Source organism: Miniopterus schreibersii (assembly GCF_964146895.1).
Source record: "Miniopterus schreibersii genome assembly, chromosome: 3".
NCBI lineage: Eukaryota > Metazoa > Chordata > Mammalia > Chiroptera > Miniopteridae > Miniopterus > Miniopterus schreibersii.
Window position 1 is genome coordinate 70,752,637 of NC_138103.1, and position 72,089 is coordinate 70,824,725.

The window sequence follows — 72,089 nt, forward strand, 5'->3', positions numbered from 1 at the left end:
GTGGTCAGAAACCTGAAGAAAGAAGTCTCCCCAGCTCTCTTCCTTTTTGGGGAACCATCTCTTTCCCATCCTGATATACAGAATTACTGCATGAACTCACCTGCCTGGCCAAAGTTGAAGAGACTAAGGGTGGCACCTGACGGAGAAGGGCCAATCAGATCCTATCCCAAGAATCAGAATTAAGTGTAAGATGCCAGTTTAGTTTGCTTATCCATTCTTACAAGGAAGACATAAACATTGGTAGTGGCCCTTTTCCACCATGAGAGTTGCAATGAGGAAACAGAATGAAGCAAATGTGAGGAGAGAAGCAAAGACAAATGAGAGGGGGGGCCCTGGTTCCCCAATGGACTCTAGTCCCAAGTTTCAACAGCTCTGAGATTCAGCATTCCCCCTGTCCTGGTGATTCAGGAGACATTTCTGTACCCATGTAGAAAACAATTTCAGAAGATCACTAGTTGGTCTGACAGCTGGCTGGCCCATATCACTGAAAGCCCAGGGAAGTCCTGGTCCACGTTGAGGCTGCTTTCCCCAAACCCCCTTCCTCCTGCCACATGTAAACCAGCGGCTCAGAGGTTGGGTCCTTCCAACACTCTTCACTACTCTTTCTTTCAGCTTCTCAAGCAGATATGTGCTCGAAATAGTTTATCTTATTGACTCCTTACAATAACCCTTTTTATGAGGCAAATACTGTTATAATCTTCATGTCTCAGATAAATTTGATGCACAAAGAAATCAAGCCATTTATCCACTGTCACATACCTAATACGTGGTGGAGCCATGATATGAACTGAATTAGTGTGATCCCAAGCACAAGCTCCTAACTGCTAAGCTTCTATCTTTCTTTTTGCTGGTACAACACAGTGAGCATTACGTAGGATAACATTTTATTCACACTTTAAAATGTTATTTCCTTCTATTCCTCCCATTCTGTGTGCTCTTATCATAAGGCATTAACCTCACAGCAGAGACTAGGTAGATGCTCACTAATCCCTTGCTTCTTGCGAGGCACACTAGAAGTCTAAATTTCTACTCTCCCTTGAAGTTAATTTGGAGAAGTGCTGCCTACCAAACAATGGAATGGGACAAAGGACAACATATGCTACTTCTAAGCCTGGACATAAACTTCTCTAGACAGTTTATGTGCCCTCCCATAGAAATAAGGAGTTCATATGCTGTGGATGAAGGTGGCACAAGCTATAAAGAGCCTAGATTCCTGAGTCATCCCATGGAGGCAAAACACCTAAGAGAGCCATCCAAGCCTCATAGTCTATGACATGAGTGGGAAATAAATGTTTACTGTGTTAAGCCACTGCAGTTTGGGGTTGTTAGTTACCGAAGCTACCAGTTTTCCCTTATTGATCCACCTACTGAATTTCAAAAATTGGGTAAGTACGAGTGGCAGCCGATAAATTAGGCACTCGGGTACGTATACCAAGATGACTTTTTATAGAAACTTGGTCCTTTAAGAAATCTGGTTCTGTTATTAATGGAAGAAAGTACTAATAATACTCTTAAAAGACACTCAGCCCAGTTCTTCTGTGGGTGTTAAGAGGACAGGCCAGGAATCTTTCCCATAGCCAATGGAGTAGATCTTTCTGTGGCTCCTCAGAGCATTCCCTGGGTGGTGGGTCAGCTTCTTGCCGATGCACGGACAGGGGCTCAGTCAGAGAGCTGGGAGTTACAGTTCAGGATGGGATGCTCAGGGGCCCAGCTCCAACCTACATAGAGGCTGCATTTAGTTGCTTTTTGACAGCAGCTGAGCAGGATAGAAGTGTTTTTTAAACTTGCATACAGTGTGGCCATTCAGTCTTCTGGAGCCCATCATTGTAAGGGCTTTATCCATTCCTACAAGTTAGAAAGGGGAGTCACTGTTATCCAAATGGAAAACCTCTAGCTTGGGTGAATCAGGAAGATGCAACTGTGGGGAGCTCATTATGTAAATCATGTTTTTCCCTTTTGATTTTTTCCATCAGTATATTTGCTAAGTTATATAATTTACATAAATTTGGCAGCGTGTGCTTTTTCTCATAAAGTATATTTAATAAAAATTCTGTGTATGTAAAAAAAAGGACTGAACACTTATTTTTTGCAGGTCCACTGGTGGAGCTGTAGAATAAAACCTGAGTTTCCTTATGCTAGGAGGTCCCAACTGGAAGCTGGTTAAGTCCTCTGGGGAAGTAATAAAAAATATGCAGTTAAAATTGCTAAGTGCAATATTAATCTCACCGTCAGGTCAAAGATCAAGGCTTTATTTCAAATTAAATTTATCTTCAATTTACGAAAATGGACTTGCCACGTTTCTAAATGATCTCAACAATATCCATAGGGATTTGGTATCTTGTAGTCTTGCAAATGAACCTTCTAACTTTCCCAGTGCAAAAGGCTCTCTCTTCCTGACCACGTAAAGGTAAGGAGAGACACCAGGGCTAAAAACTAGGCTTGTGTTATATTTTTACAGTTTAAATTAAATGACCCAAAAATACCCACCATTCCTTTAAAATGCACTGGTTTGCCAAGAGATTGTTACACTAAGGTTCAAGGACATGAGCTTTGGAAATGTTATGCTTAAAATAATCTGTGGCTGCTGTTCTTATGTATTATTATTCATTCAACTATTTCCTGATATCTCAATGTTTTAAGAACTATCTAAGTACAACAAAACTACTACCTACTGTCTGGTGGAGTGATGGTTCTTTTTATAGTTTGCTGCCACCTCTGCTAGAGCAAACCCAGTTTTAATAGACTACAGGATAGAACACAGAGTCTGGCACATAGTGAGTGGGTGCTAAACAAATGATCATTGATTGAAGGCATGAGGCCATTATGAAATCTGAGAAATCCTATGTTTGCAACAGCATCAACATTACCTTTGCTTTACCTCAGTCTGTGGTCCTCCGAAAAGGATTCACTTTCCCACTTCAAAAAAGAAAAGGAATTGTTTCTATAATTTATTCATGCAACCAACACTTATTGAGTGGCTATTTTGTGGTGGACGCTCATGCTCAGACCTGTATTTCTAACAGTAGTACACAAGGTGAGCCCTGCTCTGTTGACTTGGGTAGATAGGTAATTACTCAGTTAAGCACTGATGCTTTTGAAAATGTCTGCTTCTTTTCACCCTCAATTATTACAAGTGGGGAGAGAGGGAGGCAACTGGTTGGTATGAATGTCAGGGCCATAATAAACCCTGATTTACTTAAGAGTATGTGAAATAAAACAAAGTGTTAACCAACATTCTTTGAAATAAGGTTGGGAAGGATTAGCTTAGGGGAGGGCATCATTAGAGAAAGAAAAGCCATTAATCATTGTCCTGCAATAATCCACATTGAATATCTTATTGTTTAATTATTTTTAATCTTTGGTAACTGCTGAGCTGCCCCAGGTGTTTTCTCTTCTCCCTGCCTCCTACAGAGCAGCCTGCTTAGGGAGCTGAAGTCCTCCTATGTATTCCTTGAACTGGATCCAAATTCGTTACAGATACACTGTGCAGCGGCCGTAGATGATGAAGCTGGTGGAAACGGAGGGAGCTGGGGAAGAGGGAAAGAAAGCTACCCTACGGTGCCAGGCTAGTTTTAAAGTTGAAAGGTGATCTTTGACCTTCTCATGACTCATAAAGCCCTTGATGACTCCCACCCCTGAGTCAAGAATTTTCTAGCTCAACAAAAGCACTTTTAGCTAAAACGCATTTTTTACTTAGCTTTCCAAGGACAACGTATTTTAATTTCTGTGTCAATCAAGTCAGATTCTTCACTTTTGATTATCTGATGGCTGACCACCTTAGTTGGTCCCATGTCTGTTTGCTAGGTCATCATGCACTTTTCTAGGCACAGAGTCTGTGGGTGAGGTCTTATTTCTTACAGTCGTCAGAAATGAATCATAAGATGTCTTATTTAAGCACAGGGAGGGATTAGAACTGCCAGTATACAAAATAAAGAGAGGAGAATTTTCAATCAAAAGTCATCCAGAGTTGCAAACCCCCACAGGGAAAGCTAAGAACATCCCTAGAGTGGAGGGTTCCTGGCCTAAATACCCTGGGCTATTCCCAGGAATTTTGAGCACTTTCACAGTTCCAGTCTTTGACCCGCCCTAAGACTGATAAAGGGTACCAAGCCTTCCGTTCACTACCACTAAAATGTTCAACTGCCTTCTGGGAAAAGAAAATCATAGAGACTACAGTGGGATTCAAATGCAGTTCAAATACCCCATGGCCCATTTGCTTGGGTAGTAAGCTATAAAGGGCCATAGGTACCTGAAAAGCTTCCCCTTTTCTTTCCTGTTTTATACATTTTTTTTTTCCATCTTTTTTGAACTCATGATGGATTTACTTGGTTCTTTGAAAGTCTCATAAAGGCCTATTAAAGAATTCTAGCCAGTCTTTTTATAACAGGCGTTAGCAGGTGCTATGTGGTAGATTATATAGATGGCTACAAACTTTTCAACATTCCTTCAATGAGCGGTGGGGTCTATAATTCTCATCTTGAATCTGGACATGCTCTGTGACTACTTGACCAACAGAATGCTTTGGAGGTGACACTGTGCCTGTTTCTGGGAACTTTGTTACGTGAACATAGATACCTAGAATGCATCGGTGGGGTTCAAACTACGGGCAGAGGGACCTCTCACAGTTGTGAGAACAGGATCACATGTAACAAGAATCTACTGTTTTCCTAGAATTGTGCCAGGTTTGAAGGGTGTGAATATTTACATATAGCTCCCGTTTTTAAGAAGCTTATAGTTTAACAGAAATGATACACATGAAACATCAAGATTTGAATGAGTGGTGGTACTGATGGGGTGCAGGCTTAACAAGACCCCCCCCATCCCACCCCAGGTGATTCTGAAGAGGGGACAGAACCGCAGCTTAAGAAGCGCCAGCCGTAGGAACTCTGAGTTTGGGCTGCGCAGGAAGTCACCGGAAAGCCTCTACAGAAGAGACAGTTCAGCGAGATTTTGAAAGATGAGTAGAGTTTGTGCTCCCGATTCCAGACTTGTGGCAGACCTACATGTTGTGACTGATGTTCTATGACAAATGCTTAAAGGCTTCCCGAACCAAAATACTTTCCGCGCCTGTCCTGCTATGGTGTTCGAAACTCCTGCAGTATTCAGTCTTTGAATCGGTTTTGAAGGTCTCTGCAAAATTTTATATATTATCTGGAAAGGTTAACAAAATGGGTCATTTTTAGTCACACACATTAACCTAAATTTCCTTATTTTTATGTTTCAAATTATTATATTTCATTGACTCTCTGGACTAATCCTTGAATTATAGTTTCTCAAGGTATTTTTTTTCTGATGAAATAAATACTTGTCCTGGGATCAGAAAGTATGCACAGTGGGTGCTTAGAGACATAGACTAGCTTAGAGAGAGACACGCCAGGGAGCCTTGAGGAACCCCTCCTTTCAAAGCACGCATGGTGTGCTTTGCTTCCTGGTCAGAGAAGGACCGTGTGCTCCTGAAAAAACAAATACCTGTCAGTGTGGAGCATGTTTAGCCCTGGGGGGTGGTGGTGAGAAGCACACAGCAGGATTCGGCGGCGTGGAGCATTCAAAGAGGTTGCAATCTAATTAATCAGATCTAACAACAAACCCAGAGAAAATTATGATGCGTGCATATTTCAGAATGAAGTCGTGTGGCAGCCATTTAAAGTGGTATAAGAATTTATCAAAAAAGTCAGCCAAAGGGGGCTGCCAGAGCCCAGAAAGCTTCCTTACAAGCTTATGACAAAAAAGGGCCGGGCTCTTGTAGGCAACATGATCGGTGTTTCTCTAAATGCGCAGTACGTCTGCAGGTTCTGTGGAAGAACACCGAGACCCTAGAGGACAACTATCTTTCCAAGAGATAATTAAGCGCAATAATTGTCTGGTTTACAAAGGAATATGGTTGTACTGACTCCTTAGCTGTTGCAAAACCCAAATTCTCCAGGACCGTTATGGTCAGAAGGAATTCTTTCATTTATTTTGATTATCTAATCTCTTTGCCCTACCTGTTTCCAGAGAGGGTTTGAAACTCTGCAGTGTCATTAATCCCATTTCTCTGAAGCTGACAGCCTTTCTAAAAGGCAGATGAGATGATAACACTTCCTTGCTTCGAGTCCCTAGAAAATCCCACTGCCTTAACCTTGCACAGGATTCCTGAGCCCAGCCCCTCTCCTCTCCAGCCTCCTATCTGCCCGCAGCTGTTTACACCCCAGGCTCTGGCCACACAGCTGTTTTCAGAAGCTCCTTTTCTCAGAGCCTTTCTCAGCCCTTTCGCCTAGATCTGACTTCTACTTATACTAGAACCAACTCAAGCATCGACTCCCAAATTATACGTTTGCTTTTAGCTTCCAAGAAAGAATGCGTTTTTTAAAACTCACTGCACTTAAAAAAATCTGGTATTCTAGATACTGTTGTGTGCCCCCCCCCCCAGCTCACTCTCCACCCTTCTCCATGCCCAGGAGGCTGACCCTTGCACACTCTGGGCTCCCTTGCCCTCTTGTTCTCAGTGGGGTTTGGCTAATGGGATACACCAGCAGGAGATCAGAAAGTGGAGAGGGAGTTGAGGTATTTATTCCCTGGCTCCCTTCCGCCTGGTTGCTATGGTTTGTCTGGGTCTTTTGGTAAAGCTACAGTTCCTTTCGGACAACCCTGTCCCTACAGCTGTCTTCTCCTGCTTCCGGCGTCCTCTCCCACTTTTTGCTTACTCAGGTCTCTAGCGGTAGCCACAGTTCTACTGTCCATAGAGTACTGCACCGCCCTTCCCTGAAACCCTGCCAGACTCTAATTTGTGTCACGAATTACCCAGTAGAAGTGGACCATCAGTGTCCTGTAGGACCTTGACTGACACACCTAGTTTGCAAAGTAAGAACAGGGACTTTATGTAACGTTTATAGTCTGATAATCTGGTGTCTTCTTCCGAGATGCCACCTGAACTGCCTCTTTGATCCATAAGATGGGTAGACCCAGCCTGTAACAATACAAAAAAAAACAACCCACCGGTATTCTAAACCCCCAACTTCTGCATCTCAGATGGGGAGGTTATATACCATGTCCATTTAGCAAGTCCATAGTGACAACACTAATCAATTCAGATCAGGAAAATTCTAACAGTAGAACTTGAATAGGAGGTGTGCCCGTCCTCGTTAGCCCGGGAAGATACACATCTACAGAGGCTGGAGGCACACACAGAGAACCAACTCTGTTCTTTGAATCTCTCACAGGATACAGGGACAGCAATTCAACTTAATAACAGTTGCTTGTAATTTGGGTTGCCATAGATAACTAATCCAAAGTAGATGCTCAATAAATGCATGTAAAATAGAATTTAATTGGATGATTGCTCACGCCACAAGTACTTTGCAGAGCTGACTTGAAACCAGGATTGAATTCCTGTTTGAACCCACCAGTTGCTGAAGGCCCCCATGCTCTTCCGTGGATATTGGTGGCTGAGCTAATGCTGTGATCCACCCGCAGAGGGCCCTGAGTGGGGACAGACCACCCAATAGTCTCTGAATTGCAGACTAAGGAGAGTGACCAGCTGTAGAGTATTTGCCAAATGATAATGTCAACCGCACGTAAACCGCAGTGTGTGGAAAGTTACATGTCTGAGCCAGGGACAGTTGTACATTTAAAGGTGCAGATCAGCAAGGAACCCCCCTAGCTTTCCTCCCTGACAGAAGCCCAGGTTCACACAGACAGATGTATCTGAGCCTCTAGGCTGGGGGTCTGGAGAGGCGGCCACCACAGAGAAGGAGTTTTTCATGAGTGATGCTTGTGGATGAAAGTGAAACCCTGACTTGTGTGCCCAGGGGCTGAGATCTGAACTCCTGGCCTGAAAGAGGGGCTCTGTTGAAAGAACAGTAGGCCTCTCTATGTTGAAATTGGCCAGTGGGATTTTTTCAATTTGCACCTGGTGTTGGGCAGGAGTTCATGAAAATCCACAGAAAGGAATGTTTCCGAGTTAAATGATGGAAGAGGGAAAAAAAAGTTGAACGGTAGTTTTTTGGAGTCATGAAAAGCCCCAATTCAATGTGTGGAACGGAGATGTAAATCTGTGCTGAGAAGTTCCTGGGCCGGCCTTGGAGGCCGCCACTCCACAAACACATGCAATGGAGTATTCGCTGTCACCTCGTCGGTCGGCCTTTGAAAGCGGAGCTGAGACGCTCAGAGCCACCCAGGGGCAGCCAGAAAGGCTGTCCTTTTCTAACCAGGAGTCTGTTTCGTCTTCTCTTTCCAATGCAGAAGGCTTTTTCCAACCCACTAAATATTTAAAATTTATACTCAGTGACAGCCCTTTTTTGACTAAGCTGAAGATTTTCAGCATTTTTTAAACTCACTCCTTATTTCCAAAAGGACCAAAGTCTTTTTGTAAAATATGCATTTTATTTTTTCTAACAACTTTTCTTTTAAATAAAATATTATAATAAATGCTCATTCTACAAATTTCAAATTCCATTGAAGAGACTGATATAGAAACTTAAAGCCACCCTGTGTTACCCCGGATATGGTCGTCATCAATTGAGTAGAAGACATTCTTGTAAATTTTATTTTCGAAGCAGTTAGCAACATACAAAGCATGCTTTTTAAAAAACTATAAAGAGGAACCAAATGTAAATTTTAGAACCTGAAATTACAATAACTAAAGTTAAAGTCAGCCAAGACCACGTTGCTTTGCTGAAAGGACACCTTTCTACTCTTATTGGCCTTGACTTTCCAGAGCATTTGAAATTGTTGATCAACTGTCTCTGAGCTCTTACTGCTTCTGAGCAATTTTCCTCTCTGGCATCCCTTTTCCTGCTGTCTCTCAAACCCATGCCTCTACAGCTCTTCCACTGTGTGACTCCAGGTCTGCAAGTCCAATATTTCCAAAGTTGTGTTCTGTGTTATTGCAAGATATGCATCTTCGACATAATATCAAAATGTGAAAACAGAGTTAGGTGGTGAATTTTCTACACTAAAAGGAGCAAACTTCTTCTCTAATAAGTATAAATGATCTAACTGATTTCATTCTGGACACACTGCTAGTTTTGAGAAGTTTAAGAAACTTTCAAATGACTTGTTCTAAAAATATTAGGCAGGACACATGATAGAGAACTTTGGAGTAAAGCAATCAGACCCAGGGTGAGGGAGAGAGTGATTCAGGCTATGATTTTTATCTAGGGCTGGGTCCACACTAATGACAGGGAAGGACAGTAATCTAAGTAATGTGGAAAATCTTTGTTATGTTTCATTTAAATGCCCTGTAATTTTTTTATAGAAGGGTTGTTCTGACATTGCAAGCCCCTGGTCTCCTCATCAGGTGAGGCTGCTGGCCCCGTCACTCATGATTTCAATTTCCATTAAAATGCTCATTTGCTCCCAGGTTGACTTATTTCAGCCTTCTTCTTATTTCTTATTTCCTACTTAAATGTGCTTGAACTCATCAATGTGCTAGGTTAAGGCTGTGGTCAGAATTAAGATAATTTGTTGAGACAATGGTTGCAAAGGCTTCAGAAGTGTGCATTGGACATTCCAGTGTCTTTATGAAATATTGAGAATTCTGGACATAAATTATGATAATGAAAAAAGTTTGATCTCTGACTATGTGCTATGCGTTGCATCAGGTACTTTATAAACTTTATTTCATTCAGTTTTCCATGGGCCTTATGGGGCAACTCTATTATTCCCAAGCCTACAGATGTACAAATAGAGAGGGTAAGTAACTTGTTCAGGGACACCCAGCAGGAATATTGCAGGGCCTGCCTGGATTTGAACCTATGGTATTCTACTCCAGAGCCTAACTACTACAGCAAGGTGCCTCCCCTTGCTGTCCTGGGGCATTTCTCCTCAGTTTAACCCTGTGAGGGCATTACAGGCTAGCAAGGGACCTCGACCCTGGATGCACATTGACTCACTAGAGACCTTTTGAAAATACACCAAGCCCAGTCCCCAGAAATCCTGATTTAATTAGAGTTGAGGCCAGTATTGATATCTTCAGTTAGGTGTTTCAGCCAGCCAGTGTTTAGCTAAAAAAAAAAAAAAAAAAAAGTGATTCTAAATCTTCAGCAACTTGGAGGTTAGAGATGCATTTCTCTGGGAAATGGATACATAAATTCTGGGAGTTTAATCATTCCTTTCACCTTGCTCTGAATGCTCATGCCTTCTCTCCCGTAAACACACCCATTTTAAGAATCAGCTCCTCAAGGGCAAAACTATGTCTTCTCCAGCTTCTGTTTCCTTTAACATGCCTTGCATAGTGCGTGTGTGCAGGTGTACAAAAAATGCTGGCTGAGATAGTGGTAAAACTTCTGTGGGATTTCAAACCTGTGAGAGAGTGTGCAAGGAGCAAAGAAGAAAAATAAATATTGGCAGGTTTGTCAATATAATAATCAAATTGTATTTCATTCATGTATTCAGTAAATATTAGTAAAGCATTTACTGTGTGGCAATCATATTCCAGGGAGGGACATAGAATCATCATATAAATAAACCCATAACAAGTCATTTCATAGTATTAGTGTCTTGAAGGAAGTAAAAGAAGTTCATGTAGAAGAGAGTGCCTGGGAGGAAAGCAGGCCTTCTGGAAACGGCCTGAGGAGTTAGCCATGCAGATTCTGAGGAGCCCTGGAAGTGGGCACAGCTTTGGTTTGTGTGCTTGGGGAAGAGACAGAAGCTCAGAGGGGCAAACATGCTGAACAGGAAGGCTGGGGAGGCGGTCAGAGATGGGGCTGTGCCCAGTTCCGTAGGCCTTGAACTTCACAGTAAGGAGTGTAGATTTTATTGTGGGCAGAAGAGGATTTTGAAACTTGCAATTCACTGTCAATTGATGATGCAGATGCAAATGTGTGTGGGCTGTCCTAATTATTTTATATATTTGGATGGAGGCCTTAAGGAAATTCTACTAGTGACCTTTAGGGTAGGAGAGCTTCAGTGTATTGGGTCCCAACAAAACACACTCCTTGTCACAGTGTCCAAATGCCTGAGGGACAGGCCATTATTCTCTATGGTTTTTTTTCTGACTATGATGAAAAGGGGAGAAGGCATATCCATGACCAAGATTAGTTTGAAACCGGTTTGTAAACTGACCAATGTCTGCCCAGGTGTTGATTTTTATGACCGTCCATTTTGAGGTAAGATCACTCCATCCCATACCATACAGTAGGCAGCCAACCTAAATCTACTGAATTTTCCCCCTGCCTTTCTGGGAGACAGCCTTCTGGGGAGCATTTCCAGAGTGAATGTCCTCCATGCGTACTCACATGACACTCGGTCATCTTGGGAGGGGAGCCAACATTATAAAAAGTTGCCAGGAAAAAAAAAATGGATCACAGCAAAATAACCTGGGCATTTAACCAGCCTGTGAGTTTGGCATGCTTGATGTCCATGGTCTTTTAGCAAAGATTTGCCTTTTATTGTCACTTTGCCTAGCCAGTATTTTAGTGGTTCCTTTTGCTTCTGGAAACTCCAGCCCCTAAAATATTTGGTCCAAAGTGTGGTGTTATCAGGTCAGAAGCAGTGCTAAGGCGTTCTTGGTAGGAGAACCAAGAATCCCCATTACTGCCATATTCTCCCCTCCCCTCCCCATTAGCACTGCCCTTTCCTTGGTATGGACAGTTGATGTTTTCTCAGACTTATGTAAAGTGCTGTGTAAACTGGGCTCCAGGACAGGACTCCTAGCCCTACACCCTTCCAGCCTGATTGCTGCCCCTCAACCTCTCCCTTCCAGAGGTTCTGGGATTCCTTCCATTTCAGGTTGATATCAGCTAAGAGAGATTTGGAAACACTTCTGTGTTTTTCTTTACCCTTGACATAGAATTCAAAGGGAAAGTCATTTTAAATATTATCTGCAGGACAGATGTGAGCTAGCTGCTTCCCAGATCCAGACAACCAGTTTGGTTTCTTCCCTACAAGCTGGTTGCTGCCAACCTCTCCAGGTTTCCTGGGTCAGACAAACAGAAGTTAGAAGCTGTAAGTGTTGACCGAGACAAACGCGGCAACTTTGATCAGTTAAGTATGAATAAGTCAGAAATTCATGGTTTTAATTCCCTTTGAAATACACACACACTTAGAGGTTAGGGTGAGAAGGCATTTGGCAGAATACATCTGAGGAGTTGCCAGCCATATAATGCTTGAAAAATAGCCAGAGATAGTTTGCCAAACTAAAGCAGCCAGGTTTGCTCATCTCCACATTAAAGGAACATTAAGGTCTTTATCTATTGACCTGGACCTACCAAAAAAAGAGAATTTTAGAGTTGAAACTAATGTTTCTTTGAAAAACTCACCTCCTACTGCCTAATTATTGCTAAGATCTTGGTGTGATATTGCATATCTAATGCATAATATGTAATGATACCCCAGTGTGGAGTTTGCAAATAAATAAAGGACGTTGCAAAGCGGGCAGGGACCAATTAGCCTTATTAGGTCGAGCAAGCGTAAGGACAAGTAATGGTGTCTGACTGCAGTAGGGAAAAAGTAGATGAAATGTTAGAAAAGATAGCATTATGTAATAAGCTAGGCCAAAGCTGCCTCAGGATTTAAAATAGCTTTCCAAAGAGTCCATGGTAGAAAGTGTACAATAGACACACTCTTGAAGTTCTAAGAAAAAAAGAAGTATTCAAATGATAGTGATCATTGGTGTTTGTTGTTAGTAGTATTACCATCACTTATTAGATAACTAGCATATGCTTAAATTTGGATGACATTCTGGGCTAAGTCCTTTGCATATACTAAACCTAACAGCTGTTCAAATAGTTTGTGTGACTTTTAAAATAAAATTCCTGATCAGAATCTAGAAGCCACGTTGGTGTCCATCTGAATCTTATGTTCCCATGGAAGGTATTTCTGAGCAGCTGGAATACCTGATCCTTAGAGGTCCTCGCAGATTTTCACCTACACAAACATACAGTCTTGCCTGGTCTGACCCAAAGTGATTATTTTGAAGCATATCAAGAATGAATTTAACAACTATGAGGGATTGGTAGTCTAGTCCACACTCAAATTTGCTAAGAAAATACAAATAGTATTTATTAGAATTAATAGACCAAGAGGGGTTCTTGGATCTAACCAACTGGTCAATCCTATACCAGTTATGATATGTGAGAGAGTATGTACTGAAAGTTTTTGCACCTGATACTATTCTAATAGTTTCTGTATGCAGTAACTCATTTAATCTGTACAATAACCTTAAGAAACAGTTTTTAGTCAAGAGTGACTAATACTTTGGATAGTATTAGAATTGACTATTGTACCGAACATCCCCCAAATCTTAGTGGCTTCATACAATAGAGGATTTATTTCTTGCTGGCGTCAATTGGATGCCTGGCAGACATTTCCCACCGTGATTTGGGGAGGCAGCATCAGCGGTGGGGGCCTCAGAATCCTCTCCTGGGTCTTCTGCATCTGGCCTGCAGACCAGAAGGGAGAAGGAACATGGAGAATCTTGTGGGAGGCTTTCGGGGCCGTCCCATAGTGGTATCATCACTTCTGGCCACACGCCGTTGGTCAGTACTGGTCCCAGGACCCCGCCGGATGCAAGGAGAAAGCGGGAAATGTATTCCTTCACTCCAGGAGGAAAAAGAAGCAGTGCGGTAGGCACAGCAATGTTCATGCCACAGACAGACAGTTATTATCCCTGATTTATAGCTGAGCAAATGAAGGCATCCAACAGTTCAATGTCCAATATCACACAGTCAATAAGTAGGCTGGCGATTCAAAAACAAGAAGTTGTATTCTTAAGCCCGTGCTGGTGACCACGATTCTACTGCCCTTCACTTATTGCAGGCTGAGAAATGCTATTTTCAAGTCATCACTATTTGGTTCTGATCATTTCACCCCAGATCTAACCCCAGACTATTATTTAAGCATATTTATGATTGGGAAAATGTGCCATTTATAGAGTCCCAATCATAGATCATAGTAAAAGCCAGTTTTTCAAGTAAAACAAGATTCCAAACTCTGCAGGAACACTGTACATCAGTCTTTCAGCCTCAGGCCCACCTACCCACTTACTACCGACCACTACCACCAGCGCCAAAAAAGGAAAAAAGTCCTGATAAAGCTTCCACAGTATTTGAGAAGGTCAAAGGGAGTTTAGTCAGAATACCTGCCTGTTCCTGAAATTAACCAGACATTTGGTTCCTTTCCTGTAATGGAAGTTTAAAAATACCAGACTGGGAGCTATGAAGGAGTGTAGGCCAACCTTCAACTGTGCGCTCGATGGCAGGCTGCCCCTGGCCTTCCTCCCCCACCGCTCCTGCGTCCAGAATCATCGGACCCGTGGCACTCCCCCGCGGCGCCTCTCCCCGGGCCTCAGGGAAGGCCTCGGACTGGCCTGGCCAGGCCCTTGGAGAGCTTCGGGGTCCTGCCTGGCAGATGTGTACATGTCAACACACCACCTGTTCTGGCAGGAAACCAATATTCTGTTTCTTCCTCCTTTGGGAAATACGCTGTGTCTGGCATCTGTCCCCACTTATCCTGCTTCCCACACTGAGACAAAGAAGTCATTTCATTCTCAAGCCATCTTTCCCACTTAAAAAAAAAGTTCTTGAAAGCAGTATGAAGTTATGTACCTCAAAAAATGAAAGATGGAACTGTCTTATGACCCAGCAATTCCACTTCTGGGAATTTATCTAAAGAAACCTGAAACACTAATTCAAAAGAATAGATGCACCCCGATGTTCATTGCAGTGCTATTTACAATAGCCAAGATGTGGAAGCAGCCCAAGTGCCCATCGGTGGATGGGTGGATAAAACAGCTCTGCTACATTTACACAATGGAATATTACTCAGCTGTAAAAAAGAAGACATTTTTACCCTTTGTGGTGCCATGGATGGACCCAGAGAACATTTTGCTAAGTAAAATAAGCCAGTCAGAGTAAAAGACAAGTACCATATGATTTCACTCATATGTTGAATTTAATGAACAAACTGAACTAACAGGCCAAATAGAGACAGACTCAGAGAGAGCAGGCTGACAGCTCTGGGGGGGGGGGTGTGGGGTGTGGGTGGAGGGATTGAGCAAAAAAGAGAACTCATGGACACGAACAACAGTGTGATTTTGGAGGGGAGGGAGGTGGGGGAAGCTGGAAGAGGCTATGGGGAGATAAATGGTGATGGAAAAAAGTAAAATAAAATAAATTTGAAAATTAAAAAAAAGTTCTTGAGACCTCTTTCAACAGTTATGTTGACTTCTCCAATTCCCTCTACTTCATGTATTTAAAACTATTCTTGTTTCCTTGTATACTATTCTTGCTCCATTTTTGCTTATAGGCCTCCTATTTGTTTCTGTTTGGAGTCTTAATTCCATCTCTTTTTCACCACATTTGGTTCTATAAAAGAGTCTCTCTTAAGTAGTCTAAGATGTTTTCACATGCATCGACTACTGATCCTACTGGTTTGCATTGCTCTTCTGGAACACTTGGTCATTTATCTTTGGGAAGTTTTACTATTTGCTTTTCTTTCCTCCTAATAGTTCACACTAAGTTGTAGCTACTATGAGTGAGAAAACATGACAGTATTAAAATATGGGCCTATACCATTGGTCTGTACTTCAAGAAACACTGCTTTCTGGATTTTTAAAAATGACATTGGACTTTTACTTTTTTCCAAAAACCTGCCACTTCTGTTGTTTCAAACACGATTTCTTTGGGGTGGGGGGAGGGGCAGGTTCCAAGGAGGTTGCCTCACTGCCATGTAGGCAAGTCTCATGGGTTCTCTTCTTCCTACAGAATTGTCCTGTGATCTTGAAAAAGTGAAGCTACAGGACAAAAGTATATTTAAAGAAAGATATTATGGGACAGGAAGCTTAGAGAATTTAACTTTACTTCTGTGACTCAGATGCCTCCCATTTTAAGCAACTCATCTGAACACTGTGTACTTTGGTTTTGCCTTTTTATAACAAGGAAACCAATAAAAATATGGTACCCAAAATATAAGCTCCTAGCAAATGTCCAATAAATGGGTCATTAAAATCCTCTTCAGAGTGATGTGGGTGAAAATGAATGAATTTAGCAGCAAGTCTCTTTCCCAGAAACTGGTATCTTGTGAGCATTCTATGCCTTCCTCCTTCCATCTCCTCCTGCCAGACTTCCATTGCTTCCTGCCCTTCCAATGAGAATACTTGGATTTGCCTGATGTGTTTCTAGGGGCATGACAATTTGAGCAAAAAACACGGGAAAGCAGGTGTGGTGAAATTTACGGTGCATACTCTTGGAGATAACATGGATTTCTGTGCCCTCACCCAGCCCTCTGCCCTCTGTAAGACACAGTGTCACAAGTCAGCAATCCTGCAAGTTGTCAAGGCAGAGCCCACAGGCTCAGATCCTGTGAGGGTTAAGTGAAGGGAAGAGCATGAGAACACTTAACAGCGCCTGGCACCTAGTTAACACACAAACATTGACTCTCCCATAAGCTCAATGGAGACTATTTTAAAAAATATTAAACTAGTCTCTCTTCCTCCACTCTTCAAATATGAATGCTTAGCAAATTCTGGTTCCCTAAATTCCTTCGGCCTTTATATCTCATTGCCCCAGGGAAAGCAAGGGTGGGCACACACTGAAAGTCAGAGGTCACCATTTAGCTCTCAGTTGAAAAGCTAATGTTTTGAGTCTATAGTGTGACAATCGCCTTGAAAGCTAAGCTTTTGACGAAGAAAAGAGACTACTCTATTGTAAAGCTTCTCTTTACTTATGGAGAGTCAGGGCTGGTAGACTGGACTCCAGAGCTTTACTAATCAGCTCTAGAGAATGGAAGAAGGAAGAGATGATGTAAGAAAAAGTTCACCTGACTGAAAGGGAAAGCAAAAAAGCCCCCCAGCTTCCAGAGGGGAGGCAAGGAAGGGGGAGAGAAAGAGGCAAGACGCCAGAGGAGGCACATGACTCCACCATCAGGATAAAAATTCTGGGTGGGAGAGAGTTTGAGAATCTGAGAGCAGGTAGGCACATGCCCCGTATCTCAAGATGAATGTTAGGAAATTCAAAAGCTCTTTCGAGGAGCTCTCCATTTTCAGCCCAGCACCGGTGTAACGTGGCCACCCAGGTGGGAGTTTAGAAAGGTTACAGAGATCCTTCTAGGCCCGATGGAGCTCCAGGACCTTCAGGTGTCTCAGAAAGGGAATCAAGAGGCCCTATAGACCACTGAACGAGAGAGGGATGGAGAAATGCCTGGGAAGTGAGAGGAGTTCATTTCGTGATGCTGGGTCCTCACGTCAGGAGACCACAAATGTCTACCTCAGGTGCTAGATGCAAATGGGATGAGCTGCGCCACACTAGAGACAAGCGTGGGCACCAGAGACAAGGTCTGAACAGGCACAACATGACGGAGGCCTGGCACACCCAAGGAACCACAGAGATGGAGTCACGGTGGAGCGGCAGCATTGACTTTCCCTGCTACCCGTGGAAATGAAGCACTGCAAGACAAGATGAGGCCTGAGAGAGAAAATAAAGAACCTGCGTTTACTTCTGCCCCTCTGAATATACTTTATAAATGTCCGACCCTTCTGCAAACGTGCTTGAGAACTGGCCTCACAGGGAAGCTGCCTCTCGGTTTGTTCACGCATAGGGGGGTTATTTGGCCTAGAACATCTAACAGCCTCACAGAGCTGTGGGGATAAGAGAAGTTACCTTTTGAAAAATAAATTCTGAAGCTCCACAGAATAAAGATGGGCGCCTGCAGTAGGTACATAGTATTTTTCCATAGGAGAGCCGGCCACCTAAGGGCATCCACCAAAACGCACACGCCGGTGGCCAGGCCACAGCAGCACTTAGCTGCGGGAGGAGCCTGAACAGCGTGTGCCAGTCCTAGTCAGATGTGCCTCGCTCCTCACTGCCTGACGCTCTCCCTGTTTGGGGCTGAAGTAATCCAACTAAAAATACACCCACCAATCAACACCTCCCTGTTGTTCCTAGCTGCGTGGATGCTAAGGGCAGAAAAAGTGTCCAAATATACTTCAAAGAGCCCACAGCTCTTCGAGACACTCATTGACACCGGTATTGTGGGAAGCAGAATAGATGCGTAGCGCAGTCACCAGCGATGTCAACAGACTCAAGGTGTCAGCGTGTGAAATGAGGTTGTTATTCTGATGAAGGTGATAAGATCAACTGTTCCTCCTTACAATCATAGAGTACTTTTAGATCATGGACACTAAAATTACCCCCGGTAATTTGGAGATCAAATTTACAGCAACCATTCAAAATAAATTAGTTCATTTCAACTCAGTGGCAGTAAGCAACAGAAAGGGAGTGAAGCTCTCAGACTGGTTTGTGACGCATCACTGTAGCTCCAGTTGATGACATTCTAGACAGATGGCCTCTCAGACGGTACTCAGCGAGGAGGGCACAGTCTGCACCACTCTTTATGATGAACCTGACCATTCCCCAGGGATCAAGGCTTCTTTCTGTCTTTCTCTACCAGAAAAAAAGAGGAAAAGAAAGGCAGTCGACAAACCTTTTTTTCTGAAATAAACTCACTGATCTAGACCAAGTCTCTTACACGATTGAACAGGATACCTGCCATCTCATTCTGAGGCACTGCATCTGTTCATTGCTTCCTCAAGAACATTTTCACCTTCCTGCACGAGAGGTGCTGCTAACCACCCATTTCCAGTTGCTCCCTTTCCAGCCACTAAGAGTTCAGAAAATTTGGGATCCAGTGTTGGACATCCCCTCAAATATGTATGTATCTAATGGAAATTCCTCCGGAACAAGTCATGTCCACTGAGTATTAGTGGCCTAATTTCGCTGACACATTTCAATGGACAGTCTGTGCATTCTGAAGCTCCTTTATAAAATTCAACTTTGGTGTTTACTTGAATGTAGTCAATCTGTTCCTTTGAGCCTCTGTTTTAGTTAGGAAAGGGAAATGATAAAAATCTCAGTTCTGACAAGGTCTTTACCTCTCTCTCTGTGACTCATGACAGACAGTGTCAGAGTCATATCCAAAGGTATTCAAAGGGGAAAGGGGTCCTTGAGGAGGTCTGAATGTTCTGTGTATTAGTGATCAAGGGGAATGTGGTTGAATTTATGAGTTTCTAAATTTCCTAACATATACTCCTTACCAGTCCTCCTCATCTCCAGCTTCCATATTCTGTTTTCTGTTCTCTGTTCCCATTACGTGTGTGATTTTCTTCCTCCCACCTCAGAACCTTCCTTCCAGTGCTTCTCCCGGCTCTCTGCCAAGCCACATCCTGCAAACCATTGCTCAGGGTATTCCTCCTTCTGAAAACTGCCACATGCTACTTTATCTTACCTGTCCTTACCCTGTTCTGCCTGACTCTCCCTCAGCACTTGGATATAGCTCTGTTCAATTGTCCATCACCTTGCCCCTTTACTGATGGCTGTTCTGGCTCATCATGAAGTGATGCAACTCACAAAAGGGGCTTGAGGGCCTTCTACATCCTCAGGAACTCCCCCTATATATTGTGTTACTCCTTGCCCACAGAATAGACCATCTGTGAACAGGACCACTGAAGATTTAAGATGCAAAATTTCTCTTTGCCATGCTCAATTTTCTAGGCAATTTACATTTGAGACTGCAAAGCAGTGGGTGTGTAGCTGATTCCAACCTTCTCTGGGTGGTGACGCAATCAAGGAGAGGCCATCTGTGTTTTCTCCATCTGCTGAGGCTTCTCTGAACCTAAGCAAGTGCAATTGCACCAACTCAAGTCTTGCCTTATCGGGCAGCTTTTCCAGTGGAACCACTCCTCTTTGGGAGTCCATTGACTCTGGGTCTCCAGAGAGTGGGTACATAGATGGGCTAGAGTTCTATGCACATGCTAATAAAGAATTGCAGAACCTCCAAGCCTCAGTTTTCTTACCAATAAAATAGGATGGTTATATACTCCTCATGAGTTTGATATGAAGATTACATAAAAAAATGTGTAATCAAATCCTATGCATGTTGCAGGTGCTCAGCACATATTAAATCTCTGCCCCTCCCCATCTCATTCTCATGCTGGGACGTACATTGTTCTTTTGCAATAAGTCCCATTTCCCCTCCATTATTGTGACCCCCTCCAGGTTTATGTGTCTTTATTTGTCTTTACAGAGGAAGAGTGGGGTGATAGAAGAAACATTAGGAACCATTAACTCACGATCTTGGTTATGAACCTGTCATTAATTATCTGTGTGATGTTGGGCTAGTTCATTTGTCAGTAAAATGAGCAGTTTGATTGGGAGGATTGCTAAGATCTGTGTATCCTAAATCCCCTAAAGAACTTAGTGAGTGAATGGGCACTGGGTAAGAGTGATATCCAAGACATTTTATTAGGCAAATGGGTAAGTGTCCAGTGTCTTAATGGCACTGTGATCACATTGTGTGTTGCTTCCCAGTGGGTTCCTTGCTAGAGAGCTTAATCATGCTGCAGCTGCTCAGGCCCCCAGAGGGAAGTTGTCCATTAGAACGGAAGCCCCTCCACAGGCCAAATTATGAACCACCCAAGCAAATCACAATAATGCATGTTCTCCCCTAAACCCCATCCATTCAACTGCCCAGCAAAGATGATGTGAGGATGTTGTTGGGAATGACAGGTTGAGAGATAGGAGTCTAAATTTGGGTTCTGAAATTTCCCTTTTGTGTCATCCCCACAGCTGACGTTGGAAGGGGAGGTACACAACTTGTGAACAAATGTTTGGCACCTTCCCATTCAATAACAGAGCAATGAAGGTCACCATTGATGCTGAAAATTGCTTTGAGATTATCAGATAAAAAATGTTATAAGGGTCAGGTTATAAAATTGCCCATTCTATTACCACATCTCTCTATAAGGAAAAAGATTTTTCCCTGCCCAGGCCATTTATTTAAAATTATACAAAACCTGACAAATTTGCAGTACAACCAATCAGTTTAGCTGGCACCTTTGAACCTATATTAAACAAAGCTGGGATGAAGGTCCCTGTTCTTGGCCTGTTCCTGGTACCATCAAAAGAATATCTATCACATTTCTAATGAGCTAGTTTAGATTTTTCTTTAAGAATGCTAAGATGCAGGATTGTTCTAAAACAACTTCATTTCTGCCCTTAAAACCAGGAACCTCAAACAATTCAAGTTTTTATAATTAATTGAAATTGGCCAAAGGCCAAACTAGTAGGAGGAAGAGAGTGGAAATTAGTCACCAAAGGGAAGTGAATTGTCCAGCTCAAAAGATAAGTTAACCTACCTGTGGCCCTAACCTCTATCTTACTACAGCCCTCATTTGGAAATCTAGGCTGGAAGGTAGTAGGTACAGAGGTAGGACCCCTTTTGAGATGTGAGCTCCTGGCTATTTTCAATTTTTACAAATTCTTTAGTTTAAGGATATGCAGAAGGACTTAGAAACTGATATTATGAAGACTGCTAACTCAAATGCTCTTGGGCATAACTAATATATCATGCATCATCAGTTTGGAATATGAAATAACTTCACATTTCTTTGAATGTTCAATTTATAATAATTCCAATCCCCTGTTCTCACTAAGAAGTCTATACTTTCTTTCCTGGCCATTGCCTATGAGAAATCCGAGGACCCACGTCTACATAGGACAACACAGTCAGTCATGGAAGAAGTTGACAGCTCTTGCTGTGTCTCTATTGACAGTATTAATCCATTAGTGTAGTGTAAGCAGAAAGGCTGCTGCCATCAACCATCTGGGATCAGGGAAGGTTGGTAGGGTAGAGTGCTTCTCCCTGAAGTGCCATGTTCTACTCAACAATGGAGCTCCATGCCATAGCAAGTTGGATTCCAGCAAGATGAGTCTTTGTGATTTTCTTCCTCACATACTCAGCCACTTTCCATTGGGTATGACCAGGATATAAACATGACCGAATCAGAAAGGGACAATATTAATGCCAGGCCAGCTCTCCTCTTGGACAATCTTGACTCTGTTCTTAAGCTTAAGGCACCCAAGTGTATGTAATGATGAGTTTCCTCTTAAACCCCATCCCAGTGACGTTTCCTGCTAAGTCAGTTCAATTAAAAACAATTTAATATTTCAGAGATGATTTAATAACTTGGAGTATCTAAGGACTTTGAGTCCTGTTTCTCTTCAACCTTCAAAGAATCCCCTGAATCCCACTATAAATATGGGATGTCCCTGAAGGAGTGACTCTGTCCAATACCATTACCAAGAGCAGTGAAACACTAACACTTTGTCAAGTCAGGGAATATTCTGTTAACAACTCTTTTGTGAGAACAGTGGTTTAGCACTAGCCTTATATCTACTGAGCCTCTCAGATAGCTCAGCCCAGAACAAAATTGTCTACAGCAAAGTGACTTGATGACTAGAATTAGAAACAGCAACTTTTAGATGGTCTTTTTTCAAAGAGTAATAATAAAAATAATGACTTTAAGTTCTACTAAAGATAAACTAATAGTCATGTGAGAATGGAGTACATGTTGAATACTTTTCATATATATCATCCTTATGAAAACTCAGTGAAAAGGAAAGGGAGGAGGGGAAGAACCCTGAACTCCCAAATGTGCAGGTACTGTGCTAGTCCTAACATACTTTGAGAATTAGAGAAGTTAAGGAAACTATATATGGCCATACAGCCAGGCCATGGCAGAGCTGGGATTCAGAATCAGATCCTTCTAACTCCAGCACTGGTGCTCTTAACTATTGCATCCTGGGGCCTCTCTGGGTTAGCACGGAACTAATCAAATAGGCAGAAATGTAGAAAACACGAGATATGGGGCCCATCTAAACTCCAGCTCCTCTCCCTGCACATCTCTGCTCCCTGCCAGGTGTGCCTTGGGGATTAAGGTTCTGACGCTCTGGGCGTGTCCAGATGAGGTGCTATCTACAGCTCGCAAACGGGAGCTTTCAAGATGGTGTTCTTTAACAGGCTTGCCACCAAATGCTGTCAGAAAGCTAAACTTGGCCAGGCTATTTTCAGACCAAACTCCAAGTTTTATCCAGCTTTTCTCCCCAAAGTAAATTGATGTTCATAAATCTGAGAGCTGTTCTCTGCTTCACATTTTAGTTGGAGTCACATAGCAAGAGTTTACGCTCATTCAAATTCATGTTTCTAGGTTGCCCCTAATCCTTCTGAAAAGCCCAGTGAAATTACATGGCCTCAGATGGAATTAAGGGCCTTTATTCACTAGCTTCAAAATAAAGAGAAGGTAAGAGTTGACTCAGAACACAAACAAACACAATACCAAGAATAAATTAGGATTGCCTGTTGAATGTTTACACACCTCATAGGCTGGGGGCGGGTGTAGCTTGTTTACTTTTGAGTATAAATTACTGAGTTTTCCCACCTTGAGATAGGACCCTAACCTGTGAGACAAAATTTCCTTTTCTTCCCTCTGTTTATAACAAGTACGGATGGCTTGGTAAAATGTGTGTTGGTTTTCATCCAGGTGACAAAGAAGAGAAAGGCTGCAAATTCTAAGTAATGCATCTGAGACGCATCTGAGACTAGACTGGAAGGGACATTAATACAAATAGTAACAAGGACCGGAAATTTCACACACACACACACACACACACACACACACACACACACACACACCATTATTGGAACTTGACACTTGATCCCTGGGTCCCAGAGTCCTCATGGTCACTCTGCAACTGGGAAGTGATACAGGGTGACACACATGGGGAAGCTTTTCCTGGAAATGGGTTTGGAGGAGAGCTTATTATTAACAAGAAGTCCTTGTGTATGGGATTGAAAATAAACTCAGACAGTGCATAAGGTTACGGTTATGTGTTGAAAGGCAAAAATCTACCATCTGTCACCTATCCACATGGCCTGACCTAAGCATTTGCCTCTGCCTGGATTCCCATTCCGGGAACTTGGACTAAGTGATCAGACACTTTCTTTATACAGCCTAGTGACTTAGGGTAGACTCCCATGGAATTTAAAATTATTTTTAAAAACACTTAGTCTTTTGGTTCTTTTTAAGAAAGGGGACAGTGTTGCACTGGAAAGTCATGTGACCTTTTATCACTCATTACTTGTTGCCCAAATACTACAGTCTAAGGGCTATTCTGGGTTGACTTTCATATATTTTCATCCATTAATTGTATGTGATATTATTCAGTCACGTCGTGTTTGTTGCCCTCAAGCTGTATGAATGGAAAAAAATCACAAGCTCTCAAGTTTTGCTCCTCCATGCAGAAAAACATAATAATTTTTTGTTGTTTTTAATTCTATACTAAAGTTCTTATTGCACAGATAATGTTTCTGGACCAGAAAATGGTATATATGGGTCAGGAGGTTATCTCTTCCCTTCCCCACTGATGTCCATCTCAGTTGAAATGTTTCCTTTCTGTCTTCCTTCCTCATGTGTCATAGCTATGGTTCTGGATATATTTCTATCAACTCAACGCACTTCAGAGGACTCAGGGAAAATGATTTTGGCCCTTACTTAGAGTTATGCTGGTTGTAATAACATTTTGGAAATTATAAGTGTCTTTAGTCTTATGATTACATAAATTTCTACTTGGCAAAGAAGGATTGTTCTGGCATTGTGGATCTAGATTTAAGACAGCATCCTTTTTTACCTAAATTCCTTTTCTGTGAATCTACATTGTTGGTGAGGACACAACCCAGGGAGGCACAGGCTATATTTCGAGTCCTCCAGCCCGTGGACAATGCCAGGGTCCTTGGGAGCTCAAATCTTTTAAGTATTTTAAGGGGTAGGGAAGACAGGGTGGAAAAGTCACAGCTTCTCATTCAGCTACCAGAGAGATCTCTAGGGCACACAGGGAAAGCGTGGCTCCTGCATTCCCTTAGCAGGTTCCCTGAAATAGGAACATTTCAGGTATTAAATGAGTTCTAATGGCAGCTTAGTGCTATAAAGAGTTAGAAATATTTTTATGGAGAAAGTGGCCAATGAAGGCAAAAGTATTAGGGCCCACAGAAGTCATAATGTGGCCCTGACTGCAAGCACCTCTGTGACATTTGTTCGTGTACTTTTCTGCATGCCCTTCGGAATGGGGGGGTCTTGGAGCAGAGAGAGCAGGTTATTTGCGATTGTACATGCAAAGCCTAGTTTGCATCAACTCATGGTGCCTGGCACATCATAGGAAACTAATAAATATTTGTTGAATAAAAGAAATGATTAGCATTTTGGGTCACATGCAACAAGCTTGATCCCCTGGGAAGAAGGATGTTGCTAAGTCTCTAAGAAAGTCAGCCTCAGGGTAGCCGAGGAGTGCACTTGAAAGTCGTGTTCTATGTTACACGGATGCAAACTCGAAAGGGTGGGAAAGTTACTGAGCAGGGCAAAAGAGAGAGGCATACTCTGTTTCCTCTGGATTTGACTTTGGAGCAGTCTTTACATGGAAGACTGAAAGTTTAGCTCCAGCTGGGGCCCAGCTACTGGGAAAGGAGCCCTCAGCGATGGGGCCTGGAAGAGAGACTATTCCCAGCAGAAGGGGGACTGCGACTGCAAAGACACAAAAACACAAGTGAGTAACACCCTACAAGCCTTCGTTAGAGCTCTTCAGGGTCCTCCACTGACCGAAGCCAGGGAAGGGAGAGAAGTACCTGTAGGAGAGTAACACCTCTGGGAAGCTAAGGTTAAGGTGGCTAAGAGCCAAATCCAATCAGTGAAAAGTCAGAGCACCAGGGTTCTGCCCAGAGCTCACCATGAGCTAGGTCCGCTTCATGGAGTACCTGGAGGCAGTTGGGGGGGGAATCTATTCATGAGGGGACAAAGTTGGGGAAAAACATGAACAAAATTGATGTAACTGCAGTCAGTAGGAACAAGGAAAATATTCTCACTTTGGAGTTTTAGGTTAATCAAAAATCTCCTTTTGCATCATTTCTTGTATTCAAAAATATTTAAAATGCTCTGTGATCTTTTTACAATAGAGAATATTATACAGAAATAGTGGAAAAGTCACAAAATATTACATATAGCATACCCTTTAGTGATTTTTAATATGGAAAATTTTAAACATATACAAAATATTTTTATAATGTTAAAATGAAAACACTTTTATGACTACATATATGCAATGAAACCAAATTTTCTTTTTATATAAAGAAACTCAAGGCAATGAAAAGTGTGGCACTTAGGATGATAGTTACTGCAGGTGGGGAAGGGTTGTGCGAAGATCAGTGTCACGGTCTGAGATTTTGTTTTGAGTGGCCAGTTCTGAGTACTTATTACCTTGTTGCACATAATCAACTAAAGAACTAACTGAACCTATAAGAGGAGACCATGCCTCCTGGTCTTTCTTTTCCTGGTGACTAGAGTGCATGGCAGGACAGTAGGGGTTGGAAGGGGACCTTGGATCTCGCTTGTTTGAGGTACTGGTTATGTGGCTGGCAGACTTGAACGGTGTATCCACGAGCCGTCCACGTCCTGCTTTGGTTTAACTCACTTTGCTTCGCCCTGTTCTGGTTGAACTCTGGGACCAGAGCCACGGCTGGGTGGGAGCGGCTGCGAAGCCGCTGCGTCTGCACAGGAGAGACGCCCGCTGCAGCCAGCTGTGCTGCGGGCTCCAGGTCCGTGCCTCGTGCAGCAAATTTCATTTCTGGCAGGAGAGGCTCTAGTGCAAGGGGGAGGTGGGGGAGGAAGAAAGAATAAGAGAGAGAAAGGGGGACACAGGCGACAGAGAAAGGAAGGCCGGGTAGAGGGGTTGTTCACAGCCATTATGGTGTATATTTCTCTCAGTCCAAGGAACAAGAAACTGATTCAGTTGAAAGGCGGCTCCACTTCCAGCATGACTTCTGACTTGGGCTTGGGATTTTAGTACAGTTGCGACAGCCTGGACTGCCTGACCGAACTGCCTTCCACGCGTGAAACGGGCTGCGGGCCGGAGCGTGGGCGTTGAGACCGCCTCTCCCACGCCGGCCCTGACCTGTCGAGAGGCCACAGAAGCTCTCTGCGCGCCAGTCTCCACACTGCAAAACAAGGAGGTTGGCTGGAAAATGGGCAGGGTCCATTTCAGGTGTAACATTTTATGATTTTAAGTGACTTGAACAGACCAACAGTAGAACAGAAATTGGTATTTCCCAGGGATTTAAGAGAACAGTAAATTTGGTCTGTGACTCCCCAGGTCAATGTTCAGTTTCTACACTCGCAGTTGCTTAGGTCTTGAGTTCTCATGTGTGTCCACATTTTCTTATGACTTCACACCTTAAAAGAAAATGAAGGTGGCCCTGGCCGGGTGGCTTGGTTTGTGGGAGCGTCATCCCACACACCAAAGGCTGCGGGTTCAATTCCCAGTCAGGGCACGTACCCAGGCTGCAGGTTCAGTCCCCGGCCGGGGCACGTGCGGGAGGCAACCAGTCAATGTTTCTGTCTCGCGTCAATCTCTCTCTCTCCCCCGCTCTTTCTAAAAATCAATATAAAAAACATATCCTCGGGTGAGGGAGACAAAAGAAAGAAAGAAAGAAAGAAAGAGAGAGAGAGAGAGAGAGAGAGAAAGGAGGGAGGGAGGGAGGGAGGGAAAAGAAAATGAGGGCCACAAAATCTCCACAAAACCCCACGCTAAAGGAGCAAATCTTCTCTTGAATAACGACAGTTCCTGAGCCGGCCTCAGATCTTAGCTCTCTATTTAGTCACACAAGTCACAGGCAGAACATGTCTCCGGTTTGGAGAACCACAGGATACAGAGAACCAGCCCTGAGACACACACACACACACACACACACACACACACACACACACACTGAAGGAAGCATGTTTTCTCAGCCCGAGCAATCTGCTTTGGGGCCCAGAATCCTGCCCTTCTGCCTGGAGGAACAAAGGCACAAGTCGCGAGGCATTAGGTGCTGATGCCAAGTCCCCTGGTGCCCAAGGGGGAGTGATGTTGAGATAGGAGGGGCAGGTCCTGCCCTCCAGCACCAGGGGTGGCCATGGGGTCGAAAGGGGAGGACACTGTAACTGGAATCAGGATTCACACTTCACGGGAAGTGAATAGAAAGCCCAGAGACAGACCCAAATATAATATATATTGCACTTAAAACGTGATGAAGACCAAATCGATGGAAAACACACACGTCATTTATATATAGTGCTGGGATGACTGTTTACCCATTTGCAAAACATCAAATTGAACCCTCAGCTCACATTATACACTTAAATACATCCCAGGTGGACTAAAGATTAAATATAAAAGTTAAACTACCAATTAGGTAGAAACAAATGTATATGATTTTATATTGAGAAGCCTTTTCCAAGGCAGAAACCATGAGGAGATAGGTGAATAAATTTTTTATATTTTTATATTTCTGTATATCCTAAAACTATAAACAAAGTTAAAGCCATGGGGCAAACTAGAAAATATGTTCACAAAATATATGATAGGAAAAAAAATCAATATCTCCCTTATAGAAAGAGTTTTTTATTAGTTAATTCCCTCCCCCCAGCATAGGCAAGGGACAAAAAAGCACTATAGACTATCCTCGGGGATAATTAAACTATAAATAAAATAAAACAACAAGATACTATTTTGCCCATAAAGCCAGAGAATTAAAAGACTGATAATAGATTAGGTTTACTCCTGACTCTGACTTTAAAATCTTAAGAAAGCCATTCTAGACTTCTGAGCCTCAATTTTTTTATCTCTGAACTGGGTATTACAATAGTCTCACAGAGGTGGTGGGAGGGTTAGATGAGGTAATAAATTTTAAAAGAACTTTGTGAATTCAAAAGTAATATACACCAGGTATATGAAGTATAATTTCTGGTCCTATAAGCCAAGCTGACCTGTGCTTCGCCCCAAAGAACAAAAGGGAAATGTGGCAGTAGGTAGATTTGCTTCCCTGATGCCGTCTATAAGATCCTGCGCTACTCAAATAAGTTTCTGGACAGAGCTGTGTGGCATTGTAGCTTCGATGAGCTATACTTTAGGGGTAGTGCTGACAAGGACTGAGACACCTGGATGTTGTTATCGGAGCAGCAGACACCAAGAGGGCCCTGGCAATGATGCTAGCAGGAGTGGATGCCTGAAGCCACCAATCATTGGCAGCAGCCATCACAAGAGGTGGTGATGGAAACTTCCCCAAATAACAGAAACTTCCCCAAAGGAGCACCTGCTGAGAGTCGTCCCTGGGATGGTATGTTAAAGGCTAGGAACCACTAGGAGCAACTTCAGTGAGCAGGAATTACCCTCAGCACTACCATCCAGAGTCACTGGTCAGAGGTGGTGCTGGGGAGGTCCAGGGGAGGTAGAGATCACTGGTCTTTATGTAGCTGGCTAAAGCATGTGGGCATCAGAACCAGACTTCCTGGGCTCACATCCTGACTCCACCCACTGTATGACCTTGAGGAAAGTCTCTGTGCATCAGTTTTCTTGTTTGTTAAAAGTAGATAATAATTACATCTAACTCGTATGGTTCTTGTGTGAATTATATGAGTTAATACACATAAAACATTGAAAGATTCCTGGAACAATAAATGTCTAATTCATGTTAAGTATTATTATTGTTGTTGTAATTATTAGTAATAGTATTACTACCACTATCAGAATCTTCTTTAAAAAAATAATAACAGCTTCTCACTAGGAAACCTGGAATCATCAGACACTTTAAGAGTCTGGTTAGGGTCTCCATGCAAACCCCAAATGCCTCTAACTTTCCAAAGGAAAGAGGGTCTAAAAAGAGAGTTTCAATGATAATGTTGGTTATTTCCCCTGCTACATAGAGAAGCATTCATCTCTCACTGGCTCCATCACCTCTTTCCCAGGGAAAGTCAGGGAGTAAAAGTCTTCTGCACACACCGTGATAACTTACAGCATTCTCAAAGATGCAGCTCCCTCTCACCACCCCGGAGACCCCTCTTGGGTTCACAGCCTCAAATTCATGCTCCAAACAAGTGCCCCCAGGAAGAGGGCCATTTCTGGGCTCTGACAGGAGGCAGGCCAATGAGAACGTCTTGCTTCTTATATTCAACAGGAAGTTCAAGTAGCTCAATCACGAATATTTCCTAGAGACTATTTCATGATGTTTTGAAACTTCCAATATGGTGGGTTTTGATTAAAAAATGAATGGAAGCAGATGAAACCTCACTCTGCCATTCCCTTCTGGGTCAAAGTGTGTTTTGTGCCCCAGTGTTAATGGTGCTCTGAGAAAAACTTTTTCCCTATGTGATTTGAAAACAAAAGAGATTTGAGAAGCTAATTTTTAAATACAGCATTTGGGTGACTGTGACCAGTGAGTGACATGTGCAGAGTGAGCCTGCAGTGGGGAATGTCTGACCCCCACTTCCCCAAGGTTGGTGCCATCTACCAATCATAACTGCCATTCAGAAGAACACTCAGTGTAAGATGTCTCTCCTTAAGGCATGTAATTGGAATAGTAATTAATTTTTCATGTCATAAGAGAGGGAATGTGTTTGTTTTTGCTAATGGCTCTTGGTATGGAAAGAGCAGAGGCTCAAGAGATGCTTCGGGTCATGCCCCTGTCATCAGACACACAAGGTACCATCACTTCTACTCTATAAATAAAATCACCAAGGTGTCAAGAGGTGAAGTGACTTTTCCAAGGTCACTCAGCCAGATCATTATTGGTGGGAGAGAACAAAGGAGAAAGGAAGAAAAGAACTATTTGCCTTACACGCCACCCATACTGTCTCTTTCTCCAGAGAGAACAAGGGGCCGCAGCCATTGATGGTCATACAATGCGCATCAAATAGTGCTTCAGCCCTAAAAGAGGCAGCCAGAGAGGACCGCAGAAAGACAAAATGCCTGGCCCTCCACATGGGCAAGACAAATCCAATCCTTGCTGTTGAACAGGCGGGATCCCCACAAGGTGACTCTCCGACCTGTGTTGTCAGAGAAGAGCTGAAAGGAGGGAGTAGAAGCGAGAGGTGATAATGCAGTCCCCCCCGTAGCCTTCACTGAGGAGCAACTTGACTTTCCTGTCCTGTTTCATCCCAGCTGTTCTGTTGGAGCAAAGGGAAAACTGCTACGTCTAAGGTATCTTGGGCTTCTGGGGGGATGCTAGATCACCTTTCCCTATGTAGTAGAAAGAGCATCCTTTGGAGTAATATATGAGGCTGATTTGGCCAGCAAATGGCTTGAAAACATATTTTCTTATCTATAACATGGAAATGACAATGATAGTAGAAATTTTGGAGGGCGGCTGCAAGAACTAAATAGATAACATTTATGAAAGCCGCATTGCATCTAGCCCATGGCTCTTCCCTAACAAAGATGAATGCCCTGCTTCTCCTTGGGAAATGGAAGTAAGGACAAAAATTGGTACCACACTCTGCTGGCCTTTTCCTCTTCTCTCTCTTTTTGGCTTTGAACTTGAAGTAGAAGCCTGGGCTCAATAATTCCCCCCCCCCCCCCGGCTTTATCTCTTGAATTGTGAAATGTCGGAGCAGCAACAAAATAAATTTTCAATTCACCAGGCTTTTGAGCCTGTGCAGACCTATGATCAGATAAGACAGTTTCACCCAACCAGTGGTTACGTAGCCTGAATACCACGTATTTATAAGGAATGGAACACTATTACTGTAGATTTAATCTAGACATTATATGAAAAAGTATCAGCAAGCCAGGAGTTCACGCTATGGTGTTAATGTGACTAAGCCCAAAGTACAGACAACTGAGCAGCTTACTCAGAACACATCCTAAAGCAGGAACACAATTGGAGTGTCCCATTTAGTGTCAACACCTCTCAGGCTCTGGGGCTGGGGACAGCTTGTTGGTATTTCAGGGAGCACAATACTCCCTCCATCATATGACCTGAACAGCGTCTGATCTTGGCTGTTTTAAATGAAGAGGGTCAACAAATTAGCTGTAGGGGAGTCATGGAAGAACTGCATTTGTGTTGTCAGAAGGAAGGAGGGAGTGGGGCTAAATTAGTTAAAAACCCATCAACCACAGAGGAAGGGCAGCTATGCCAATCCTACAAGCCTTGGTTGGATCAGGGAGCTCAGAAGAAGGAGCTGTTTTGATGAGAGATGACGAAAAAAAACCCAAAAACCTAGAGGGAAAACTCTGCAGAATATGGTATTTGTATTATTTGGGTTTCTTAGTTGGAAACAACAAACTTTGGCTGAGTTTTACTCAAAAAAGGGATTTTTTGAAGAGATATTTAATCACTTCAGAAAATCCTGGAAGATGGAGAACCAGGAACCTAAGGAGGCTAGGACCAAGCCAAAACCATGCCACAGGAATTTTCTGTTGAGAATGTATATTAGTTTGCTAAGGCTGGTATAACCAAATACCACAACTGGGAGGCTTAATCAACAGAAGTTTATTGTCTTACAGTTCTAGAGGCTAGAAGGCCAAGATCAAGGTGTCTGCAGGCTTGATTCCTTCCAAGGGCTGTGAGGGAAGTATCTGTTCCACGCTTCTCTCTTTGGCCCATAGGTGGCTGTCTTCATGTTCACATGGCATTCTTCCTTCTGTGCATGTCTCTGTGTTCAAATTTCCTTATTTTATAAGGTCATCAGTCATATTGAATTAGTGCCCATTCTGATGACCTTCTAACTTGATTACCTCTGCAAAGATCCTGTCTCCGTACAAGATCATATCCTGAGATACTTGGAGATGGGTATTTAGCATAAGAATTTGGGTGGACACAACTCGACCCATAACAGATAGACCCACTAGATACTATGTATTGGACACCTGCTGGTGCCGTTAACCCCTGCTACCTTAGTCACTGGGGGAGATGCTCCGCTGTCTCAGGTAGGGGCACTTGATTAGTTGGGCTTGGTCACATGAAGACATCACCCCTGCCAGGGAGCAGGAAGAAAGCTAGAATATGGCCTTCTCAGTTTCTAGAGTGGGAGGCAGGTTCTGCCTTCTACCAAGACACATGTTGTGAGAATACCCCAAATGGAGGAAGGAGGTTCAGTGGCTGAGCGATTAAAAACTTGACCAGAAGCCGCATTAGTACTTTTTAAACCAACCAGTATCTTCAAGCGGTCATATTAGTCTTTGGAAAGAAGCCTGATAACATTTAATAGAAGGTCTAGAACCAAGCCAGGTAAAGAAGGAACTCTAGAAGATTCATGTCAAAACTTATATAGTCCAAATCTATCTCTCATTCAGAAATTAATATTTTCGGTTCAAAAAGATGAATTTCTGCCTTCACAATCCTAAATGGAAGACCCAGGCACCCAGGGTCACGTGTCCCTTGTCCTCTCTGACATTGCCACCACAGTCATCCGTGATGAGAGGTAGGAAGCACATGTTTCTTTGGGTTACGAGAGAGACAAAACTAGGCAAATGCCAGAGCCATCGGTGAGAATCACTGCCGAGTGAGACGTCTGTTAGGAGGGCCCTATGAAGATGTGTATAGAGAGACGGGCGCCAGGAAGAAAAGGCAGTCTCCGTGTCCCCCCCGTGGGGACACGTAAGAGTTGAAAGGAATGAAAGCCTGAGAATGAGTTGCTGTTGCCATGGCCAGTTCTTGGCTCTACACCTCTCAGGGCCATGCCTTCTTCGGCTGATGCCTTCCTTCCGCAGGGCTCCCTTGCCCACCTGCAGTTTCATTATTTATGGAGCACCTCCTCCGCCAGATACTCCACCGGGAACTGGAGATGAAAAGACTTAGTCCCTGCTCTCAGAGATCCCCGCATAGTTGGGGAGACTGACATGCTCGTAAAGAGCTACAAAGTAATCTTTTTAAGTCCTGTATGTGGAACTGTGTTTATCTCATGTGTTTCTGTATTCAGTGGACTTTGTCACACTCATTGCTTTGTGAAGAGCACACCTAGAGTCTAGGGAAGTTAGGGATTCAGTAAATATTTATGAATAATTTCTATATTGGAAATATATCAGAAAGCGTGCTCAGGTCTGCTGAGGGAAATCAGGGAAGGCTTCCCAGATGAGGAGGCTCTACATCATCATGATTCAGTTCACTGTGGTAGATTATAGCATTATTGGCCATGGGCATTTCATCTCTCTCTGTATTTGTGCTCTTTGGCAGTGGGCTTGGCCAGGTGACTTATCTGGACAATGGGATAGCAGCAAACTTTATGCAAGCAGAAATCTGAAATGTGGTTTCTGATTTCCCTCTTGGAACCCTGTCACCACCAGAAACACAAGCCTGCTGTGTGACAGGAGAGCGTATGAAACAGAGATGAGTTATTTCAGCTGAAGGCCATCCCAGGCCAGCGAGCCCAGCTGAGCGCACTGCTGGTGGCAGATACATGCATGAGCCCAGGCCACATCAGCAAAGCTGCCCAGCTGATCCATAGAGAAATAAGAAATGATAAATGGCCGTGTGAAGCCAATGAGCTTTGAGGTGGTTTGTTATACAGCATTATTGTGGTAGTAAATAACTGAAACACTCACCGTCTCACCAACAACCTGTGAAACAGTAATTTTTACTGCCACTTCAAATCTAAGAAAACTGAGGCTCAGGAACAAATAAATAGAAGGAAAAAAGAATTTCACCTAAGTCCTTAAAGTTCAAACCAAGAACTCCTTTCTTTGTATCTTTATGTTTAGAAACATGACTCTGATCTATCATGGGAGCCTATGAGTTAATTATGTGGAGACGGGCAGAGAAAGGAAGAAGGGAGAGAGGGAGGAAAGAAAGACAGACTGCGGAATATGCCTGACCCTCAAGGCAATGCCTGCTCCACTAATTTAGCCACACAGGTGGTACTCAGGGAATTCTAGGTGATGTTTAACATAAACCACAGGCTAACTTGAGAGATGGGTTAGAGAGAATTTTTTTAAGAGCAAAAAAGAAAAAGAGGGATGGACAAGAAAGGACAGAGAAAAGAATATATATTTCTGTGAGACAGATGAACTCATTCATCCTACTTTTGACCGGGTGGTAGGGGAAGGACTCTCTGAGGAGGTGGCAATATGAGATTTTAATATCAAGAGAGAACCAGGCATGAGAGGATCAGGAAGAACAGCATTCCTAGGCAAGAGAACAGCTGTGACAAAGAACATGAGGCTAAAACAAGCTTGGCAAGTTCAAGGTCTCAAAGGAGGGCTAGGGTAGCTTGAGTGAAGGGGGCGGGAAGGGAGGGCAGATGACTAGATTCTCTAGACGACTGGAGAATGGGTTGTGGGGACAATAGATTATAGGCAGCCGAACACGGTAGCAGGAAACCAGCTAAAAGGTTATTGCCGTTGTCCCCGTAAGAGATTATGGTCGCTGGACTGTGGAGATGGTGGCAAATAAAGATCATGAAAAGTGTTTTTTCTTGGAAGTAGAGTCAACCAGACCTGCCAGTGGATTGAACATCAGGGAAAGTCAGGAACAAAGAGTGACTCCCAAGTTTGGGCTTGAACAACTGGGTGAGTGGTGGTGCCATTTACTGCAACAGAGACAAGTGCAGGAAGGAAAGGGTCTTGTTTTGTTTTCCCAGAGTAGGGGATTAATCAGAAAAGGAGAATGAAGAGGGAATAGGAATGAAGGGTTGAGAACACAGCACCTGCACCGGGGAGAGACTGAGCAACTTCCTTTGCAGTATCGCTCTGAGGCCTCGGTCCTCAGGCTGTGTGCCCTGATCTAATATTTTAATGTGTATGAACGATCCAGGAAGGTTAGGTTGTAATGGAATAAAAACAAACAATTAAAAAATTAAAACAGAACCACAGAACTACTGCAGAACAGCTTGTTACTAAATAGCAACAGCTCAAGGCAGAGTATGCAGTTTGTTTTTCCTCCCCTAACCCAAGCACAGCAAGTGTGAGGCCTGCACTATTCAGTGGTGAGCTCTGGGGTAACCACCTCCCTTTCCACACATCCCCCCTCTACCACAATGGAAAAAAGAGACCTTTGAGTTTGTTTGCTAATGTAGCTCACACTTTTATAGCACTTCAAATGATTGCTGACAACAGCTTGGCGAGGTGAGCAGGGAAGATGCCACTATCCCCAACTTTAAGATCAGGAATCTAAAGCAGGGGCAAAGCCTCATGGCTAACGCGTGGTGGAGCTGGGACCTTCCAACACCTTGGTCAGTGTGCAGTGGGTCAGATGGCCCAAGGTTGCTTCTCCCTCATAAGACTGACTCCGTGTGGCTAATGGCCAGCCCTTTATTATTTCTCACTGTTGGGACCTCCGATTGTCAGCCCTTGTTTTCAGTGCTCTCCTCCTCTTCACTTCCCTTCCTCCCCACCATGGATTTCATGGTTCATCCTTTCAATCATTCTCTTGTACACTCAGTAAAACCCCACGAGAACACATCCTGTGGTAATATGAGTCCAGCAGACATCTTCCACCCAGCCCCCACTCTCATTTCACTAACATAGGCATGGCAAGGCTCTCCATTTGTGCAACTGGTTTTTGGACCCGATGCATAATGTTACTGTCCCATCAAATCTTTTTGACAGTGCTCTTCCATCACATCTATTGGCCAACAGTCCATCTTCTGACATTCAGCACTCAGACTGCTGGGAGCTGCTGGAGGAAATCATCAGTTGATCAGGCGAAGGCTAGTTCAGCCTCTGCTGGGCCACAGGCACTGCTGGGCCACTGGCACTGCTCTGAGAGATCCTACCCTATCTGTAGTTTATTTTCCTCCACCCTGTCTCAAGTCTTTCTACTCTCTTCAACCTCAGATCCTTCCCCATGTAAAGGAGACGACTTCCTACTTCAGAGACAGCAGAAGCCATCATCTGGGAATAACTGCAACTTATGGCCATGGGATCAAAACATGTTCCCACATCCGTGTTCATTTCCCTTCCAATTATAGTGAAGGAGGTGGCCCTTCTCTATGCTAAGGTCTCTCCATCTGCTATGCTTTGGGTCTCATCTTCTGTCTTTTATCTCATGTATTTCCAACTTTGCACCTCAACAAGTTCAAGTTATTTCTATCCAAAAATTTTAAAAAAACTAAAAAATAACCTTCCTTAGACCCCCCTCTCCCACTCTAACCACTATTCTGTCAGTTCCTACTCATTCATAGCAGACTTCTCATCACTGCCATCTTTTCCATCTGTATCCACTCTGAACCTCCCACCCAACTGGCTTTCTTCTCCGTCATTCTATCTGAACCTTTACTACTGACTAGACTCACTGATGATCTTCATGTTACTACATTCAATTGACACTTCTTTATCTGATCTTATCTCTCAGACGTATGACACACAGGTAGACATTCCATACTCACCTTCAGGAAACAGCCTGAACGTTTATGGCACTGTTCCCACTAGGTTTCCTCTGAACTGGCTCACCAGACTTTCTTTTGCATTCTGCTCTGCGGTCTCCTCCTCTTCTTCTACTCAGCTAATAAATTTCTTCTTCTCATTTGACACACATCTCAGATGATCTCATCCATATCCTGTACGTGGATAACTCCAAAACCTTGAACTACTGCCAAGAACTTTCTACTGAGCTTTGGACCCATGTATTCATCTGCCTACTTGACATTTATACGTATAAGCTTAATAGGCCTCAAAAGAACATGTCAGACTTGAACTTGTGATCTTTCCCCTCAACACTCCACTCTTCCTTCAGCAAGTGGCCCGCCATCCACTCAGTTGTGCCCGTCAAAATCCTAGTTGTTACCTGTAATAAGTACTGTCATTCCTGCCTGCCTAGCATCCATTCACCATTGGACTGGTAATAGCTTCTCAAATTTCCTTCCTCACCCTAGGTCTATTTGCTCCAAGTGGGACAGATTCTGCCCTTTAGCTCCAGGGGTGAACATGGTACCCAGGATTAGCTAATGAGGCTCAGTTCTAGTGTATTCCCTGAAAATATTGAGAAGTTCTCTTCTGTTGAAGTTGCTACCCTGTGAGTATGTGAACCTGGAACTTCCAGCTGCTATTGTACCACTATGAGTTAAGAGCTTTTCAGAGATAAAAATTGAACGCATTTTTTACTCCTAAAAACATCATCTAAACTCCTGGATCCAGTCATATCTGAAGCATCTGATCTACTCCCAGGGCTTTTCCTGTACTTGAATCAATCAATTTCCTTACACCAGTTTGAGTTGGGTTGCTATCGCTTGTATAGAAACAGTTCAATTATTTTTAGTGCCTCCCCTTCCCTCACCCCTTCCTTTCCAATTAGTCCCTAAGTCTTTTTAAAATGACTTCCTAATGAGCTAAATATCTAAAACCACTCCACGTCAGTCCATTTCTAACCGTCACTCTAGGACTATCATCTCTCAGCTGGACAATCACAATGGCATTCTAACCTATTCCTTGTGTCCACTCCTGTTCCTTCAATATACTCTCTACACAATAGTCAGCATGATCTTCGTAAAACCTAAATCTTATTATGTGTCTCTTCTACTTAGGGTTCTTTATTGCTCTCTCTTGCTTATATAATTAAGTCCAAAAATGATTCACATGGCCTGTGACTTCTGAATGAACTGGTCCCTATCTCACTTCCCAGCTTCATCTTACTAACTTTTCCCTCTTACTCCCTTCATCCTAGCGGAGCTAGGCCGTACTCCTAAATATCACCACCTTTGCAAATGCTGTTCCCAGTGCCTGGAACAGCCTTGGCCTGAACTTCCCTAAACTAACTGCAATTTAAATGTTATTCCTCAGGAAAAGGCTTCCCTAACATACTAAACCAGGTCCCTTCCTTCCCTGAGCCATCTCTCATGTCTTGAAACTTTATATTCTATATTTTGCCTTCTCAGAATTTGTATTTGTCATCATTCAATTAAACATTTCATGTTAATGATTAACTAAAGGTCTAGCTCCCCCACTAGACTCTTAGCTCCATGAGGATTGGGACCATGTCACTATAGCTTATCACAGAGCTTGGCATAGTTTTGACTGACTTTCCTTTGTTCTAGGAGCTGTAGAGGGGATGTGAGGGAGAAATGAAAGAAAAATGGAGATATTTAATCAGGTTTACAAATTCAGTTTTAGACTAAAAACTTTACATTTAAGCAGTTGACCATCTGTTATGCCATTAAGGCAGTATTTCTTGCAGGTGAAGATAAAGCAGAGTGTTGGGCAATTTCCTAAAAATCTGGTTTATGTAAAGAACAAAATCTAAAAACAAGAAAAAAACAACAACCACATACAAATCTCAACCTGCCCTGTTCTCTTCAATGAGTTTCATGAAAAGAAAGTGAAAAAGAGAGAGAGATAAATAGAGAAAGAGAGAAAAGGAGGGAGAGAGGGGAAGAAAACTATACTAGAATAAAGAATTTTAAGGGACATAATAACTACGTGCAGTGCAGGATCCTAGCTTTGAGTTTGGTTTGGATAAACAAACTGTAAAGGACATTTTGGGGACAAGCAGGGGACATTTTAAAACAGAGTGGATTTTAGATAAGATGAAAATGTATTGGCAAGGAAAGATGGAGATCATTAACTAAAGAAAGCAGGTTAAAAACAGTGTGTGATCTCATTTTGGTAAAAATATGAATATGTATATTTATATATGCATAGAAAAAAGTTTCAGGGTATATACACAGGTGTGTTAACAGTGGCAATCTATGGGTGGTAGGAATATGGTGCTATCATTTCCTCATTTTTCTTTATCTACATTTATAACTTTCTATAAGGCACAAATGCTTTTGTAATGCTAAAAACTGAAATATAAATTGATTTTAAAAATTTTAAAGTAGGCTTAAACAGACTCAGATTTTTATTGAAAGCTGTCCAGGACATTTTCCTGTGTCTTCCACCTTAGAAATGAATAGTGTCCCTACTTCTGAGGAGGTCTCAGCATGAAGGATGAAAACTTTTAGCAGTCCTTGAAGGGAATGAGTGGATCAGATATGGAGCACGCATACATTATCTGCTGGCACTGTCAGTAGTGACCTCCCCGTCAGCAACAGGAGAGGCTGCAGAAAAGCAGCCTTACAGCAAGGTGCTCGCATAATTACCAGGCAACGGTGAAGCAGCCATTTCCTGCTCTAATGGAAAAATCCACAGTTCATCAACTCTTAAAGGTAGTGAGTACATAGAAACTGAGAAAATGCTGAGTTCCGTTGCTATCTGACAAGGGGAGGGAAGAGTGTTTGGAAGACAACTGTGAAAGACTGAGAAGGTCACCATTGGACACTGTTGAACCGAATGGCAAGAGACTTGTATTCAAAGCCTTACTTCAAGGGAACTGGAAAAGTTCACAGCCACGGCAGGCCTCATATTCCTTCTCCGTAAAATGAAGTCGAGACAAAAACTACAATTTTAATTGCTTTACAACCATGGCTCGTTGAATATCAAAATATTGTGTTGGACGCTAAGTCACAACATTAAATATACCAAGAGAATTTTGCTAACATCTCGCTTATGAATTCTCACAGCGAGGAGAAAGTTGCCTGTAGAGGGCACTAGTCAGTTAATAACATCTTTTTTAATCAATTTGACTCAAGAGCAGGAAGGGACCTTATGGATCATATATCTAGTCCCTCTTTCTATGTAGAGGAGAAAATTTGAGGCCCAAAGAAATCAGGTGGCTTACTCAGAATCACGGATCTGGCATTGGGCCGGGCTTAGGTAGAATAAAGAATTCTGATTCATGTTAAAACAAAAAACTTAAAGATCTAAAAATCAAATTGCATTTAGTTGTCCATTTACTGAATCACCTTCCCTGAAAACCATAACATCGTCATCACCACGAGAAAAAGGACACTTTCCCAGAAAATCTACTCTGTAAGACACTTTGCTTGAAGGCATTTCATTCCAATGTTACTCCCCACTCAGTGTTATTCAGTAAAATTCCCTTAGCCCATTACATTTGTTGATAAAATTTGCTGTCTAAATACTTCTTTGTTGAATTTATAGAACCCTCAAAATGATTGGGGGCCAGGAAGTCCCCCCCCCCCCAAATCCCATCAATAGCAGTTAAGAGTCAACCGATAGATTGATTGGGTCTACTTCATTTATTTGTTAAAATTAGGCAAACATATGGACTGGCACTGGTTCCTTGAGGTTGGTGTTCGATTATTTCAGTCATCCTATGGCCAGATTAGATATATCACTTTTCAAGATTGTCTGTTCCTTGCCAGTTCCAGAAAATAGTTGCTGTGGTCAAATACTGTACATAGATCCCAGCTCTGTAAAACCATGACTAGAATGCGTTTGATGTGTTCTCCTTGGGTTTCTCTGTTTGTTGTTTTGGGAAATAGTTCGTGGTATCATGCGGTAGTAGAACCATCAACTTTAGAGCCTAATAGACATTGGAGTAAATCCTGCCTCCATTCATGTATCAGCCAGGTCTCTTCAGCAAGTTAATTCAGCTCTGTCAGTATCAGATTTCTCGTAACAGTGTTTACCTTATAGTGAGGATTACATGAGAAATGTGTACAAAGTGCCTAGATCAGCCCCTGGCACAATGCAAGCGGGTCTCCCACTTGTATAGATGACCTGTTTTCAGAATCCGGAGAAAGCACGGAGTAGAATTCCACAGTGTAACGGATTCAAGGTCATGGCTAGTAAAGCAAGGTGTTGTCCTTAAAATGTTCCATGGAAGACTAGATTAGATGAGCATTCCAGTAGATGAGCTACAGAAAAGTAACTTTTAACCTAGCCCAGGCTAACGCCACGGTGCTCTTATTGTTCACCAGCTTTCACAGAAGAGGCATTGCTAAACTACAGCCTGAGTCACCCCACGCATTTCAGGGGCGATCAAAAACCATGCTCAGCGGAGTGTGGGAGGAACTTAGAACAGTTAGATACTCTCATCCCATGATATTCTAGGGCAGGGAAAGCATTTCAGCTTCTTTTTAAAACCTGTGTTTTTTAAGAGCATGGGAAAGAACATGAGGGAGTTCCCCCAGAGCGTGCCTGCCCGAGCAGGGGTGCGCGGCGGCCGGGTCACTTTCCCCCCGCCGCAGTTGCGTACCGTCGGTTCACACCCACCGAGTGCGTGTTATGTTCAGAGCATTAGACAGGCATTACTTCATTCAAACTCCGCCACAACCTGGGGGGAGATACTATTATTAACTTGAGGGTATTGATGGGGAAACGGAGGCGTGGTGAGCGTGTTGCCTGCCCGGGTCCCACCGCCAGGATTCGGCAACGCGACGAGTCCCTGGCAGCGACGCTACCAGAGCCCAGGCTCCTCGCCTCTGCCGCTTTGGTCTTTCATGTGTTAGCTTCCCTGAGTGTGGAAACAGTGGGCAAAGGCAGGCCGCATCTGAGGGGGGAAACAAGGCAATCAAGAAATCCGCTGGGGACCCGAATCATTTCTATCCACACAGCCTACGTTAACGTGACTTCACTATTCCAGGGTCCTCATCAGCATGACTTTACTATTCCAGAAAGCTATTGCCCCAGAAGATAACTCTTGCAAATAACTATTTCATTCCAGGAACTTCCCCAAACTCATCTATAGAAAGCGTCAAAGGACAATTTTACATCAATATGAGCATTTTCAATCCCCTAATCTCAAAATCTTCACCTTGCTGTATCCACTAATCCTAAAGATTATATTACGATCCTCATACAGCCCTAACCAGAACTCCAGCCCCCCGGCCCCTGACCACTGAAAGACACACCTCAAAAACAGACTTCCAAATCTGAGAAATATTCTCAACCTTGCCTCTCTACTCCGTGCCTCTACTAAGACCTGCTGAGAACTACATCTCTGTCACTTGTAAAGCATCAGTTCTCATCTGGGGCAGTTTTGCCTCGCAGGGGACATTGGGCAATGGCTGGAGGCCTTTCTGATTGTCATGACTGAGAGTGCTACTGGCATCCAGAGGGTCAAAGTCAAGATGTCTGCTAAATATCTTGCAATGTACAGGACAGTCCCCTTTCCCCAACAGAGTATTATTATGTTGATAATACTTTGGGAAGCCAGCATTTGAATCACTAATTAACAATGTCTAAATTAGTTCTATAAACAAGTTTCCCAAATTTGGAATCATTCCAGCTATGTTCCTATTCTCCATTGCCATTGATTTCCAGGGTCCCTGCAGGTAAGTGAGCCCCAAATCCAGGATGCCCATTAATGCCTAAGACATTTCATCCTGAGAGTCTATACTGAAGACATATACCTGCCTTTCTTTGGTGGCGGAGGGGGAGCTCCTTCTTCTAAGAAAAGATCACCTGGTGCTTTATTTTAGTCTCTACACTTTGTATTCTGTATGAGCAGTTTGAATTGATGAACTTGAGGCCACAATTTTTTTAGAAGATGTCCTTAATTATCTTAATAACTGCAGAGTTCCTGAGGTTGTGAAAATGGATTTAATGAGCAGGAAGCATGTTCTCCTTGCAGCCAAGTAGCACTAACTCACAGCACTAATTCAAAGTGATAGGGAGTGTAGAAGGCTGCCTTTCAAAATTAGCACTTTGAATTACACCTTTCCTTCTAGATATTTCCACTGGTAACAACATTTCCTTGGAAATCAGTGTTTGGGGTTATAAAATCAACTTGTAGCCAAAAATACAAAGTCTACTTCCTGCTTGTGGTAGGTAAAAGGCAAAAGTCCTATAAATGTGTGTGTGTGTGTGTATATATATATATATATAGATTCCCCAAAAATATGTACACACTTTAACAGCTGATAGCTCAATTTTGAAAATGAAATGCATTTTAATAAACACTGCCTTTAAAATTATTCAAAGTGTGTGTATACAGTTTTTGGGACACCCTATATATCCAGTTATTACTAAATAACTGATATTACTAAAGTCTTAAAATATTGTGCAATGATTTTCTGAAGGCAAGTACTGAGCTTTGAATCTTGGGGACTTAGTGAAGCTAAATACCAGCCTTCCCTGTGGTACAGCAGCCAGGGCTCATGTTGTTGGAATGGGGCCCAGGATGATCTCAGCCTGTAGAGAGACGACATCAATAACCTACAGGGCCTTCCTTTTAGGCAGCTGAGTCTGTCACCAGGAGCTCCATTGAACCTTCCCGCAGCTCTCAAGCCCAGCACAGAAATGTTGCCTCAGAACTTGCCTCAGGGCCCAGCCGGGTGGCTCAGTTGCATGAGCTTCGTCCCATACACCAAAAAGGTTGAAGGTTTGATTCCTGGCCAAGGCACATGCCAGGGTTGTGGGTTCAACCTCCATTGGGGTGCATATGGGAGGCAGCTGATCGATGTTTCTCTGTCTCTCTCCTTTCCTCTCTCTCTAAAAAAATAAAATAAAATAAATCTCTAAAAATATCCTTAGGTGAAGATTTAAAACAACAACAAAACTTGCCTCAGGGAGGATACAGGTGGTTTTCCTTTTTAAAGTTCTTGTGATGGTGGTGTCTTGAGTCCTATGGGGACCCACTCAGACCCCAGAGTTGGTATAAAGATAATTCCAAAGACAAAACATGTTAGCTAAAGCAGACAAAGAAATAAACCTTATCAAAATTGCCCTTATCTGACTACAGCAGAGCCTTCAGAAACTGCAACTGCCCTCAATCCCTCTCCTGGGGAGTTTCCTGCAAATTCAGCTGCCAGGGAGACAGATTGCCCATTTCTATCAGCATCAAAAAGCCCAACAGAACCTTCCACACCTTCCCACTGAAGCCCTGACCACCACCACCACCACCACCACCACCACCACCTCTTTGTTAAATTTGGTATGTGAATAATTTTTTATCTGTGTTTATGGCGTGAGTTCCTCATCACTGAGTACTTTCACCTGCTCCCATAAATACTCCTTTTCTTTGCTCCCCTAATCTGTTTATTGTCAGTTAATTTCTAAGCCCCCTGCCACTAGACACCAGTTGGAAGAAGAAAAGTTTTCCTCCTAACAGCTTTGGTGGTATAAATGGTATGATCGGACTCCCTGCCTACTTTGGAGACTGCAGCTGAGATATTGAGACCACTGACTACACTGATGGATGAATTTCCATACCAGTCAGACTCCCATATCTCTGCTCAAGATCTGGTTGAACAAAGGCAGTAAGATTCTCTCCGTTTCTTTTTTTTCCCCAAGATTTAGATGAGCCGGAGAAAACACTTATGCAACTAGTTCCTTGCATACTATAACTCTTGGTTTGAGTACTCTTATTATAGATCGTTTCCTTTCTAGGATGTCCATTGTGTCCTGTCTTCTTTTGTGTCCCAAGAGCTTCATTCAGATCTAATGAGAGCATTTACTCTCTGGTTTTCTGTATGACCAGGAACTTAAAATATTGGATCTATGCTCAGAAGAGGCTTGGAGCATGAGAATCTGTAATTTGCAGGACAAAAATATGAATAGACTGGGCACCCCATTTGTGGTTGGTATCCTGCTAACCATTGCCAGCCCTTAGAGGGTTCATCTAAGGCTAAATGAAGGGTCTTCAGTCCCTAAGGGCCTCATCTTCTTGTTTTCTCATTGTATTGCTAGTGCTGGGAAGTCCCATCTCGGTATCACCTGCCCAGTGTCACAGATGGGAAGTCGGTGATTGGAGGCATCTCACTTTTATGGAAAACTGGAGACGAGTTTCCACAAACACCATTCTCATCACCTGTGGCAAGGAGATTCTTTGCTTTTTGTCTCTGTCTATCATTGGGAATGACTTTGGATCATGGGGCTTCATCTTCTCCACCCTTTTGGGGGGATGACTCCTGTCCATGGCTAAGTCATACAAAGGCCTATTGATTTTGAGTCACATTTTGGAACAGGTATACCTTTGGAGATCCTAAATCACCAATGGCCAGGCAACAGATCTCTTGATTTGGAAGAGCTTTTATATTTGAAAGAATTTTTAAAAAAATATATTTTTATTGATTTCAGAGAGAGGAAGGGAGAGGGAGGGAGAGATAAAAACATCAATGATGAGAGTCACTGATGGGCTGCCTCCTGCACGCCCCCCACTGGGGGTTGAGCCCGAACCCTGGGCAGGTGCCCTGACCAGGAATCGAACCTCGATCTCCTGGATCATCGGTAGATGCTCAACTGCTGAGCCACGCCAGCTGGATGAATCCATTTTTTGAGAGCTCTCATCCTAAATAAATAGCTTCTTAACCAACATGGGAAGATCAAATTGAAAGAAGGATACACAAAAAAGATCATGACTAACTTAAAAGACTTCCTTAGCAAAATTAAAGAACAGAAATCAGATTTATAACAAAAATTAAAATCTAACACTCACCATAAGCACCCCTCCACCACGTCCCTCCTACAAATGGCCAAACCGGAGGCGGGTAACTATGACCATTTTAAGTTTTGTGTCATTCACACTATCTAGTTATTATTTTATTCTGATGTTTTCCTAAAAGCTCTTACAATCAACTACAAGCCAGAATACTTTGTCTTCAACAAAAGCAATGTCTCAAAGAACCATAGAAAAGTCTATGACAGGCACTCTGGGGTACAGGCTTCTGATCGCATCACTTAACTAACTTTGAGGTCATGCCATTGGACTGAGTAGACGGTTCCAGAACTCTGGTTCATGAAACTGCTAATTCGAGATCAAGAAGAACAAGAATTCATTACATGGGACTGAATGAACACATGAAGAGTGATTATAATTTTTATGGGCTTTTTGTTTGTTTGCTTGAAACATTGCTGATTCTTTAATGTTTTACTTTCTGGATATAAGGAACCCCTTTCTCTTAAGCTATCCAGAACTCACAATAATCTAGTAGATTATATCTTTGTGAGCAAAAATGAAACATTTATCTTTTTTCTCCCTACCTGATCTCTCTGGAATTCAGAAACTCTTTCTCAGTATTCTTATTTTTATTGCAATGTAGTTGTTTGCATAAGTTCAATAAAAATCTGCCCTACTTATAAGAGGATATAGTTGAGAAAATTTGTTATATCGCCAAGGCTTTTACTGGAATGTCATATTTGAGAAAGATGCACATAGAATCGGGTATGACCAGACAGTTTTTAGGAATTAAGACTCACCTTATGGAACCGATGTTTACAAAACCCTCTTGGAAAAAAAAGGACTTGATGCCTGGCTTACAGGTTCCCAGCCTTATAGGTGGTAAGGAAGGCCACTTTCTGGCAGGCCCAGGAACTTTAGACTATTTGGGGGACCTCAAGAAAAGAGCAAATGACCCAAATATATAGATACTGCAGACGAAGTCCAGTAAGTTCTTGGCTTGGTTTACAAGCACCGAGAGGCATTTAAAAGTCCAATCTGAGGATCCTTATAAAAGCCCCAGCAAAGCAAACTTGAAAAGGCCTATGTCATCAGTTACCATCCTTGCTACGCTTATGTAAGTGATCCAGCCAAACGTAATAACCTAGACTTATTTTGTGAACAAGAATAATCTTTCTTTGATTGTCTTTGATTAAAATGGGGGTGATTGTAGAGAGAAATTTCGTTTCAATGGAAAATAATCACCCGCCCTTTTTGTTATCAGATTTGAGGCCTGTCCGTTGCCTTTGAGCTAATTTCCTCCCCTTTGTAAGTTGGACCCTGCTGTCCTACACATTTTGTTGATAATTAACTTTTCCAGTTTCTCTCCTCCTTTCCTGACTTGCCGTCACTGAGTACAACTGTGATTTTTCCTGAAGTGCTAGAAGCTGAAGCTGAACAGCTTGATGTAAGTGCCAAGGGTTCGTGACCACAGCGGTGTGGGTCAGCCTTCCAGAAAGCTCACCAACCCCCTGCGTCTTCCACGCTCTGCCGCAGGAAATAGCCGAGGCCGTGCCATTGCCACTGCCAACCTCCCTAAGATGCTGCAAACCCAAGGTGTAGAAGTCTTCTCGACTGCCTGCTCTCTGGACCCAGAATCCAGGTTTATAGCCTGCTCCAGTCTTTTTCTCCCCCTTTGCAGACCTCTTTCCTTGAAACTTCTAACCCAAATCTATCTCCACAGCAGCCAGCCTTGCTGCTGCTGCTGCTTGGTGAAACTTCTAGAGAAGTTTCAGACGGGGAAATGAGGGAGGGGAGCCACTCGGACCCCCAGAGTTGATTTGAAAGTGAAAAGATTTGAGCTAAAGAAGGTACAGGAAAAAAAAATCTTATCTCACCCTCGCCCAGGTGGAGTGGCTCGGTTGGTTGAGTGTCATCCTGGGCACCGAAAGGTCGCCGGTTCGATTCCTGGTCAGGGCATATACCTACGTTGGGGTTCGATCCCCAGTCGGGGCACGTACAGAGGGTAACTGATCCATGTTCCTCTCTCACATTGATGTTTCTCTCTCTCTCTCCCTTCCTCTCTCTGAGCATGTCCTTGGGTGAGGATTTAAAAAAGAAAATCTTATTTAACTCCCCTTATCTGACTCAAGCACAGCCTTCGGGATATGAAGCTGCCATTAACCCCAGCCCCAGTGTAAATTTCCTGTGAATTCAGCTGCCACAGGGGCAGGCTGCCCATTCCCATTATCATCAAAAAGCCCCACAAAACCTTCCATACCGTCCCATCAAAGTCCTAACTCCTTCCTCCTTTTGCTTAGTTTGGTATATAAACCTTTTTAATTCTGGGCAATTGAGTGAGTTACCCATCACTGAGTAGTTCCACGTGTAGGTATAAATAAGCCTTGTCTTTTCTCCTGTTAGCCTAGCATCAGTTAAATTGCAGGCCCCTGACCACTGGACCCAAGTTGGAAAAATAAGTTTCCTCACCAACAGCTTCCTTCCTGGTGGCTGGAATAGACTGCTCCCTGATGAAAGCATTGAGTGCCATAACTACATTTCTATTCCTCGATGTATGTGTGTATGAGCATGGGTGTATTTACAGAGCTGGCAGCTCAGCAGGTCGTGACTGCATTTCCTTAGGAATTTCCTTGGAGAGTCAAAGCTTATTAAAGTAGAAAAAACTCTTCCCAGAAAATCAGAAACCTATCTTCAAGACCAAGCTCATTGCCCTGCTTATTGCATCATCAGGCCAGCCAGCTTAAAATAAATCATGCCTTAAAAGTGAACCAATTACCAAACTCACCTCCCAACACTCGTTTTGGGAAATGGACTGGACGGACTCCTTCCATGGTAACTTGACCATGCTTCCCCTGATGACATCGTCTTGGAATGTTGATAAACTTCTTTTAGCGTATGCTTCAGGGAGAAGACAGTTGTCTAAATTAACAACAATTTTTAATGAGAGGCGGTTTTGAACTTTGGTGCCTGGTGGACTGGGTTCAACTCCCAGTGCAGCCACTTGTTACTTTTGCAAACTTGAGCAATCTTTTAGCTTCCTTGAGGCTGCCTCACTTTCTTTATTTGTAAAGTGGGGAAAACAACACTTAACTTGAGAGATTCGGGGGGAGGATAAGTGAGGTGAGTCTGTATGCAAGTGCTTAATTTTCTTCCTGGCTTCTTTATGGTGCTTTCAAACTCATTTGGGACCTAGGATTAGTACTCTGTAGGCACTATTGACATAGCTCTTCTCAACATTAGAACATATACCCTATTCCATTTACTTAATTTTCTTTCCCTACCTTCCAGCTTCCCTCATTCCTGAAAAAAGATCACGGGTGCTTTATATGGACAGAAAAAACATTTTTTCCTGTGAAAACCAAGTCAAAATTTTAAAAAAGGAGAAGATGTTCTTTTTGTCATTTCTAAATAATAATAATAACAGCAGCAACAACAACAACAAGTTTTCTATTTAATTTCCCAAATGTTTTCTAGATTTCCCTCTAGCTGGGTCTGGTGGGCATAAGCCGATATGGAGCCTGGGTCCCCTCCTCTGCCCTTTTCTTGCATATATAAATCTTATTAGAGCTGGCTGTACCCACGACGACCTGAGCCACCCAGAGTCTGGACTGACTGCATTGGGCAATAAGCAGGCCAAGATCTTTCGGTCAGGGCTTGGCAGCATGAATGGAGGAAGATGCCAACATTGTTGCCAAATGGATGGCTCATATTTTCCATCTTTGTCTTTGTGGATGGCAGTCATGTGCTCCTCGTGGTGCCCAATTGTGCAACAGATGCCAGAGGCCCTGAGCCAGAGCAAGGGCCTTGGATGAGGTTAGGCCTTCCAGATGGGCATGGTCCTGGGTAAGGCTAGCAGACAGTGTTGTTCAGCCTGGATAATCAGCTATGGCAGGGTAGACCAAAGCTTGGTTGGGTAGATAAAATCAGAAACAAAGGCTGAGAGTGGCCGTAGAAGTGGCAACGTGGGGGGATTGGAAGGGGAAACTTGAGCTGCTGCTGATTGTAGAGGTAGGGCATGGTCATCGGGTCAGGCTCCGAGTGAAGGAAGTTGAGGATCAGGTAAGGTTATAGCTTGGACACAGCTGAAGGAAATAACCGAGATCATTGCAGATGCTTCCCAAGATACTGATGGGGGCTCCCATTTACCAAAGCACGGCTTAGAATTTCTCTTGGCAGCTCTACAACGGGGCAGTCAGTCTGTCTCTTTCTCTGAGACCCAGTTCATGGTGGGCCAGGACAGTGGAAGGAAGATTCTGCTGCCATTGGAACAAAAGTTGAATATTCTCTGGACCAGGGCCATTGAATCTTTCTAGGGAAGCAGTGCTGTCTCCTGAGCTGAAATCTGAAGCAAAGACTAGGATTTTTTCTGTCCACTCACAACATGGAGAAAGGTCCCAGCCATGGGGCATCTAACCAGAGTCTTGAAATGAGAAAACCGGTGCTTTAGGAAAAGTGTTTCTCAACTTACATCTGTATCCATGTGGAAACGATACCTATCGTGACTTTCAGGGAGTATATCACTGAGCTAGATCTACTCTCAAGGAGATATATCCACTGCACTGAACACTTCCCCTGTCTATAAGCTTTTCTGCCCACAATACCCCAGAAGGGATCAACATTTTTGTTAATAATAAGTAGAGGTTAGCAACAATTGTAAAAACTCCTTGAGGTCCCTTAATTATCAGTCCCAGACCTGGAGATTTTACACACACGGAGTAAATGAGGATTGTGAGGTTGCAGGAACCAGGGCTCAGGCATCCTGGAAGAGTGCCATATCCTTCCTGAAAGCCTCCTGTCCGGATACTGAGGCAGTTGTCACTGACCTGACACTCTGTGTCCCAGCCTCCTCCCAACCAGGTGTCCTTCCCGAATGGCCACACCCTAGTTCCCCGATGACCACACCCCTGCCAGGCCACCTGGTTTTTCCCTTGAGTAACTTTCATGAGACTCTAGTCACATTGTACACTAAGCATATAAACTGAAAGTCAGCATGTGATAGTCTCTTTATGGAAAATAAACCTCGGTCCTAGATACAGGGGGAAAAGCTGACTTTATAGTATATCTGAAAACAAATAGAAAAACTGAGACTAAAATACACAAAACTTCTTGGCTTCTCAAGCTTCACGTACAAATAAGAGGCCTTTCTGTTTGCAGGAGAAAAGTCTTTGTATGTGCCAAAGCAAGATACAGGTGCTTAAAGCTTATAATGGATACTGGAATATTTTCAGATTCAGAGGAGACATGCAATGTAGGGTGGAGGGAATTTACACCTAACTCTAGTCCATGTGACAATGATATCATCCATCTGGATCTTGTCCACCTGCAAAGCACTTCTTAGGGTTAATTACCCAGGTGATTGCTTTACCCTTCCAGCATACTTTCCATGTATAAAAATGCCTTAAATTAGCACTAAACACACTATGCCATTTTTTCAAAAAGCAAACTGGAGCTTTTATAGCATTTCCCAAATCTATAGTTTGACTTCTCTTTTCTGGATCTTTTTTATTTTTTGTGACATTGTTTTTTAAGAAAATCCTCTCTGTTGATTTGTGTGGCTGAGCTCCCCCGAGAATAGGCTGACCTCCACTCAGTCCTCACCCCACCACCAGTAGGAGCTTGAATAATGACGGAGTGACAAAGTGTCCCATTCAGTTATTATTCAACTATATTCAATTGCTAAAGTTGGTAATTGGAGCATATCTTATTACAAAGGCAAAAGTTGAACATTTCCCCCAGGCACAGTAGGCTTGCACATTTGAAAACTTCTGGTCTGGGAAGAAATAAGATGTCAGGGCATGGAGCATGCAACAAATTAAACAGGGAAAGATATATTAACCAAACCTGGGCAAAATTACCAGGCCTTACCTAAAAGATATTTACCAATCCCAAGCCTTATTACCTTAAGGGGTGTGAGAGAGAATGTAGAAGAGAATCTTAAAAATACATCAATATTCCCTAGCTCTATTAGGCTTACACAGTGGAAAACTATCATTTAAAATATTATACATATTGAAATTCTATATATATATATTATGTGTACTGTGCCCACACAGTACTGATTATGTGAATATTTTGACATTTCACCAGATTATATTAAAATGCATTTGGATCCATAGCTATAGGCTATTTACTGGAAGTATCATTTGGGGTATGACTAAGGGGTCCAGTTTTCCCTAAGAGGTACTCCAGGGAAGGGGCAGTTTTACGAAGACAGTAGGGAGCTTCAGGTATCTGCTTGGATGTGGGCTCCACAAGTGACTGCTTCAAACAACAAAAAATGAGCATGGTGGGAACGAAAGAGACCACAGTAGTATCCCCAAAGTGCCTTTTCAGAATGCATTTGGGACACTTATCTGGATTCCCAGATGTCTTCCCTGGAGGTTACGATTCCCCAGTCTGGGGTAGGCCTAGGAATCAGTACTTTTAATAAGTGTTCCAGTGATTCTTATGGTAAGGCAAATGTGGGAAACACTATTCAACCACTGATACTCACTCATGAGACTATCATTCATTCATTCTTTTATTCAGTTACTTAGTACTCTCTATGGTATTTCCCAAAACGCGGTCCTTGGATCCGCTACATCAAAATCATCTGAAGTATTTGATTAAAATCCAGATCTTGGGCCCCATCCCAAACTTACTATATCAGTATCTTCAGAGGTAGGACCCACAAATGTGCATTTTAAATGAGCATTCTACTGATCCTTATGCAATAAAGTTTGAGAATATCTGCTGTGTGTCAGGCACGTAGGGTGTCTGGTCAAGTTGTCCATTCCCAGTCAATGGTAACACTCACTGAGACTCACTAAGCAGGGATCAGTGGATGGGGGATGCAGGAGAAATATAAAGGGTGAGGGGAGAGAGGCATTTCTTCTTGCATTAAACTGGAGGTCGACAAGGCTTGTAGGAGCAAGAAGGGCAGCTGCCCGACGGATGGAGGGGCCAAGTTTGGGGGGACATGGGAAAGCACTGGAGCTTTGGCCTGTGGATGGGGCCAACCACATGCCTGGCTGGCGATGGCCCTGTGAAGGCTCCTCAATCCCAGGGTCAAGTGGTCCGGCACCAGCAAGAACCCTCACTCGGAATTTCCTGCCAGAGCTCCAGCCCTGCAGGGCATAAATATACTTTCCTTTCCTCCTTTCTTCTCCCATTTCCTCAGTTTTGTTTGTGGAACAGTAATGGAACTAGCCCAGGCATTGTTTCATTTTGACACCGTAACAAGGTCTGTGCTGAATTCACTTTCTCCATTAGAGGCCTATGGAGTGTTCATTGTTCCTGTGGACTTTTACTGATGTACAATTGTGTTTAAAATAACTTGTCCAAAGCATATCTGGGAAATAATAAGTAAGCTTGGTTTGAGTAAATTTTAGCTGATAATTCCAATTCTGGCTTCTCTGCTTGGTTATGTCGATGGAAGTTCAGGCAAATGCCCTTTGGGTTTTGAATGGTAAGGGGATACTAGTGAAACTAATAATGAAGTCCTTAGGAATCTGTAGTATTGTAACTCTAGCAAAGAATTCGAAATCTAAAGGACTGAAGGAACATCATTGCCACCTATCAAGTGGGAACGAGGCCTGCCGGAGCTGCCTCACTGGGTTACTGAAAGTCACCAGATTTGCAGCATTGAAACTTGGAAAACTGTAACGCTTTATACAAACATTGGTTATTGATTTTTAATAATGTTTTCTCTTGCTACCTTGTGACCCTCTAGCTTCAGGTGTTATTGAAACAGTTTTAGGCTGTATAGGTCAACCTAAAATAAAGCACTGAAAAAACACAGGAATTGGGGTAAAAGGTGCTTACCGTTGCAATTACCTCTGTTACAGAGACAATTATTTGGAGCAAGATATGATATTTGCTAACGTCTGGGAAGGAGGAAGTATGATCCAAGTAGCAAAGGTCCCAGTGAGAAATGAAAGGCACTTGGAAACTATGGTGCATTGTTCTGTTCTTCTGGAAGGCAAAACACTGCCAGGATGAAGACGGAGCCATTCCAAGTGGGTGATGAAATTTGCTTTATTGACATTACCAATAAGGATGTATTTATGGGAAACAAACAGTATAGCTAACACTTACGGGACTTGACAGGTAAGCAAAGGGAAGTGGGGTGTCTGATCATGAGGCCTAAAGCTCCGGGCTCATTCGGCACTGGTTTCATACCTGCTTAGCTATATGGTTTTTAGGTAATTATCTCCATGGATCCTCAGCTTTCTCATACATAAAATGGGCATAAAACTCTCCATTACACATTGTAAGAGCACCGAAGAGCATGATTTTCACTGGAAGTAAAGTTCACCCACAGTGTGTCATTACTAGGTAATGAACATTACTTTCTTCATGTAGATTGAAACCCAGAAAGATGTATAATAGAGTTAGCGAATCACAGAGTGGCACACAGGCCTCTGTTTAATTATTTGGCTTGTATAATATAAGTATCTTACTTTTGGTTTTCTGGGTTTTTTTTCTCTTTCAAGTAAGGGCATATATATCTGTCCTGTTGTCAGATCATCAAAAAGAAAAAACATGCTCCTCTTCAGGACTGCAGATGGAGAAGGAACTTCATCATTCCAAATTATCCCCTGCGTACTTCCTGGAATCTCATGAGAAGAGTGAAGACTTTTAAAATATATTTTTAATTGATTTTGGAGAAAGAGGAAGGGGGGGGAGTGAGATTGAGAGAAACAGAGGAAGAGAGAGAGGGAAACATTGATTGGTTGCCTCCCATGTGCACCCTGACCAGGGATCGAACACACAACCTGGGCATGTGCCCTGACTGGGAATTGAACTGGCGACCTTTTGGTGCCCAGGACAATGCTCAGCCAACTGAGCCACGCCAGCTAGGGAAAGAATGAAGACTTTTGGTATATTAAAAACAAGTTCATAAAATAATTATGGCCATGCCCTAAATTTATGCATATTACTACAAGTTGATGAATCATTGCTGTTTCCTATAGAATTTTTTTAACTGGGCAAAAGTTAATATATTGATTGTTAATGTCGCCAGGTTGACAAACCAGAACACAAAGAACTTTTTTTTTAGGATTAGGTAGGAGTCATAGTATGGTTAAAGCTAAAGGACCCTTCAAAACCATTAGTTTATAGAAAGCTGGTGCAAAGAGGTAAGTTTTAATGGTGATAATAAAAAATGTTTATTGAGTGTTTTATGTGCTAGATATGTGCTAAATTACTTGCATGTATGATGTCATTTAATCCTCAAAACTATCCTCATAAGTAGATGCTGTTGTTAACGCCACATCAGAGATAAGGAAATAGAGGTTTGGAGAAATTAAATCACTTGCTTAAGGTTCACTGCTTTTTGATTGTCCTGAGCTGCTTTGGTCTCCTAGTTCAGGCTGCTGTAACAGAATACCGTAGGCTGATGGCTTAAAGAACACCAGTTTATTTTTCACAGTTCTGGAGGCTGGGAAGTTCAAGATCAGGGTGCCAGCCAATTTGGTGTCTGATGAGGGCTCTTTTCCTGGTTTGCAGATGGATGCCTTTTCTTGCTGTATCCTCAGGTGGTGGAGAGAGATCCCTTCTTTTAAGGACACTAATCCCATTCACAAAAGTTCCACCTTCACGACCTAATCTTCTCCCAAAGGCCTTACTTCCAAATAGCATCACAATGGAGATTAGGCTTCAACATATGAATTTTGGGGGGACATAAACATTTAGTTGTAGCAAATGATGAGAAAAGTTATTGATTCACTCATTCACATAATTAATTAACAAGTATTGAGCACATATTATTTGCCAAACACTGTACTTGGCACTGGGGACACAAAGGTAAACCAATGAGGTGTGGTCTCATTTTTACAGAGTTTAGAGAGCAGTAGGGGAGACAGACATAAATCAGTTGTCACATGAACATATAAATATAAACTAGGAAAAGTGGTTTTGAAGAGAAGGTATAGGAGTTGTGACAGTAGGGAACCTTGTCTTTCTGAGGAGTCAGAGGGGCTTCTCAGAGGATATGACCATTGAGCTGAGATCTGCAGGGTTACCAAGAGTTAACTAGAGCATTTGGAGAATGTAAGAGTGCTTCAGGCTTGGAAAATGCAAGTGCAAAGACTCTTGGCTGAAGCACCAAGAGCTGGGATGAGGGTGGAAGGTAATAGAGAGAGATGAGAGGTAGGCAGGGGCCAGATTATCCAGAGGCTTGAGATATTTATCATGAGAACAATGGTTTCTACAATTTTATTCAATAAAGGCCACCAGTGACCTGCTAGTTACCTAGTTTTACAACCTGAGAGCAATGGCCTTGGTTTCATGGTCCTATAGTTCCCAGCTCCTCCAAGAACCTCAGGGCTCTTTCTCTGCCTCACTCCTCTTCCGCTTCTTTCACGTAAGACTATGATAAGCTCTTTAAGCCCTGGCCGGTGTGGCTCAGTGGTTAGAGTGTTGGCCTGTCCACTGAAGGGTCGAGGGTTTGATTCCAGGTCAAGAACATACACCTGGGTTGCAGGTTCCATCCCCCGCCTGGTCAGGGCGAGTGCGGGAGACAACCAGTGGACATGTCTCTCTCACATCAGTGTTTCTCTCTCTCTCCTCTGTCTCTCTCCCCCTCCCTCCCTCCTTCCCACTCTCTCTGAAAAGCAATGGAAAAAATATCCTTGGGTAAGGATTTAAAAATATAATAATAAAAAATCTAAATGTGTGTGTGTGTGTGTGTGTGTGTGTGTGTGTGTGTGTGTGATCTCAATATTCACTCTTGCTGATTTTTACAAAAGCAAAAATCTTGTGTTCTATTGACTCCATTTGGTGAGGGTACTTAAATTCCTGGAACACAACTATTGTTTTTAAACAATATACTTGTCAAATATTTCATTTTAGCCCACATTCATTGATATATCGTCATTAATAGCTCCAAAACTTCTATGCTATTAAGGTCTCACTTGGGTCAGTAGAACATTCCACCAAGGCCACCACCCTCGCTGACAAGTCATTGCTCCCCATTGTCTGGCTGCTAAAATTCTCATTATAGCTTCTTTCTTTGGACTAAAGCATTATTTAGTATGTTAAAATAAATGAATAATCGAAAAACTTGTCACACTTAAGTTATCAGTCACTTAAACCGTAATGGAAATGAGTTTCAGTCCTTCCCCACTGGGCAGGTTTTGGTAGTGAGAAACGGAGGGAGGTGCAGAAAGCCGCTGAGCTCCTGGCTGAGGTGGGAAAGGGCGTTGAGAGGGAGGAGGGGAGCTACGGGGAAGAGATTCTGTCTGCGAAGCTGGCAACTTTTAACAGTCACTCTTCTTTCTTTCCTATTCCTACATGCTGTTTACTTATTCTTTGGTAATTATCCATTATGGTGAGTAAGTTTCTGGTTAAAATTTTTATGGTGGTTTCCTTTATGCTGTAATTATTTGAAAACTCTTGATTAAAAATAGTAACGAAATACAAACACTTAACCCCAGATATATAACCAACCGTACAGAGTTACATTTTTTTCACATTTATTTTCTATTCAAATACAGTGCAACATTTTAAAGGAATAATGTGCCTGAAGGCATCATTTAACTTAATGGGAGATGCTACTTTGGAAAAACATTAGCTAAATTTGACAGCAGCATGATTCAAGATGATTGACACTTGAGAGTGAGCATCCAAGTTCCTTTCATGAACAGTAGGGGGAATTTGGCTTCAATTGAACATTTACTTAACAGTGTTTGTGCTACTGGTTTCCAGGCAATGTATAAATTACTGCTCAATTGCATGTGGCACAGAGAATCAAGGCAAATCCATCTTTTGGGAGGCAAACAGTCTCTACTTGATTTATTAGATATGCCAACATTAGGCCGACTAATGGGAGGGTTCGAATGGAGCCATGACAAACCGCAGCCCTGTGCTCGCTCAGGATGACTCTGGAGTTCTGCTGGTCCATTGGGCTTACTGCTTGACTGAGGGAAATATGCTAGAATGGATAGAGGGACATGGCCTTTCTGTTCCAAACCTGTATCTCCAGTGGCTTTGAAGTGGTTTAAGTTATACTTCAGGCAGTGCAGCCTCATACCAGGTGTTAACCCAGGGGTAGCTGCTTTGTTAAGTTTCTTGCAAAGTCTGTTCAAGGACTTTGAACAAGTGGGAAGTGCCTGATGTTTAGGGATTGCTCTCATTGCTATGGATATCCAGTGCTCCTGCCCCGTCCCCAGTCCCCATCCCACAGGAACAGCCACTTCTGGGCAGAAAGAGGTGAAATGGGTCACTATGTCAAAGATAGCCTAGGAATAGAGGGAAACTCAGGACAAAGCTATCCAGGTGGGGGCAGCTGGTACAATGGTGGTCAGAAAGTGTCACTTGAATGCTTGGCAGGTGCCTGGTGTGTCCAATGGACATGAGTCATAAAAAATAACAATAGAACATCTCCTTTCTCCTCAAGAGTTACATTTTGAGATAAGTTTCCAGGTTAACTCCAGAGGGGTGTGGTGACATTTTAAGGGGTTATGAGGCCCATGACCTTGAAGACATCTCTGCATTGTAAAACTGGAGACTGGGTTTATCTAGTCCCTGGAGAGACTCATTTGCAACCTGGCCCTACAATAATGAGCCAACCTGTCCAAGAACTCCCCAACACTCCGCCATTCTCTCTTCACCCTAGAGACTGACGAAGATACCCCTGAGAACGCAGACTAACTACAAAAAATGCATCCAGACTATCCAAGGCTTAAATCATCATCAACAACTAGGACTAAACAGAATCATACTGGGAGGGAGTATGGCCTGTGTCCAAATTCCAAATCTGGTACAAACAGCTGTGCGGTGTTAGACAGATTGCTCTACCTCTCTGTGCTTCCATTTCCTCAGTGCACAAAACAGGGACACTAAAAGAATCTGCCTCTCAGGATTGCTGTAAGAATTCAATGTGACAATGCGCATCAAATCCTTAACACAGAGTTAGACATAGTAAGTGCTCAGTAAACAGGGCCATAGCTTGCATGTAGGATGTCTTTGTGTTAGAAAAAAAATGCTGTCCTCCGGGTAGACATTTGAAAATCTGCCTCTGCCTCTTCTGTTTCAGGCTGGTGCCCGGTCTCTTGGTGAGCAGTGTATCCCTCCACCCCCCAAGCTGGCAACCCCTAAACCCCAACAGGTGAGGCTGTCAGGAGATGCCAGCTGTAGCGATTACAGTGAGGGTGGTAGTGAGGCTGGCAGTGGGAGCCACCCTAACAGCCCTGGCCGGCTTGGCAGACGCTGCGGGGCCCGTGCCGAGGGGCTGGCTGCACCTCATTTCGCAGAAGCGCAGCACTGTGCTCAGTACTTGATAAACTCAAAGAGAACAAAGGCAGGCAGACGCTCTGAATTCTCCTTTTTTGAACTTGGTACCAGCTGACCATGCTGCTTGTTTCTCTAAGAGCTTCCCTGACACGGGCGACTTGCTTCTTTCAGATTTGGTCCTGGCCCTGTCGCTTTCCTGTGTGAGTCAACAGTGGCCGCCCTCGTGCACCCCAGCTCCCCTGCCTGGCCCCGCTCCGCCCCTTTCCTGGCCTCCCCAGGTAATCCCCCTCTGCCAGGACCAGTGTCCCCGCCCACGCCGCTGCCGGGACGTGCTCTGGGGACGTGAGTCGCTGCACTCTCCTCCGGGAGGAACTATTATTGGAATGCCTGTGCACGCAGCGCACGCCCGCTTCCCGGACCTCACAGGCCTGAGCTCAGGGGCTGCAAGGCACGGCCCTCCCTCAGGCTCCGCGGCCATCACAAGGCGGTTTGCGCGGAAGTCAGGCCTTTCCCTGAAAGGTGTTTTTAGCCCGGTGTTCGCACCATCAGCAAGCACCAAGTGCTCGCGTGCCTCCAGCGTCCTGGCCTATGAATGTGCCCTTCCTTATGGGTGACTCAGAAGAAACCGTCCTGGGGTTCGGCGTTAAGTTGAGAGGAAAGCAGTGCATGAAAAGCCAGAATGCGCACTGCAAACGGGAGATGGGGCAGGGGACCTCTTTGGGCAGACACACCGGGGAGTCACACCGGGGAGGGGACAGTAGGAGAGGCAGTGGGAGAAGACCAGGGAGGCGAGGGGCTTGGACGAAGACGTGGACAGGAGAATGAGTTGGGTTTATTTATGTGAACCTAAATATTGAGCTCAATTGCGATTTTGAAGACCCTGCTCCCCCTCCATGCCAGGGCGATTGACAACCTATACTAGCAGTGTATTTACTATTGCCAGGCAGTACACCTGCCACAAACAATTACCGGTTGTATAACTACTGCCTCCCTTTTACAGATGAGGGAACTGAGGTTCAGGGAGGTGAAGCCCTGAGCTCGTGGTCATGCAGCCAGCAGGAGGTGAAGTGCATGCCCAGGCCGTCTGGCCCCTAAGCATTAACCTCTGTGGCTCAGGGTGGTTTTTCCCGGGTGCATATTTGAAGGCAGGGGGGATAAGTTTAGTTCATTGGTCCTTCAGTGAACTCCCGATGTGATCCCACCTCTTGCGTGCTAGATGTTGACTCATGCCCAGCTGGCAGGGATCTCAGGCACATTCTGGCCCTTGTCGCAGGCTGGATAATCTCGGAGACAAAGCGCGGGCTCTGAGTTCAGGAATCCTAACTCACGCTGGCCTGGCACTGGCTGAGTTCCTGAGACAGGGCTGCTAACTTCCTTGTTTTCCCTATTTGACAAAAACATGAGAATAGGAGCATGATGAAATAAACCTTTAGCTAGAGCATTTTTAGATCCTCAGAAATAAAACAAAAAGGGAAAAGGCAGATCCAGGGGCAACATGGAAGAAGCTGCAGGCAGGCTGTCAGAGGTGCCTGAGCCGGGGGGGCGTGCAGAAAGGGGACAAGGGAGAGAGAAACCCCTCTTCCAACGGCACATACACAGCAGCCAGGGTGCCTGGGGGCAGCCCGCATGGCTTCCTCCCCAGTGACAAGGGGCAGGGGAGGTGGTGCTGGTACAGGGCTCTTCCACAAAAACTGCTCAGTCTTGTTTTATTCCTAGGTGCAAATCTTAAATCCCGCGTCTCTCTCCTCCCCAAGAGTGGCCACCTCATAAAAATGGAGAGAAAAGCCTGCTGTTTTGGGTCTGCTGCTTGAATGAAGCTATTTGGATCCACGTGGTGGAGGAAGCCTGTCTCCCCCTCGCACACTGGGCCCTCGTGGGGCATGGGATTGGCATGGAAGTTTGGGGCACTTCTCTATTCCCTGATCATTTGGGTGAACTCTTTTGGAAGGAGAAACTTACACTTCTGCAGTGAGGACAAGCTGAGGGAGACTGGAAGGTTCCCCCAAGGACGGCTACCTATAGGCAGGGTTACCGAGCTCCCTCCCACCCCCTCACAGCTGTCCAAGGACGCACATCTCCGCCGCCCACCTACGCCTCCCGTCTGGCAAGACCTGCTCCAGGGCGCGAAAGGGACCTGTCTGGGCCTAGGGTGGTCACATCAGACACCCCCTGAACACCTAGTAAGGGCTTTGCTGGGCGTTTCTCATCACAGTCTCTCCGTCTCCTTTGAGAGAGGTCCTGTCACGATCCCCTTTTTTTCAGATAAGAAAAGTGAGTCGTAGGAAAGCCTTTGAAACCCATCTGATTTAAAAGCTGCTACCTGACAAGGCCTCTTATGAGTAGATCTCTTCAGTGATAACATTAAATGATTTTTAACAAAATGAAGCAATTCAGTTGAGGATAACATCCAAAAAAACCAGAGCCATTGGGAAAAACACTAAAAAGAATGAGAAGTTCCCCAGTGTGTGTGTGTGTGTGTGTGTGTGTGTGTGTGTGTGTGTGTGTGTAGTGAGAGAGAGAGAGAGAAGAAAGGTAAGACCCAAAGGGAAGTGTTCATTCTCTAAGGCATTTGGGTGAACTCTTTTGTGGCTAAGAAGTGTTGCATTAGAGCTACTTAACTGGGAGGAAAGGGTGTTTCTAACCACCAGTAACACTAAAAGAACTCAAACCACTGCCCTGTTTTTGTCAAAATAATATCACCAGATAACTGTGCTAAAAATCAACCATGTGGCCAGAGGTAGGGACACCCTGAAACAAGATCTCCCGTTTGCACAGCCCCTCCTCATTTGACTTTTTCAGTCCCATGTCTCCAAGTTACAGGAACACATACCCTTGAGTGTTTCAGGCTTTTCAATGTGACTTCCCTGAAAACCTTCCCCACGAATCTCTGCAAAATACAGAACTGGAAACTGCTTCTGCCATGTCAGTTCAAAGTTCAGGTCAGGTCAGACGTCTTCAGAGAATGAAATGGTATGCTTTGGGCACACACACAAAACAAACATTGTAAAGGAGATTATTTTTTAAAAATTTAAAAAATAGTAGCCACAACTTAAAAATAATATTTTTATTAAGGTATAATCGACATAACCTTAGATTAATTTCATTAGAACAAGGTAATGATTCAACACTTATATATGATAATTTTTGCATACAATTTAAAACATTTTTCAATTACAGTTGACATACAATATTATATTAGTTTCAAGTGTACAGCATAGTGGTTAGACATTTATATAACTTACAGAGTGATCCCTCATTATAATATTGATTATATTCTCTATGCTCCACTTTACATCCTCATACTTATTTTATAACTGCCAATTTGTACTTCTTAATTCCTTTACCATTTTCATCCAATCTCCCAAAACCTCTCCCACCTGGCAATCATCAGTTTGTTCCCTGTATATATGACTTTGTTTGTTCATTTATTGTTTTCTAGGTTTTTTAGATTCCACATATAAGTAAAATCATATGGTATTTGTCTTTCTTTGCTTGACTTATTTCACTTAGCATAATACCCTCTAGGTCCGTCCATGCTGTCACAAATGGCAAGATTTCATTCTTTTTATGGCTGAGTAGTATTCCATTGTATATATGTACATCTTCTTTATCCACTCATCTACCGATGGACACTTAGGTTGCTTCCGTATCATGCCTATTATAAATAATGCTGCAATGAAAATAGCAGTGCATATATCGTTTTGAATTAGTGTTTTGGAGTTCTTCAGATGCATACCCAGAAGTGGAATTGCTGGGTCAATGGTAGTTCTATTTTTAATTTTTAGAGAAACCTCCACACTGTTTTCCATAGTGGTATTGTGAACTTTACAATGCCCCCAACAGCATATGAGGGCTCCCTTTTCTCCAAATCTTCACCAGCACCTGTTGTTTGTTGATTTGTTTATGATAGCCACTCTGATAGGGGTGAGGCAATATCTCGTTGTGGTTTAAATTTGCATTTCTCTGGTGATTAGTGATGTTGAGCATCTTTTCATAAGTCTATATGTCCTCTTTAGAAAAATCTCTGTTTGGGTCCTCTGCTCATTTTTTACTCCGATCATTTTTTGGCGTTGTTTGCTTGTTTGTTTTCTGCTGTTAAGTTGTATGAATTCCTTATATATTTTGGATATTAATCCCTTATTGGATGTATCAATGGCAAATATCTCCTTCTATTCAGCAGGTTGTCTTTTCATTTTGCTGGTGTTTTTCTCTGCTGTGCAGAAACTTTTTAGTTTGATGTAGTCCCACTTGTTTCCTTTTTCTTTCTTTCCCCAAAAAGACATTAAAAAAAATATTGCTAAGAGCAATATTATAGAGTTTACTGCCCGTGTTTTCTTCTAGGAGATTTATGGTTTCAGGTCTTACATTCCAGTCTTTAATTCATTTTCAGTTCATTCTTGTGTATGTATGGTTTAAGAAAGTGGTCTAGTTTCATTTTTTTTTCATATTTGTCCTATTTTCCCAACACCACTTATGAAAGAGACTGTCTTTACCTTATTGCATCACTGTGTATTCTTGCCTCCTGTGTCATACATTAGTTGACTATATGAACATGTGTTTATTTCTGGGCTCTCTATTCTGTTTCATTGATCTATATGCCTGTATTTATGCCACTACCATGCTGTTTTGATTATTATAGCCTTGTAGTGTAGTTTGACATCAGGTAGCATGATACCCCCAACTTCATTCTTCTTTCTCAAGATTGCTGTGGCTATTTGGGGTCCTTTGTGGTTACACATAAATTTTAGGATTATTTTTTCTAGGTCTGTAAAACACACCATTGGTATTTTGGTAGGGATTGCATTGATTCTGTAGATTGCTTTGAGTAGTATGGACATTTTAATGATGTTAATTCTTCCTATCCCTGAGCACAGTATAGCTTTCCATTTATTTGTATCTTCCTCAATTTTTTTCTTCAGTGTCTTACAGTTTTCCAAGTATAGGTCTTTTACCTCCTTGGTTAAATTTATTCCCAGGTATTTTATTAATTTTGATGAAATTTTAAATGAGATTGTTTTCTTAATTTCCCTTTCTGATAGTTCATTATTAGTGTATAAAAGTGCAACCAATTTCTTAATATTAATTTTGTATCCTTCTACTTTACTGAATTAATTAGTTCTAATAGTTTTTTTGGTGAAATCTTTAGAGTTTTCTCTATATAGTATCACATCACCTGAGGATCTGTAATTTTTCAATTCAAAGTGGATTGACAAACATTTTAGCTCATCTTGTTTAAGTAAAAAACATCAAAAGCCTCTTGTTTAGTATTTTTCAAAAGAATTGTTAACATTTTTGAGGTTGTTTTTATTAAAGATCTACTTCATACTCTAAATATTCATGTACCTTTCCAAGGCCTCAACAAAACAGAACTGTGAAAAAAAATTCTTGACATGAACCCCAAATAAAACTGATCAGGAACATTTTTAGCTGAATTTCAAAACAACTTCTACAGTCACAGAAGTTACAGAGGAGATTATCTGGACACAGCAGTCACCCCTGGGAATCAGCTCCAACTCCTTCAGGACACATGAGAGACCATATGAAATTTTATTTACTACTTTGTGAACTTATTTTCCATTCAGTTATAGAAAATAAACTTACTCTTTTTCCTCCCCTCATTATTGTCATTAAGGTTTTAAACTCTAAACAAATTGCGATGCCTCTACTTAGGAGGTAGACTTGGCTGTGCTGTGGTATGAATATTAATGGAAAGTCCATATGTTTCAAGTCCCATAAAATGTGAAAAAAAGTGCTCTTAGCATTCTGTGTGAAACTGTGTTGTTAAATATATGTGTGCAATCATTAAAATAAAAAATAGGGACACAGGGGTGAACTGTAGAATGTCCCTACAGGAAGGGCTTTTAAACCAAGCATCACCCCTCTCTCCTTCCTAATCAGGGAAAGTGCTAACTAGATAAACTAGAATGAGAAGTTGGGTGTGGGGTCAGTTACCTTTGAAAAGGTAAGCAGAGGCATTTGTAGAATTTCAGGGGACAGGATGGAGAAATGGGAAAACTGAGCCAGATCTCTATTGCGTGACTTCATGAGTTAGCACATTCTCATTCCAATTAAAGGAATGATATACCAAGGTGAAAAAAAACAACATATATATATATATATATGTATGTATGTATGTGTGTATATATATGTTTGTATATATATACACACATATAGATATGGTGATTTTTCATTCTTCTGGATTTTCTAGGTCTCTCTTGGTTTCCATCATCCTCGATAATTCAGAGGTCTTGGGACCAGAGGAAGTCAGAGCAGCAGGGGGCATTGGAGACCCTCCAGCCCAAACTTCTCCTTTCACAGATCAGCAGCTGAGGCCCAGAGATTTGGGAACAGGACCTGGCCCAGGGAACACAGACCCTGGAAAATCTAAAAGGAATGTCTTCCCTGTAAACAGCTGATAGGCAGCCTTGAAATCTGCTTAGCAATATCTTGGTTTTTTTCCAATTCTCCATCATGGTAACTATCTTGTGCCAAAGGGCAGAACCCCCAGAAGCCGCTGCCTCAGAGCAGGCATCCTCCCCTGCCTGCGGCTGGAAGGGAGCCACTAGGTAAGCTGTCAGCACCTTCAAGCCACAGTGCAGCCCAGAGTTTGTTTGTATAAAGGGCCAGAGATTGATGGGCCTATAGCTCTAACTTTTGCATTTGGGGGAGGAAAATGTCTTGCTAAAAATAAGAACAGCAGCCTAAAATGAAGGGAACAAATGGCATTCAGTCAGAGCGCAGGTTCCCTTCCAACCCCCACCCACACACACCCCTGCACATATTTCTTGCTTCTCCGCTTGCCTGACAAGCTGCTTCCAATGCTTATTTCGAAATACTGACAGGGAAAGCTCCATAGGACCCTGTCATGTAGGCAAGCACTTCAGGCTCTCTTTTGAAGCTGAGGGCAGCCAGACAGAAATGTGTTAAATTAGACAGGCCGAGAAGGGGAGAGCCCCCCCAGGCCTTCACTCAGGCCCCTGAGTTATGCATTACATCTGGCAGCCAGAAGCAGAAGAGCTGCCCCCAGGGAGGCGAGGGCTGCCCACAGGCCTCCCTGGGCTCCTGCCCCCCTTATCAGCCTCTCCCTTGCTTCTGCCTGAGCTATCAGAGCCTTCAGCAGCCTGGGCATCAGAGCTACGCGCACAGCAACTTCATGCCTGATTACAAAGGGAGCTGGCTGCCTTCTCCCCTTCGTGTCTGCGGAGGCCTGTTTGGAGACCATCCTGGCCAGGACGCGCGCTGCAGATCACGGCAGATCACTGAAGATCCTGCCACCCTGCTCACTGCCTCAAGTCCCCCTTCTCTTTCTACACACCCCACACATTAAAGAAAAAAAATTAGAAGAAACCGAACTTGTACTCATAAGGAAAGGGGTAGGGCACTTATAAGTGTAACGTTCAATGTATTTTTTCTGCTTCACCTTCTGTCTGGGATTTTATGTGATGATTTATTTGAGTCTTATTTTTGTACTATAAAGAGCACCTTCTTGTGTGCGTCAGTATTTCTTGATTAAAACACTTGCAAAGCAAATTGTACATTTCCACTTGGATAATTCAACACAAGGGGCCAACTTCTAGTATAACAAACATTTATTAAGCGCCTCCTATCTGCTGGCCTCTGTGTTGGAACTCTGGACTCAGATGGAAAGGCGCACACCTGCCTCCTCTAAGCTTAGGTCGGCCTCAATCTTCCACTCTGTGTGCGAACACAAATAATCCTAATCAGGGTTCAATTCCCAGACCCCTGTTTTTTGAAGAGGGATGAGGTCTACCTGAGTTCCTGTATATATCTCTACAATTATTGGGGATCTAAACATTGAGAAAAGAAGAGCAAATCTACTTTACACAACTATAAGCCTTACGCTTCCACAGTGCTTGTGGTTGAGTACATGACACGCTTCTTAGATATGAGCTGGAAAGCGTGGAACCAGGCCGAGCACCATCAGATAATTTAATGTATTCAAGGAACAGGAAGAAGATTAAAGGGGGAGCAAGGTCTCCGGGTCACCCTGTGGGCAGGTAGAAGGGGCTGGGTAGGGAGTTAGTAAGAAAATCCAAGACAGCAGTGATGAGACCAACCGAGGGGGAAAGATAAATCAGTGGTATCACAGTGGAATATACAATCGACCTTCTGTTTATATTTATCTTATTAAAAAATAAAAAGGTATTAAACTTTACTAATACGTAACAAATAGATTGTCAGTAGTATATGAATATACTATACATGCATATATAACATTTGCATGTGTGTGTGTATATATGAAATGCTTGCTCAAACATTTATTATTGATAGTCTACGTAAGCAAAAAATGTAAAGAAGCCCTTGATGCATACAAATGCGTGAAGATCAAAGGTCAAAGACAGCATGTGTCCCGTTGTGAGGGTAGAATAAGAGAGTGAGATCAGAGGTAGCAGCTGGGCGAGTAGAACCCAGTGTCCAAAGACGCCCTGAGCATTTCCTTCCCTCCGGGCGCACAGGCTCTCTGCCCTCCAGCAGGCAGAGCTGCTTCTCCCGCACTTGAACCCAGGCTGGCTTTGGGACTTCCCTTGACCAACAGAATTTGGCAGAAGTGCTGTTCTGAGACTTGCACGCCCAGGCCGTTAGAGGACCGGCAGGTTCAACTTTGTCCCTCTGGGAAGCCAGCCACGATGCAGGGACACCGGCTACCTGAGACTGAGGTGTGGGGAGGCCACCTGGGCAGAGGGGAGCCAGGTGGAGGGCCACCAAGGTACCAGATGTGTGTGAAGCCTGTTCAGATTTTCTAGCCCTGCAAGCCACCAAGTGAATGGAGCTGAGTAACCCAGGGGACAACACAGGGAGCAGAACAGCCCTGCTGAGTCCCCCCTGAATTTCAAACCCACAGAACTGTGAAAAAAAGGGGGAGCTATTGTTTTAAACCACTAAGTTGTAGAGTGTAGTTTGTGGCACAGCAAGAGATAATGAAACAGTCATATCTTACACCTCACACATTAGCCCTGGAAACACATATTCACCGACTCCTCTTTTATTTTCATTCTCACAGGAGGATATTTTTTTCCATTGATTTTTTTAGAGAATGAGAAGGAGGGAGGAGGAGAGGAGAGAGAGAGAGAGAGAGAGAGAGAGAGAGAGAGAGAGAGAGATCGATGTGAGGGTTGCCTCCTGCTCATCCTGATTGAACTCGAAATGGAGGTACCTGCCCTTGACCGGAATCAAACCCGAGACCCTTTGGTCTGTGGGCCGACCCTCTAACCACTGAGCCAAACCGGGCAGGGCCAAGACTCCTCTTTTTACATGTTGCCACCTTAGACAGAAAAACAAAATTCTGATGGCCAAGAGTAAGTAGTTAGTGAAATCCTAGGGCTAGGAAAAGCTCAGAAGATATGGGAGAACACAGCAAATTAACAAAGAATTGTTTTAAAAGAAAAAGTTGCAGAAGGGTACAAAACACTTAGGGATTTTGGTATTTTACAATATCTAGGAATCTAAGCACTGGTGATTGTTTTGCCTTCTTCTGTGAAAAGCTCCTCCCTTCAATCCTTCGGGGTGGCTCCTTTCCTTAGCTCCATAGGCCCGCTTGCCTGCTAGGTGCTTCCTCCTCCTTGTTAGGGCTGGAAGCCTGCAGACTACACTTCCCAGCATCTCTTGCCAGCAGCGTCTCAAGTCTTACTGACAACCAGAGGCACTTGCAAGAGGTTTGGAGCATTACGGCTCCGCTGTTGGAATTAGGCAGATGTGTGGGTTTCAGCAGCTGTAAGGCTGTGTGGGCTCCCAGACATTTCTCTGGGGTCACCCACCTCAGTGCAGCAGATGAGATCACAACCGGCAGTTTCCTGTGGGCCCTGAGACTTCCTGCTCTGCAAAGCTACCAGCAAACTTGAAAGCTTGTGGCTCTCCCTGACCTTCTCTCCTCCAGCCCTTCCAGGAGTTTTGTATGCAATCAGTTGCTTGTATTGCATTCCTTCCCTGCCTGAAATACCTAGAATGGTTTCTGTGTTTTCTTACTAATTTCTATTACATAAGTCTAAATCTCATTTCATAATGAAAGTCAGGAAAAAGTAGAATTTATCTTTACTTCTCCCCCTTCTCTCTCTCTCTCTCTCTCTCTTTCACAAACAACTACAGATCTTTTCCACAGAATCTAATATAACAGCATGGAGGGAGATGCAGATGCGTAGAATGGGAAGAGGGAATAACAAAAGGCTTGGGGCAGGGAAAATTAGCATTTTCTCTTCCAATTAATCAAAGAAAGTTTTATAGGTGGGGTGACGGTGACCAGGTTTAGCAAACAGCAACAGGACACCTAGTTCAATCTGAATTTTAGATGAACAGTGTGGTAGGCAGAACAACATCCCTCAGACGTCCATCTCCTAATCCCTGACATCTGTGAATGCGTTATTGTCCAAGGCAGAAAGGACTTTCAGGTGTGATCAAGCGCATGCGCCCAGAACGGGGAGGGTCTCCAGAACCTTCCAGCTGGACCCAATCTAATCAAACGCGTCCTTAACAAATACGGTGGGGTCGGCATGAGTAAGGAGGAGGGCTGGGGGAGCCGCCACATCGCTGCCCTGGAGGCTGGGGGAAGAAGGGCGCACGGGCCGGAATGCAGGTGACCTCAAGAGCTGGAAAGGTAGGAAAACGGGCTGTCCCCTAGAGCATGAGTGTAGCCCTGCTGACACCTTGGCTTCAGCCCGTGTCGGGCTTGTGACTGCTAGAGCAGTAAGGTAATACATTTTAATCCACTAAGGTTGTGATAATTTGCTACAGCAGCAGTAGACAATTAATACAAACAACGGATAGTTTTAAAATATAAGTATGGCCCGTGCAATATTTAGGACATCGTTATACTATAAATTTTGAAATTAAAATTTAACCGTGAGGCCTGTATTTTACCTGGCAACCCTTTTTATAGGAAAGTGGGATTCCAGAGCTCTTTACATCTCTGCCTAGAAACCTGTATTAATTTTTAGCATTTGTTATGTGAAAACACTTAAATTAGACAATTTCCCTGTTTCATTTGACCCTCACCACTCTCTGAGGTAGGTATTATCGTGTTCAATAAGTGAGGTGAGTCTATGCAAAATCAAACAGTTTGTTTAATGCGAATTTTAGGCAGTGGAGGAGCTGGGGGGCGGGGGGCGGGTCTGGCAGACTCGGAGGCCCCGAGGCCCATTATGTCACGTTATCTCTGTCGGACTGCCAGGCTGTCCCTCCACTTCTCAGCGGGCTCTCACTGCTGGAGCCCCCCAAGGTACCTTCCGCTGCTGCTCACACCTCTCCCCGAACCCAGCACCATACCTGGGAGACATTACAGGAGCCCGAGGCCCACCTGCAGGCAGATTCGATTGCCCTGGGATGGAGCCCATGTATCGAACTTTGGTAAATCTTCCCAGGTGTATTAATTTTCTGTGGCTGTTATAACAAATTACCATAAGCTTGGTGGCTTAACAGAACACAGATTTATTCTTCTACATTTCTGGGTGTCAGAAGTTCGAAGTGACTTTCACTAAGCCGACATTAAGGTGATTTCACTCTCTCTGGAAGCTCTAGGGGAGGATCTGTTTCTCTGCCATTTCCATCTTCCAGAAGCTGTCCCATTTCTTCTCAGGTGGTCACACTATGTGGCCCTTTCTCCTGCTGCAGCTGTCACAGTGCGTCCTTCCTCTTCTGTAAGTCAGATTTCCCTCTGCCTCCCTCCCACAGGGACGCTTGTGATTGCACTTAGGGTCCACCTGGATAATCCGGAATAATCCCCCATCTCACGATCCTAAAGCACACATCAGCACAGTCTCATTTGCCGTATATGGTAACATTCACGGGGCCCAGGGTTAAGCCATGGGTATCCCGGGGGGGCCACCAGTTGGCTTATCACACCAGGTGATTCTAATTTGCAGCCAAGCTTAAGAACCACTCATAACTGAGCAACCTTCTTCCAGACTCCTTTCTTCAATCCATCTTCCTAATACACAACTTCTATTATCATGTGGCCCCCGATGGCGTGCCACCAATGGTTTCTTCTACCTTTAGAATACATTCCAAACTCCTGAATGTACGGCCCGGTACACATGGACCCAAAGCCTCCTTACCTGACCAGGTATGTTCTACTACCTCCTCAGGTACCTTTTCCTCCAGGTCAGTGGATTTTCTCAGGTCATACCTGGCATTCTCATTCACTTACCTTGTCTGTGCTGCCTCACTGGCATGCAAGGCTTTGCTCACCCCCCTTTGCTTCCTCAGATCTTGCTGGTCCTGCAAGTTGTATTAGTTCCTCAAGCTGCTATGAGAAGGGACCACAGACTAGGTGGCCTAAAAAAACCAACTAGGAACTTATTGCTTCACAGTTCTGGAGGCTAGAAATCCAAAATCAAGGTGTCAGCAGAGTTTCCTTCTGGGGGGTGTGAGGGAGGGATCTGGTCCAGGCCTCTCTCCTTGGCCTATAGACAGTTGTCTTCTCTCTGTGTCTCTTTACATTGTCTTCTCTCTCTGTGTGTCTCCCTCCAGATTTCCCTTTCATAAGAATATCAGTCTACTTGGGTTAAGGCCCACACTAATGACCTCATTTTAACTTGATTACTCCTATAAAGACCCTATCTCCAAATAACATCGTGTTCTGAGGTGCTGGGGTTTAAGACTTCAACACGCGATTTTGGAGGAGGGAAAACTCAGCCCACAACACTAGGCTCTCTCAGTTCTATCTGTTCCTTAGCTTCCTCTGCAACTTGGGCTGAAGGTTTCTCCTTCATCTAAATAATACAACAGTTTTTGTCCATTCACTTGGAAAAATAATAACAAACTAAGCCTTGATTGCATCTCCTGAGTTGCAATTAATTACTCTGTGTGTGTGTGTGTGTGTGTGTGTGTGTGTGTGTGTGTGTGTATGAATATAGACATGAACCCCTTGAAGGCAGCCATTGTGTCTAATTGATCTCTTTACACTCATGATCCCTGATATGTACTCAATAAATATTTGACTTAATTTCAGAAAATTGAGAGTTTTGTTTGGGGTGGGAAGTGGGCAGAGATCCCTCCAATAGTAGGAAATGATCTAATAGTGCATAGCACTGAATGAAAGGTCCCTTCAGCACGTTTGTTGGAGAGATTCCTAGAGAATGCTTTCAGGTGGTGTGGTGGTTAAAAGCCAGGAGCTGGCCTGGCCGGGCGTGGCTCAG